The sequence below is a fragment of the Bos indicus x Bos taurus genome, chromosome 7 (assembly GCF_003369695.1).
Source record: "Bos indicus x Bos taurus breed Angus x Brahman F1 hybrid chromosome 7, Bos_hybrid_MaternalHap_v2.0, whole genome shotgun sequence".
Classification (NCBI taxonomy): Eukaryota; Metazoa; Chordata; class Mammalia; order Artiodactyla; family Bovidae; genus Bos; species Bos indicus x Bos taurus.
Genome location: NC_040082.1, coordinates 94043855 through 94111506, shown reverse-complemented (window position 1 = coordinate 94111506; position 67652 = coordinate 94043855). Strand labels below are relative to the sequence as shown.

Genomic DNA, 67652 nt, shown 5'->3' with positions numbered 1-67652 from the left:
TTGAGAAGCTGGGAGAGGGGCATAGAACAGATTTTCCCTTACTGCCCTCAGAAGAAATCAAGGCTGAAGCATCTTGATCTTGAACTTCTAGCCTCAAGAACAGAGATAATCCATTTCTGTTGTTTAAACTACCCAGTCTGTGGTCCCTGGCTGTGGCAACCCTATCAAATGAGTAGAGAGCCCTTGGTCGGACCCAGGTGCATGAGGTAGATGGGTTAGTGTATCAGTCAGGAAAATTTATGTTATACTAACCAGGGTGCATAAAATTTAGATTATGCAGATGACACCACCCTTATGGCTGAAAGTGAAGAAGAACTCTTGATGACAATGAAAGAAGAGAGTGAAAAAGCTGGCTTAAAACTCAACATTCAGAAAGTGAAGATCATGACATCCGGTCCCATCACTTCATGGCAAATAGATGGGGAAACAATGGAAACAGTGACAGACTTTATTTTCTTGGGCTCCAAAATCACTGCAGATGGGGACTGCAGCCATGAAATTAAAAGACAATTGCTCCTTGGAAGAAAAGTTATGACCAACCTAGACAGCATATTAAAAAGGAAAGACATTACTTTGCCAACAAAGGTCCATCTAGTCAAAGCTATGGTTTTTCCAGTGAACTGTGGTGTTGAAGACTATTGAGAGTCCCTTGGACTGCAAGGAGCTCAAACCAGTCATTTCTAAAGGAAATCAGTCCTGAATATGCACTGGAAGGACTGATGCTGAAGCTGAAGCTCCAATACTTTGGCCACCTGATGTGAAGAACTGACTCACTGGAGAAGACCCTGATGCTGGGAAAGATTGAAGGCAGGAGGAGAAGGGGTAACAGAGGATGAGATGGTTGGATAGCATCATTGACTCAATAGACATGAGTTTCAGCAAGCTCTGGGAGTTGGTGATGGACAGGGAAGCCTGGCATTCTGCAGTCTATGGTGTTGCAAAGAGTTGGACATGACTGAGCGACTGAACTGAACTGAACTGAACTGAACCAGGGTGCCTAAAGAATACAAAATTAATTTCTCACTCCCAGGATGTATCCATCACAGATCCACTGGGGATTCTTTCCCATGTACCTTCACTCCATGACCCAGGCGATGAAGCAGCCACTGCCTGGAATATGTCAGGACACCATAACAGAGGATAGGAACTCTCTGGAGGGTCTTGCGCCAGCCATTCAATACTCTGGCCCAGAAATGACACAGCATTTCTGTTCACTTCTCATTGGCCAGAATAAGTCATGTGGTCCCACCCAACTAAGAGAGAGCAGGAAAGAACAGCCCTACCCTGTGCTCAGAAGAGACAGCAATGGAAACATTTGATGAACATTCATCACTAATAGAGTTAGTCAGATTTCACTGGATCTTCTTGAGCTGTTTTGGCTACTTCTCTCTATTCCAGAGCTTGAGCCTCAGCTAACACTAAGAAATCTTGGGGTTCCAGAGGCCTGACCCGAACTCACAGAAGCTGGGAAAGAAGAGTGGAGCCAGAGGAGGCTGATGGAGCCAGGCTCACAAGAGGTGTGTGTGTGTGTGTGTGTTTCTAGCCAGGTCTCTGGAAATGCCCATATAGAGATTAGACAGCAAAGTGACAACTATGTTGGACCCCAGACATCTGGGAAGTTGAGTTTAAAAGACTTCTTATACATAGAGTTAGTTTATGGTCCAGAAATACCACTCCTAGGTTTCTACCCAAGAGATATGAAAGTATATGTCCACAGAAATGTTGTACATGAAAGTTCAGGACATCATTCTTCATAATAGCCAATCAGACGCCCAACCACTGATGACTGAATAAAAAAATTGTGGCATATCCATACAATGGGACATTTATTTGGACCTAAGTGGCACAGTGGTAAAGAATCCCCTTGCCAATGCAGGAGACACAAGAGATGCAGGTTCAGTCCCTGGGTTGGGAAGATCCCTGGAGTAGGAAATGGCAACCCACTCCAGTATTCTTGCCTGGGAAATGCCATGGACAAAGGAGCCCGGTGGGCTACAGTCCACGGGGTCACAAAAGAGTCAGACACAACTGAGCACAACAGAACAAAAAGGAATGAAGTACAGACACATGTTACAACATGGGTGAAACTTGAAAACACTGTGCCAAGTGCAAGAAGCTGGATACAAAAGGCCCCACGTTGTACTATTCCATTTGTAGGAGTGCTTCCATTAATATGAAATATCTAGAACAGGAAATCCCTGGAGACAGACAGATTAGCAGTTGTCAGGGTTTGGTGGGAGGGGAAATAAGGAATGACTGCTAATGAGCTTGGGGTTTCTTTCTGAGGTAACGGAAATGTTCTCTTTTTTTTCCACCCAGCTTTTTTTTTATCAAGGTATAATTGACAAAATTATAAGATATTGTAAGTGTGCCATATGATAATGTATACACTGAAAAATGATACCCTCCGTCTAGTTCATTAATACCTCCATCACCTCTCATATTTACTTTTTTTTTTTATTTTGGGGTGAGAACACTTCAATTCTACCCTCTTGGTCAGTTTCAGTCATACCATACAGTGTTGTTAACAGTAATTACCATGTTATACATTAAATCCTCAGAGCTATCTATTCATCTTCTAACTGAAAGCTTATACTCTTTACCAACATCTCCCTATTTATCTCACCCCCAGCGTCTGGAAACTTCTTTTCTCCTCTCCGTTTCTATGAGCTCTACTTTTTTCCTTTAGATTCCACATATAAGTGATTGCAGGACTCCCGCGGTGGGCCAATGATCGAGACTCTGTGCTTCCACTACAGGGGACATGGTTCCATCTCTGGTCAGGGAACTAAGACCCCACGTGCTGCGTTGAGCAGCCAAAAATTCTTAAAAAGTAAGTGACTGCAGTATTTTTCTTTCTCTGTTTAGTTTATTTCACATAGCACAATGCCCTCCACGTTTGTCCATGTTGTTGCAAATGACAGAATTTCATTCTTTTTAAAGGCTGAATCATATTCCATCCCCTATATAGTGGGGGAAAGACGTATCCCATTTTCCTTATCTCTTCATCCATCAAGGAACACTTCGGTTGTTTTCATACCTGGGCTATTGTGAATAATGCTGCTATGAAATAGGAGTGCAACTATTTCTTCTGGAAAAAGGTATCATTTCCTTTGGATGTAGATCCAGGAGTGGGATCGCTGGACCATATGATAGTTCTATTTTTAATTTCTCGTGGAAACCTTACTACTGTTTTCCACCGTGGGTGCACTGATTTACATTCCCACCGACAGTGCACGAGGGTTCCCTTTTCTCCACATCCTGTGATAGAAATGTTTTCAAATTGATAGTGATGATGGTTGCACAACTCGGAATAGACTAAAACTCACTGAACTGTACACTTTCAATGGGTGAATTGAATATTATATGAATTAGATCCACAGACAGGGCAGGGGACCTTTGGGAACAGAGGACTTCGTGATCAAAAACAGGGACCTGGGGGAATTCCCTGGTGGTCCAGTGATTAAGACCCCACACTTGCACTGAAGGAGGCATGGGTTCGGCCCCTGTTTGGGGAACTAAGATCCTGCACTCTCTATGGCACAGCCAAGAAACAAACAAAACAAAAACCAACCAAATAACAGCAAGAAAAAAATAGGCACTTGGACATTTCTCCAAGCAGGTGAGGAGCTGTACCTTGCCAGCAGGTTGATTCAAATTCCTCATCTGTGTCTTTTACATAATTTTTGTCCCCAACTCAAAGGGTTACTTTGTGATGTAAGTAAAATGGAACAGAACTTCTTAACAGGAGGGCAGGCAGGTGAGTGTGCGCGCGTGCACACACACACACACACACACACACACACACACACACCCTCCCTGGATCACCTCATCTCTCTACCACCTACCACCAGGGGGCGATCCTGCCATAATGTTTGAGTGTTCAGTCCCCACAGCTGGCTCCTTCCAGGGTGGAGCTTTCCTCTGCTGGCTCTGTTTGCATTAAGTGTGGAGTCCCAAGCTGACTCCCTTTTTGGTCTTTTAAGATAAACAACGCTTATTGGGAAGGGGTGCTTTTTCTCATTATAAAATGATTATCAGTGCGCTTAGCATAAAATTTATGACCACATAAAGCATAAAAATAAAGGTAATATGTGTTCACTTGGAAATACATATTCATGACACATGCTCCTTAGACCATTCTGAAAACATGAAACATAAAAAAAGAGAAGTCGTCTGAATTCTATCGCCCAGAGGTGAACATTGCTAATATTTTCTTCTTTCTCAGTTTCTTACTCTTGTTGTTCAGTCGCTCAGTCGTGTCCAGATCTTTGCAACCCCGTGGACTGCAGCATGCCAGGCCCCTCTGTCCTTCACTGCCTCCCAGAATTTGCTCAGACTCATGTCCTACTGAGTTTCCGATGCCATCCAACTATCTCATCCTCTGTTGCCCACCCTATGTTCTGGTTTAAATGTTCCGGTTTTGCTTTTTTTGAAACTGAGAGCCATGAAAGAAAAGACAGACAGATTTGATGACATGGAAACACGCTGAACAAAGACAAAAGGGCCAACAGAGCTGCATCCCTGAAGGAAATATTTGCAACATAAATGATAGCAAAAGGGCAATTATTGCTAATGTTTTATTAACTGCTCACTGAATACTGGATACTCTTCTTGGCCTTAGTATACATAAAGTAATTTAATCCTCAACCCTATGAGATGGATACTATCATTATCTCTATCTTACAGATGAGAAACAGGGACACAGAAAGGTTAAGTGACTTACCCAAGGTCACAGAGTCAGTAAACAACCGAGCTGGAAGCAAAGCAGCTTGGCCATGGAGTTCATATTCCTAACCCCTACGTCATCATGCCTCTTTATATAAATTAGGTTGACATCTGGACTGTGCAAGCGGGCTAGAAATATAAATAGAAAAAAAAAAAGACAGCAACATGCTCAGTCTCACTAGTAATCAGACAGATTTTAATCCTCATTCTTTAACTTGTGCTGTGCTCAGTTGTGTCTGATTCTTTGTGGCCCTGTGGACTGCAGCCCACCAGGTTCCTTTGTCCGTGGAACTTTCCAAGCAACAATACTGGAGTTGGTTGCCATTTCCTACTCCAGGGGATCTTCCTGACCCAGGGATCGACCCAGTCTCTTGAGTCTCCTGCACGGGCAGCAGGCTCTTTACCACTAGCGCCACAGGGGAAGCCCAACATTAAAACTATTGCAAGCATGAGATCTTATGGAGAATTGGATGAATAATAAGCATTGCCACATTGTTGAGTGGGGGAAGTGTAAATTACTGCAACTTTTTTGGAAGGGAATTTGACTGTGGGCGAACAAACCATTTAAAGCACGTCACCTTTCACCTGGGCACTCTACAGCCAACAATTGATCCCAGGAATATACGTGCCCAAAGATGTGTTCTCATCAAAGCCTTGCTTGCAATGATGCCATTGCTCGTAAAAGCAAAACATGGAAAACAGTCTTTATGACTGACAATAGGGGCATAGTTGGACAAATTAGGGCATGGCAGACTGTGGGAACGCAGCACAACCATTAAAAAAAAATGACTTGGAAAAATCCCTGTGTGTGTTGCTGGTATATTGCTCTGTGGGAAAAAAAAAAAAACAACCATAACATTGTATACAGTCTGATTGCACTTATTGTAAAGAATGTGAATGATACACAAGTATGTACACGTATAAGACGCCCTGGGAGTTTATTCCAAACAATTACCAGTGGTTTCCTCTTAGGAAGAAGTCGCAGGGTGACAGTTAAAAGTGGAACTTCTGTATCGTCACTTTCTGCATTCTTTGACCCTTTTGTACAATGAGATTGCACTGTTTCGATCATTTTTTAAGCCCCCCAGAAAAAAACTTGTTAAATATTCCTCTAAAACAAGATTCCTGGGACTTCCCTGGCAGCCTAGTGGTTATGATTCCATATTTCCTGCGGGGGAAGGAGAGGGTGGGACAAATCGAGAGAGTAGCACTGAATTATATACACTGGCAGGTGTGAAATAGATAGCTAGTGGGAAACTGCTATGTAACAGAGAGCTCAGCTCGGTGCTCCGTAATGACCTAAAGGAGTGGAATGGGGAAGGAGGTAAGAGAGAGGTTCAAGAGGGAGGGGATATTTGTGTACGTATGGCTGATTCATGCTGTCGTATGGCAGAAACCAACACAACTATGCAAAGCTACTGTCCTCCAATTAAAAATAAGTTTTTTAAAAAACTGCAGGGCTTCATGAAAGGAAAAGAAAAAAAAAAAGATTCTTTGCTTCTACTGCAGGGGACGTGGGTTCAATCCCTGGGCAGGGAACTAAGATCCCAAATGGCTTGTGGTGTGGCAAGAAACAAAAAACAACAAAGAAACAAAAGCACCGGACTCCTTCTCTCCCCTGCCAACATGGCTGCTGCGTAATTATTTAACCAGGTCTCTCCTGCTGGGCATCCAGGTTGGTTCTAACTTTCACTATTATGAATGAAATTGGGATGAATGTCCTTGAATGTTCACCTTTATTTGCCTCTGTGATTTCTTCACGCTAGTCCCAACTGATTAGTGAAGAAATAAATACACAAGCACATACTTATTATTTCTTTGCTTATGCTCTTAAGGAAAATAATCCCAGATGTGGAAATACTGGATTAAAAAATAAGTGATTTGGATGCAATTAACCTCCGTGGGAAAACCATCTGAAAAAGAATAGATACACGTATGTGTATAACGGAATCACTTTGCTGTACACCTGAAACTAACACAGTATTGTAGATCGACTATACTCCAACATAAAATTAAAAAACTTTAACTTAAAAATATAAATTAATAAATAAGTGATCTGGGGAATTCTCTGGTGGTCCAATGATTGGGACTCTGAGCTTTCAGTGCTGAGAGCACAGGGTCAAACCCTGGTCAAGGAAATAAGATCCCACAAGCCGAGCTGCGTGACCGAAAGAATAAATAAATAATTTAAAAATAATAAAAATACACGGTTTTGTTAAATTTCTTGATGCATTGTGCTGAGTGGTCCTGGAAAAAATGTCTGTCGTCCCCAGCACTGGATGTAAGTCTCAGTCCAGAGGACACCTGAAGACCTGGGACATGATCACAGTTGGAAGGCATCTACTGATGGAGTGACTGACACTTTGACTTTCTCTGATGCAATCGAAAATGGAATATCTCACATCCATGTAATGTTATGGGCTTCCCTGGTAATTCAGCTGATAAAGAATCTGCCTGTAAGGCAGGAGACTCGGGTTCAATTCCTGGGTCGGGAAGTTCCCCTGGAGAAGGGATAGGCTACCCACTTCAGATTCTTGGGTTTCCCTGGTGGCTCAGACAGTAAAGAATCCACCTGCGATTTGGAAGACCTGGGCTCTTCGATCTCTGGGCTGGGAAAATCCCCTGGAGGAGGAAATGGCAACCCACTCCAGTATTCTTGCCTGGAGAATCCCATGGGCAGAGGAGCCTGGAGGGTTTACAGTCCATGGGGTCGCAAAGAGTTGGACATAATTGAGTGACTGAGCAGACAAGCATGCCATTCTCCAAGACACTTCCTTTCCACCTTTTTTCATTCTACAGTTCTGCTGGCAGGATTAAGTTTTGGGGAATGATAGGAAGTGGAAAAGAAGCACAAAGCAGGAAGGATGGACTTGTGGGGGATAACAGCTTTGGAGAGAGCAAAGGAAAAGCGTGAACGGTGGCTTGAAAATTTCAGTGATGTTTCTACTCTCTCATCTCATTGCCTCATTTACTCCCTCCCTTGGGCCTCTTCACACACATTTCTTTGAGGCCAGTTTCCCCAAAATCACCATTGAACCGCTCTGTCCTTGCATCAGCTGTGACTGCCCATTCTTTCTCCTGCAGTCACTCCAAGCTAACCCTGACCCTGGGGATCCCTCTCACCGTCCAGAAGCCCCTGCCCACTCGGTCCTTCACCCGTGTCTCATTTTTCTCAAGCCTTCGATTTCTCGAACTCCCACACAGGCATCTCCAGCCCTGACCATTACTCTTGAGGAGCTCACACACCATGGGGTCTTAGCAGATGGGGCCATTGCAAGACCCCAAAGTTTGTGTGTGATTTGCTGAGTGTCTCTTACAGTTGAAAATGGTGGTTGAGCACAGCAATGAATTCAAAGGATGATACAGACCCTTCATTTGTGTTGCATCTCTACAGTCTTCATCAGAGTCTGAAGATCAGCCTCTCTTCATCCTTCTTTGCCTACAATCATCTTGTGTGTGTCCTTGCTAAGCTGTTTCAGTCGTGTCCGACTCTGTGCGACCCTATGGACTGTAGCCCACCAAGCTCCTCTGTCCATGGGAATCCTGGAGTGGGTTGCCATGCCCTCCTCCCGGGTATCTTCCCGACTCAGAGATGGAACCTGCGTTTTCTGCATGGGCAGGTGGGTTCTTTACCACTAGCACCACTTGGGAAGCCCACAGTCACCTCAGATTTTTGTTTTCTAGCCTGCTTTAGAAAGTCACTGGCTTCCCTGGTGGTTCACATGGTAAAGAATCTGCCTGTAATGCAGGAGACCTGGGTTCGATCCTTGGGTTGGGTAATGCCAACCCACTCTCCAGTATTTTGCCTGGAGGAGCCTGGCGGGATATGGTTCAAGGGGTCACAGTCAGACACGACTGACTTTCTAACACTTTCACTTTAGAAAGTCATCTAACACTTTCACTTTAGAAAGTCACTGCCTCCCTTCTGTCTGCCCACAGATCTTCTCCTCCCAGAGGGAGGAAAAGGGAGAAAGGAACAAAGTGGATAGAAAATTTCTTTCCATCGAGGACATGCAGAGGACAGAGGCACACTCGAGATAATCTTTTTTGCCTTGACCTACATCAATAATGAGTATGGCGTGAGCGTGTGTGTGTGAGGTGTTCATGCACAGATATTGGTGCTCATGAGGATGAGCATGTGGGTATTATTGTGTGGTTTTTAAAATTATATTGGGATGCAGTTGATTTACAATGTTGTGTTAGTTTCAGGTGTACAGCAGAGTGATTCAGTGATACACATGCATATATCCATTCCTTTTTAGATTCTTTTCCCAGGTAGGTTATCACAGAATATCGAGTAGATACCTGTTGATGATCTGTTGTAGATAGAGCAGGGTGCATAGGTTAATCCCCAGTTCCTAATTTATCTTCCCTCACATGTTTCCCATTGGGTATATTTTAAATGCCCCAGTATGTATTTATGAATATTTGCTCAGTGTTTATATGTGGGTCTCACTATATCTGTTTATTATAGACTAACTTTTAGAGCAGCTTTAGGTTCACAGCAAAATTGAGCAGAAAATACAGATTAGATTTCCCACATACCCCTCCCCCCATAGCCTCCCCTACTATTGCCATCCCCCACCACATGGTGCATTTGTTACAATGAACACACCTACAGCGAACACTAACAGTTCGTTATCACTCAAAGTCCATTGTCAACATTAGGGCTCACTCTTGGTGGTGTACATTCAGTGGGTTTTGGACAAAAGTATAATGGCAAGGGTCTGCCATTATAGCACCACAAAGGGTTTTTTCACTGCCCTGAAAATCCACAGGGCCCTGCCTGTTCATCCTTCCTGCCCGCTTCATCCCCAGGAGCCACTGATTCTTTTACTGTCTCCGTAGCTTTGCCTTTTCCAAAATATCCTCAAGTTGGAATCACCCACTCCATAGATTTTTCAGATCAGCTTCTTTCACTTAGTTGTATGCATTTTTTAAAGTTGCTCTGAGTCTTTTCACAGCCTGACTGCTCCTCTTTTTAGCACCGAACAGTATTCTATTGTCTGGATGTCTCACAGTTTGTTTATCCTGCTGAAGGACATCTTAGTGGTTTTCAAGTCTCCATTGTGTCTTCTTCTTCTTCTTTTTTAATTTGCCCATGCTGGGTCTTACTTGCAGCATGTGGGATCTAGTTTCTTGACCAGGGATCAAACCTGGGCCTCCTGCATTGGGAGCATGGGAGTGTTAGCCAGTGGGCCACTACACTATGGAAGCCCCCAAATTGTGTCTTTGTGCCACAGAAGCAAGGGGCCAAATTACCCCTTTGAGACTATTTTACATTCGTGGAAACACACAAGGCACCACTCATCGAGACAGGTATGGGCATCTTCCAAACTCCTCCCTTCTCCTTCTGTCCTCCTCCTCCCATCAATCAGCAAGTCTTGTCAATTCTGTTTGGTTTTTTTTTGGCCATGGCAGGAGGCTGGAGAGGTCTTAGTTCCCAACCAGGCATTGAACCCTCACCTTGGGCAGTGAAACCACTGAGTCCTAATCACTGGACTGCCAGGAAATCCCCCAATTCTCTCTCTCTTTCTCTCATTTTTTAATAATTTTATTTATTTATTCTTGGCTACGCTGGGTTTTTGTTGCTGCACGGGCTTTTCTCTAGCTGTGGAGTGTGGGCTTCTCCTTGTGGTGGCTTCTTTTGTTGCAGAGCACGGGCTCCAGGTGAGTCGGGCTTCAGAGGTTGTGGCACGTGGGCTCTAAAGCACAGGCCCAGTAGTTGTGTTCAGTAGTTGTATGGGGTTGGTTGCACTGCAGCCTGTGGGATCTTCCTGGACCAGGGATGGAATCAGTGTCTCCGGCATTGACAAGCGGATTCTTTGCAAGTAGATGGGCCACCAGGGAAACCCCTCAATTTTCTCTTTTCAACACAATTCTGAATCCTTGCTTTCTATCTAGTCCCAAAGCCAAGCCCTAGGATTGGCCTCCTAAGACATGTTTCTGTGGCCCACCGGGCTGGAGGAGGATTGTTTCAGAGATCCCAAGCCCCTCAATGCAGCCGTGAGGTCACAGACATGCCTAGGTCTTTCTGGACTGTTACCAGGTTTGACCTCATCACCTGCACACATGCATGGTTTTCAATGGGCGAGTGATTGATTCACATGGCCTGGGGGACGTTTGGTAATGTGTAGAGATAATTTTGGTTGTCACAATTGGAGAGGTGGCTGCTACTGGTGTCTAGAGGGCAGAGGTCAGGGAAGTTGCTAAACATCCACAATACAAAGGACTGATCCCCACAGCAAAGACTGATCTGTTCCCCAAATGTCAACAGAACCGAGGGTGAGAACCACTGATCTAGAACTGCTCAGATCAACCCACAGACCAGTGCTGGTCCCATCTGGCTGATTATCCATCCAGATAAGAGAGTATAGAAAACGATAAGGAGGCACTTCCCTGGTGATCCAGTGGCTAAGACTCTGCATTCCCAATATAGAGGGCCTGGGTTTGATCCCTGGTCTGGGAACTACACCCCACATGATGCAACTGAAGCTCCTGCTTGCAGCAACAAAGACTTATGCAGGCACAGACAAATAAATAGATATTTTTTTTTAAGGAAAGAATAAGTGTTTAGAAACTTTATAGCAACTTGCCATAGTCATTTCATGGACTACTGGGCTTGTGTTTTGCATGTTTTGTAAATTCTTTTTTGTAAACATTTTTTAAATTGACATATACTTTGGCCATGCAAAAAGCTGACTCATTGGAAAAGACCCTGATCCCGGGAAAGATTGAAAAACAAAAGGAGAAGGGGCGGGGGGCAGAGGATGAGATGGTTGGATAGCATCAAGGACTCAATGGACTGAATTTGAGAAACTCTGGGAGATAGTGAAGGACAGGGAAGCTTGGCGCATGCTGCAGTCCATGGGGTCACAGAGTCAGTCACAACTTAGCAACTGAACAACAACAATTAGTTTACAATGTTGTGTTAATTTCGTGTGCACAGCAAAATGACTCAGTTATACAATCATATATAAATATTCATTTTCAGATTCTTTTCCATACAAATTCTTTATTTTAATTAATAGACTTTTCTAGAACAAATTAAAATTTACAGAAACATTGGGCAGATAGTACTATTTCCATATATTTCCTGCCCCAACACACACACATACAGTTTCCCCAGTAACTAGTGGAAGTAATATCTTCCACTAGTCTGGGATTGGTGAACCAAGGCTTCCCTGGTAGCTCAGCTGGTAAAGAATCCACCTACAATGCAGGATACCCCAGTTTGATTCCTGGATCAGGAAGATCCCCTGGAGAAGGGATAGGCTACCCACTCCAGTATTCTTGCCTTCCCTTGTGGCTCAGCTGGTAAAGAATCTACTGCAATGTGGGAAACCTGGGTTCGATCCCTGGGTTGAGCAGGTCCCCTGGAGGAGGGCATGGCAACTCATTCCAGTATTCTTGCCTGGAGATTCCAATGGACAGAGGAGCCTGGCTGGCTACAGTCCATGGGGTCACAAAGGGTTGGACATGACTGAGCAACTAAGCACAGCACATCTATACATTATCATTAACTAACAGCATGAACTTTAGCATGAACTAAAGTTCATGACTGCAGCATGGCGGGCTACAGTCCATAGGGTCACAAAGAGTGGGACATGACATCATTAACTTTAGCATGAACTAAAGTTCATGCTTTATTCATATTTCTTCAGTTTTCCCAGAATATACTTTTTCTGGTCCAGGAGCCCACATGACAACTAATTGACATGTCTCCTTAGATTTCTCTTGGCTGGGGCAGTTTCTTGAGCTCCCCCTGTCTTTGATGACCTTGAGAGTTTTGAGGATCATGGTCAACTATACAGGAGGATGGGGCTTCCAAGGTGGCACTAGTGTTAAAGAACCCACCTGCCAATGCAGGAAATGTAAGAGACGTGGGTTCGGTCCCTGGGTTGGGAAGATGCCCTGGAGGAGGGCATGGCAACCCACTCCAGTATTCTTGCCTGGAGAATCCAATGGACAGAGGAGCATGGCGGGCTACAGTCCATAGGGTCACAAAGAGTGGGACATGACTAAAGCGACTTAGCATGCATGCACACAAACAAGTGGATGCCTCTCAAGTTTTTGGATTATTTCCCTCATATTTAGACTAGGGTTATGGGTTTGGGGGGAGAAAGATCACAGAGGTAAAGTGCCATTTTCATCACATCATCTCAAGAGTGCATATGATCAAGAGTACAATTATGACTGTTGACCTTGAACACCCAGCCAGGTGATGTAGCATGTATGACAGTTTTCTCCACTGAAAAGTTACTCTTTCTTTCCTTTCTTTACATACTGTTCCTTCTGGGAAGGAACCCACTGTGTGCAGTTCTAACCATCCCCTGGGGTGGAGTACTTACATAAATTATCTGAAAACCTTCCATACCTGTCCTTCATGTGTTAATGTATTCCATCATTTCTGTGTATCGCTTACAAACTCATGGACATTTATTTTCTTCCTGGGTTTTTTTTTTGGCTGTGCTGGGTCTTCTCTGCTCTGCTTTCTTGTGATGCGGCAAGCAGGGGCTACTCTTCATTGCGGTGCACGGGCTCTTCATTGCAGTGGCTTCTCTTGTTGCGGAACATGGGCTATAGGCTGGAGGGCTTCAGCAGTTGCAGCTTGCAGGCCCTAGAGCATAGGCTCAGTGGTTGTGGCATGCACAGGCTTAGTTGCCCTGCGGCACATGGGATCCATTGCACCACTAGGGAAATCGTCTTCCTTGGGTTATAATCCAATACTATGCTGCTGCTGCTGCTGCTAAGTCGCTTCAGTCGTGTCCGACTCTGTGCGACCCCATAGACGGCAGCCCACCAGGCTCCCCCGTCCCTGGGATTCTCCAGGCAAGAACACTGGAGTGGGTTGCCATTTCCTTCTCCAATGCAGGAAAGTGAAAAGTGAAAAAGTGAAAGTGAAGTCGCTCAGTCATGTCTGACTCTTAGCGACCCTATGGACTGCAGCCCACCAGGCTTCTCCGAATCCAATACTATATATATATATTTTAATATTTATTTTATTTGGCTGTGCTGGGTCTTAGTTGCGGTACATGGGATCTGGTTCTGTCACCAGGGATCAAACCCAGGCCTCCTGCATTGGGAGCTTGGAGTCTTAGCCACTGGACCACCACAGAAGTCCCCCAATACTTGATTAATTTTGTTGTTCAAATGGCTCTGGCTTTGTCCTCTGGAAACTCTTTTAGTTGACTCCTGTGGATATCCTCTTGTCCTTGATCCTTGTCAGCTGTTCCTTGCTTTCTGGCTCTAAGCACATCTTTTTCTTTCTTTCTGGCCATATGCCACATGGCTTGTGGAATCTTAGTTCCTGGATCAGGGATCAAACCCATGCCCCTTGCAATGAAAGCTTGCAAGTCCTAACTGCCAGGGGATTCCCATGCGTGTCTTTTTCAATCTCATTTTCAATCTTATTTTCCTAGAAATTAATTTCTATTGCATTTTGATTACAAAAAAAAAAAAAAAGATCTGCGTTTCAGAGAATTTAAGGAGCACTCCAAAACTTTCTAACATCTTCCTCTGCCTGTCTCATTCACACCAGCTCCAGGGACCTGTCCTGAGCACCAGGCTTTTACCTGCCTCCCGCCCCCCCCCCCCCCGCCCCCCCGCCCCCCTTGCCCTTTGCCCAGGCAACTCTCTCTGCCTGGAATGCTCTCCCTCCAACTGCTCTGGGTCATCAATCCTGTCTCAGCTCCATCTCCCCCTCCTCAAAAAAGTCTCCTGGTCTCAAACTGAAGAAGCCCCCACCCTGGCTATTTCCAGGTCCTCCCCCCCTGCCCCGCCCCCCACCACTTTGTTTCATTCCTGTCTCACTATTTCATCCCTTGCTGAAATGATCTCTTTAATGAATTTGTTTATCACCTCTGCATGGAAGTGTCATGAGGACGGGGACAACCCTGGGCAATGCACCATCGTGTTTTAGTTTTAAAAGACGTTATTTTGAAATATTTTAGAAATGTCTCCTGGAGGCCCCTGGAGGTCTGATAATAATCTCCCTCTACTCTGGCCAAACTTCAGAGGTACCACCATGGGAATACTGTGGGAATGTGGAGGACAGAAGCACTGACCATACCTGAATCCCATCACCACAGCTTGCTATGTAGGCTGCAGGTACATAAAAGGGACCTCAGACTTCTTCCTCCACTCTGAGATCCCCAAAACTAGAGGCCTCACCCAACTCTATTTGAAGGTTCATAGATATGTAGAGAATGTGGGCCAGCCTTGGAATGGAAGGGCAGCATATTTGTTAGGCAGATGCAACTTGAATCCTGGTGACTTGGGCTCAAAGCGTCCTTACATTCTCCTTGCCACCTGACTTGATGGTGCTCGGCTTCAGTTTTCCTGTCTGTGAAATGGGTATGATAATACGCTAGGGTGGTTGTGAGGATTAAATGAGACTGTGCTGGGCATATCGTACTCTCAGAAATTGTTATCTGTTAGCACAATCCCTGAAAGTGCACTGCACATACATAATTTTGCAGATGGCTTTTTCGGGGTTCATCAGTTCCCTAAACTTAGTTCTGAACCCTTGACCTACAAAGTCTCTAAGTCATCCCTACCCACCCCCGTTTAATAACCAGGGCCCATCGAATGAGTTAAGAGGCTTGAGAGCCAGGCCTGCAGGTGAGCAAGGAGGCTGGAAGCAAAGAAGCCGGCAGGGCGGGAGGGGGCTGCTAGGATGGGGCGCCTGGTGCACACTGGAGAGTCAGTTTGTCTGGAGCCGCCCAGGCCCCAGGAACAAGACCCCGGAGGGGAAGGTGGGACGTGGTTTCCAGCAGGCGTGGGTGGGGCGGTCCAGCCCAGCCAGGCATTCCAGTCCGCCCAGTGTGGGGGCTGGGCGCCAGGAGGCCACTGGCTCCTGCTCGCTACACCACCGGAAGCCCCCTGGCTCTCCCACCCCCGGGCAGTTGAGGGCTAGCGGAGGCGCCTCCCAAGGCGGGAAAGCCTTTGGCTGCGTGGTCATAATGCATCCCCCAGGAGAGTGCCCACAAGCGGGAGGCACTGCCTTCACCCATGTTTGCCCTTGGGGTCCACAAAGGTCGTGAGAACCTCCCCAGGGAAAGCACAGACACGTGGGTCCCGGCAGGACACACCACGCTCCCAGGAGGGGCAGGGCACGCAGGCACGCCCGTCCCCGCCAGGTCACCTCCCTAGCCCCGGAGCCCGGGATCCCCTGACAGTGTTGTAGATGGGGACACCGAAGCCCAGGGGAAAAAGGGACTGAAGCCCAAGGGAAAAAGGGACTCGTCCATGTCTTTCAGGGGGGAGGAGCGGGGGGTTGGGATAGGGGCCAGGGCACGTGCGCCACACACATCCCACACGTGTGTTCAGACACATCCACACTGGCCCCTTTGTGAGTGCGTCCACACCCACTCCTGCACGGGCACATCCAGACAGGAGGGCCCACGCCCCAGCTCCCTTCCCTTAGGCACACCCACCTCCTGCCCCTCAACATGCTCTGGACCAGGAGTCCCACTCCTCAAGCACCGCTGTACCTTGCATGTTAAGCGGATGGGCAATTTCTACAAAGGATGGGGCTCAGGGACCCCTGTGGGGGGCGGTTGTAAAGAGACTGACTTGCTGTAGTCAGTTTCATCTCATAGAATTTTACACAGTCAAGAAAACACTGTTCTGTGTGTGTGTTTATAGACTGAAACCCCTCTGTAGTTGTAAATGCACAGACTCAGTTTCCCTTACACGAAATTCACCCACCCAGTCTCACTTATATATGACACCAAAGTGCATCCAGATGCACAAATACTTACCCTTATTCACCCACAAAGCCATTCAAAGTATGACTTCTTACACACATACACCTACACACACACTACAGCCATATGTTCACAACCAGGCACCCACAAAAGCACTTATACACAAAGAGATATGTTCAGGCACTCAGTTTATATTCAGAAACCAGATACACACACTGTTACAGGTGCAATATCCACAAATCCACACAGAGGTAAACACCAGCTCCACACACACAAATATACACACAATACACTCAGTGATACAGGTCAATGCTCATATAAACAGATAACATATAAACCCAAACATATACGTACATTTACTATACACACAAAACTGCACTCTGATATACACATCTGCTGCTTCTAAGTCACTTCAGTCGTGTACGACTCTGTGAGACCCCAGAGACGGCAGCCCACGAGGCCCACCACCCCACCCCACCACCCCCTCTGGCCGGTCCCTGGGATTCTCCAGGCAAGAACACTGGAGTGGGTTGCCATTTCCTTTTCCAATGCATGAAAGTGAAAAGTGAAAGTGAAGTCGCTCAGTCGTGTCCGACTCTTCGAGACCCCATGGACTGCAGCCCACCAGGCTCCTCTGTCCATGGGATTTTCCAGGCAAGAGTACTGGAGTGGGGTGCCATTGCCTTCTCCGATATACGCATCTAGACCTACACAAATACCTAACATTCACAAACACTCCTGTGTTCACAATTACACACAGTTAAGAGGCCCACAGTTGACACACACACACACAAAAAAACACTATGGAACACACAAGCAAATATTAAACAAATATCCACCAATAGGCGCTCAGACATTTACAAGTATACCCAGTAACATCCACACAATTGCATTGTGTACACAAATATCTGAGCTCACACACATATATTCACACATACACACACACCTCCATGCCAACATACACAATCAGGCTCATACCACAAACAGATTTGCTCACACATATCTGCAGTTCCTACAGAAATAGGCACACACTCATAAAGGGCTTCCCAGGTGGCGCTAGCTAGTGGTAAAGAACCTGCCTGCCAATGCAGGAGACACAAGAGACATGGGTTCAATCCCTGGGTCCGGAAGATCTCCTGGAGGAGGGAATGGCAACCTACTCCAGTATTCTCGCCTGGAGAACTCCATGAACAGAGGAGCCTGGTGTGCTACAGTCCATGGAGTCTCAAAGCGTTAGACAGGACTGAAAGGACTTAACATGCACGCACACTCATAAATGCATCCAAGAAATGGACATTCTTACACAATTACATCCCCTTCCACGATTTACACACCCTGTCACACCACCCTGATTCACACCATATACCCAAACGCAGTCATCCACAAATACACTTACATGTAAATACACATATATGCACAGAACACATTCTGCCATGTCTCCCCCCATAGACATCCATTGCACACAATCACACTCATAGACTCATATACAAATGCACTTGGATACAAATACATAATCCCCATCTATACACAGTTGGAGCCCCACCCCCAACCAATTCTGTTGACATCACAAATCCACACATGAATGTAAATATATTTGCAGATATACCCAGTAACAGCCACTGAAACACACTCACAGCTACAAGCCGTCACACTCTATAAATACACATACTCAATTTTTCACTTATCCTCCTTCATTGACATTCATCACACTCTGATACATAATACAAGTGCATTTAAATGCTCACAAATAGGCACACTCACAAGCACAATGACAAAACACACTCCTGTTTTCTAAGGACACAGGCACCTACACAATATAGATCCTTGAAAACACAACACTCATGAAAATCAAGGACACACACAATCGCTGTCACACACTCACACAGATACGCACATGCAGACACCCTCAAAGACACTCGTGCACCACCCAAACACTTGCAGAGACCATACACTCGTGCGAACACAGACACCCGTTCTTGGACGCTCCCAAGACACAATGAGAAACAGGTGCACCCACGCGCGCGCTGCCTCCGGGGCCAGGAATGACAAGCTCACATTCTCATCTAAGGAAACAACACTTGTGCCTGCACCCACACCCGCAAGCCGAGGGTCCCTCATCCTCCCCAGTGCGCGCACACAGACAAGCGCGCGCGGGCGCGCACACACACACACACACTCCTCCGCAGCCTCCCCCGCCGCCACCGCAGTCTGGGCCCGCCCCACCCTGCGGCGGCGAGGGATCGGGCGAGGCGAGGGGACCGGGAGAGGCGAGGGGACCGGGTCAGGCGAGGGGACCGGGTCGGGGGCCAGGGCCGGGGGCGGGGCGCACCTGGGCTCCGCCCCGGGGCGGGGCCGACGCAGCGTCGTGAGCGCGAGCGGCCGCACCTGGCTCGCCTGCAGTGGTGGTGGTGGTGGTGGTGGCGGTGGCGGCTGTGGTGGCGGCAGCGGGCCCGGCCCGGGTGCGAGCGCGGCGAAGCCCAGCCCGAGCGAGCGCGGAGCCGGTGCCCGCAGCCCCCGCGCCGCCATGGTGGAGGCGGCGCCCCCGGGGCCCGGGCCGCTGCGGAGGACCTTCCTGGTGCCCGAGATAAAGTCGCTGGACCAGTACGATTTCTCGCGGGCCAAGGCGGCGGCGAGCCTGGCGTGGGTGCTGCGGGCCGCATTCGGGGGCGCAGGTACCGGGGCCAGGGGAAGAAGGGGGCGGCAGGTGCGGGGGGCGGGGCGCCGCGCTGGGGAGGCCGGGGCCGTGGGAACAATAGCGCCGGCCGCCGGGGGCGGGGGGGTCCCCGGGCCTGGGCCCCTCGGCGCCGGGCCTCTGGGCTTCCTGCTCGGCCCGGGCGGTGGACTTTGCCCGCGCGGCTGCGGGAGCGCGGTGGGGGTGGGGCCGGCTGCCCAGCTCCGCGCCACGAGCGGGGCGTCCGGGTCCCCAGGTGAGCCGGGCAGGGTCTGTGGGCCGAGTGGTGTCCCCCAGGCGAGCCTCGCCTCGCCTCTGGCACGTCCTCCCCCCACCCTTTACACCCTTATATCACGCGCCCGCGAGGACCCCCGCCCCAGTCCAGGCCGGACACACACACCCGGCGTCGGCCCTGCCTGCGCTGCGAGCGGCGAAGGGAGCTCCAGGAAGCCCCTCTCTCGCCTCCATGGCCCCGGCCGGCGGCTGGCAGCTGTGACTTATTGCCCCATTTTACTCAGGAGGCGGGCGAGCCCGGCAGAAGGGAAATGGCTTATCCATGATCGCCGGGAGTGGGGGCCAGGTGTGGGGCCTTGTCCCACTTCCTCCCCAAGACCCACATGTGTGGAGACTTCGGGCCACCCCACGGGGGAGGAGGATGCGGGTACATCCCTAGGATTTGAGGCCCAGGGCAGTTTCAGTCATGGCCTCATGCCAGAGCCAGGAGTCAGGGCCTGGCCATGGGGAAGAGGAGTTAATTAAGGTCTGGGCCTTCTGGGGGGACGCCCTGCCCGCCTACGGGTCCTGCCCACTGGTCTTGGCACCAGCTGAGCACAGCCCATCCCCCCTTCAGTGGCCTTCCCAGATCAACCTGTTCTGGGTGTGGGTCTTGGTGACAGCTGTCCATCTGTCTCCTGGTTCCGCCTGAGCCTGTCTTTTTCTCCCAATCTCTTTCCCTGCAGTCTCCCAGGCAGGGCCCACTCTAGGGCCCACCCACCCCCAAATACCTGCTTGAGGAAGAGAGGAAGGCTTGGCAGGGAGAGAGCCCAGCCTGCCCCAGTCCCCCCATCCCAAGTTATGAGGCCACAGAGGACTCAGCTTTGGGAATCAGCTGGGTTTGAGTGCCACATTCCCCCAGAATGTGGATGAATTAACCCAATTCTCTAAGCTTCTGTTGAGTCCTCTGTAAAAGAAGGCATGTATTCACTTTGTTTTCCATTTCACAATTGTCCACTAAGTCCCAGGGCAGTGCTGGGGTGAGTGGGGTCCCAGTTTCATCTTTCACAAGGTGAGACAGACAGACCATGGGATTCTTCTGTGTCTGGCCCACTATACACACTAAGTGGATGTTGCTATTTCTGCTGCCATGACCAGTGGTATTTTTATTAATAATATTATTTGTCCTCTGTCCAGGGGACAGAAGAGAAATTACTATTACATTTTGCAGAAAGAAAAGTCAGGTCTCTGGGAGGATGCCCTGACTCACCTGGTTCTGTTTTCACTGACTCAGCTCCCCTGAATTGTGTGATATGGTCCCGGAGGGTCAAGTTCAGTCTGTCCCCTCACCCATGTTCTCTGAACAGAGGGGGACTGAGGAAGGGGAGACCCCAGGCTCTAAGCAGAAAGTGGTGAGCAGACCCCTGCTTGATCCATGAACTCTGGAACTCTCTACTGATGCCTGTTGGGTGCCAGGCCAGTGCTGGGCTCTCAGGACAGAAAAGATGGGGATGAACTCTGGAGAGAGGACGATGGGACCTGAAACTAGACCGTTGCTTCTTCTAGTGATAAAGCTGGTGATGTCCAAGCAGTGTGGAAGAGGGCTGCCAGCCCTTACAGAGGGGCTAGGGGAGGAAATCCTAGAAGTCTTCCAGGGAAGGGAGGAGAAGGGACAGACAGCTCACTAGAGGAGAGAGCGTTTGGACCTTGAAGGGTGTGTAGGAGTTTTTTAGGGGGAGGAGACCCACAGGGAGTTCTCTGTGCTGTGCCCAGGAGTAGCTGGGGGCGATGAGGGAGTCTGGTGCCATTGGAGAGGTCCTCTCAGGCCACATGTGGGGATCTGAGGGCCCTGGGGAGCTGGGGAAGGTGTTTGGGGACTGACAAGATGAGATCAGCTATGCAGTTGCCCCTCTGGGGAAAAATGGCTAGGGGGATGGGGTCTTTCTGGTGGCCTGGGGCACAGGCCTGAGGAGGTTGGGCAAGAATGCAGGCTAGTAGGCTCCACAGTGAGCTCAGAGATAAGATAAGGAAGGGTGCCATCTTTACACAAGTTTGGGAAGTGCTACATGCAGTCCCTCAGGCCTCCAGAACCTCCCTGTGATGCTCTAGGGAGCTAGGGTCCTGTCGGCTCCACCCTTTACTATCTCTTTGGATCTTGGCCAAGTCATATTAGCTGTCTGGGTCTATGTTTTCCTATCTGTACAATGGATAAGTTTCATAAGAATTCCATGAGCAAGGGGGGTGGGAGGAGGCTCAAGAGGGAGGGGAATATATGGATACTTATGGCTGATTCCATATCAGCGGTGTGTGGCAGAAACCAATACAACATCGTAGAGCAGTTATCCTCCAATTAAAAAAAGAAAAGGAATGCCAGGAGCAGATGCACACAAGGCGGGTGGTCCAAAGACTAGCTGTGCTGTCCAGCGTGGTAGCCACGAGCAACATATTGTTGTTCAGTCACTTACTTGTGTCCATCTCTTTGCAACCCCATGGGCTGCAGCACACCAGGCTTCCCTATCCTTCACTATCTCCTGGAGCTTGCTCAAACTCATGTCCATTGAGTCGGTGATGCCATCCAACCATCTCATCCTCTGTCGCCCCCTTTTCCTCCTGCCCTCAATCTTTCCCAGCATCACGGTCTTTTCCAATGAGTCGGCTCTTCGCATCAGATGGCCAAAGTTTTGGAGCTTCAGCATCAGTCCTTCCATAAATATTCAGGGTTGACTTCCTTTAGGACTGACTGGTTTGATCTCCTTGCAATCCAAGGGACTCTCAAGAGCAACATGTGGCTGATCTGACTTGTGAAAGGCTGTCAATGTAAAATACACAGTGGCTTCTGGAGACCTGGTACCAAAAAAAAATGTGAACATCCCATTAATAATGTTTTTATGTTGACATGTTGAAATAATATTTTGGACATATATATATATATGATGAGATATATTACTAAGATATATATTACCAATATATATATATATTGGGTGAGATATATTATAAGGTCTTGTTACTCCTTGCTGCTTTTTAAACGGTGCAATAGAAAAATTTAAACTTCTTGTGTGGCTCGTATTCTATTCCTGTCGGACAGTATTAAGTGCTCCAATACACATAGCATAGAGCCGTAGTTCTCAACCGAGGATGAGTTTGTCACTTAGGGGCCATGTTTGGGAATATCTTTGGTGGCCACTATTAGAGAGGACAGTGCTCTTGTCAGCTCTCGAGGAGAGACCAGGAAGTCTGCTAAATATGTTACAATGCCCAGAACAGCACTCCCTGCCCCAATTCCCCACACCTACAGCCCCACTAAACACAAATCATCCAGCCCCAAATGCCAGTTGTGCCTCGGCAAAGACACACTAGTATAACCTAAGTACTTGATAAACATTGTGTGTGCTTGGGTTGTGTCTCACTCTTTGCAACCGTATGGACTGTTGCCCACCAGGCTCCTCTGTCCCTGGGATTTCCCAGACAAGAATACTGGAGTGGGTTGCCATGCCCTTCTCCAGGGGATTTTCCCCTCCCAGGGATCAAACCCACGTCTCTTGTGTCTCCTGCACTGGCACGTGAATTCTTTACCATTGCACCACCTGGTAAGCCCCTGACCCTGGAAGCCCCTTAATAAACAGTAGCCATCGGTAGCTCCAGCTCAAGTTGTCGTCTTCAAGGCCCTGACAAGTCCTGCAGGAAAGAAACTTGTTTCATTTTGCTGATGAGAGCAGGAAACAAACCTGGAGCTAGAGAGAGAGGGAGGAGGGTTTGGCTTCAGGGGATGCCAGGAGCTGAACCCCGGTGAGTTGAGGCTGGATGTTGGAGGTGGGGAGAGAGAAGGAGAGATGGTGTTCTCTTACTGTGATGGGAACAGAGAGAAGGAGAAGGATGCTAAGGATTAGGGGCAATGCCTGAGCTGCAGCAGGAGGCAGTGCTCAGATGACTATGGAAGCCATCATTGTGGTGGGAAGGAGGTGGGGAGAGCATGTCCATTGACAGGGCTGCTCAGACAGAGCTATCAGGAGCCCAGCAATGAAAAGGCATGGGGGCAGGCAGCCAGGCTTGAGTGGTGAGAGAAAGAGAAAGAGGATGTTGGGAGACACCAGAGGGAGGAAGACTTCCCAAAGAAGGAGATGCTCGGCAGAGAGCCCAGGCAAGATAGTGGGCTTTGGAACGCCACTGCTGGCCTTGGGAAGGCTGGGAGCTACAAGGGAAGGAACGGATGGGGAGGAGTCCGATCGGGAGTAGAGTGGAAGGAAAGAGAACCTGGAGAACTTTTTTCTTTTTTTTAATTGGAGTATAGTTACAATGTTGTGTTTAGTTTCACATAAACAGCAAACTGACTCAGTTATACATACATATATAGGCTTCCCAGGTGGCGAAGTGGTAAAGAACCCACCTGTCAATGAGGGATATGCAAGAGACATGGGTTCGATCCCTGGGTTGGAAAGATCCCCTGGAGTATGAAATGGCAACCTGCTCCAGGATTCTTGCCTTGAAAATTCCATGGACAAAGGAGCTGATGAGCTAGTCCATGGGGTTGCAAAAAGCTGGACATGACTGAACGACTGAACACACACACACACACACACATTCATTTTCAGATTCTTTTTCAGTGTAGGTTATTACAAGATATTGAGTATAGTTTTCTGTGCTCTGCAGTAGGTCCTATTTGGTTATCTAGTTCATAGTACTATATATACGTTAATCCTAAATTCCTAATTAATTGCTCCCCGCTTCCCCTTTAGTAACCCTAAGTTTGTTTTCTGTCTTGTTTCTGTTTTGTAAATAAGCCCCTTTGTATCATTTTTTTAGATTCCACATATGGAATATTCCACATATTCCAAGCGATGGGGTTTGATATATGTGTTTCTCTGTCTGACTTCACATAATATAATCTCTTGCTCTGGAGAGCTTTTCCTTCAAGGGTCAGGGAGATGGCCCAACTCTTCACAAGGTTTGGGTATTAAGTGGGAAGGTCAAGTGTGAGTTTAAGGTGTGGGGAAAGATCAGGGAGGGGCAGGGAGGGGTTGAAGGCAAGGGTGCCTGGGTCCTTGTAGCTGAGGGCCGGGACCCCGGGGGAGCACTGCTGTGAACTCAGGCACCTGAGGAAGGCCTGGTATGTCACGTTCAAATGTTTCTGAACGGTACAATCCTGCCTTCTTGCATTCTTCCAACACAGGCATAACCCACGTGTACAGAGCAGCGGCTCTGACTGGGATAAGACTTGGGGCCTCCCTGGAAGGCCCAGGAGGGCAGATCTAACTGAGTTGGATCCTCCTCCTCTACCTCCCGAATCTTCCTAGTGGCTCTGATTTTTCTCCTCCTCACCCTTGGGTTTTACTTGGTTGGGGTTCTGCTACTGCCCCCCTCCCCCTGGGGCTTCCTCAAGCCTCCTCGTCTTACCTTGCCCCTCTCTTTCAGAGTTTCCATGGCTGCCTCTAAGTCCCCGGCCCTCCTGTACCCCCATCTCAGCCAACACCCTCTTTCTCCTGCCTGTCTTCCCCCTCCAGATAGGGCTCTGGGTGCCTCTCTTCCCCCCACCCCCACCCCCCCTTCAGTCACCAAGTTCAGGCCATTCACCCCTCTCAACGTGTTTGCAGTCTGTCCCCTCCTCCATTCTATGCCCTTCCAGCCAGCCCCCTGCTCCACAGCTCATCCCACCTCCAGCCTCCACTCTAAGGGTGTAGTCTCCTTGAGACCTGGGTTTGAATCCCAGTCCCAACCTTTTTTTTTTTTTATTTTTAATATTTATTTGTTTGGATATTTAGTTGTGCCATGCGAACTCTTAGTTGCGGCATGTGGGATCTAGTTCCCTGACCAAGAGAGTGCAGAGTCTTAGCTACTGGCCCACCAGGGAAGTCCCCCAGTCCCAGCCTTGATCAGCTGTGTGGCCTTGGTGCCTAGGTCTCCTCATCTATAAAGCGGAGTTACCACGTGTGCCCAGGCTGCCTCTTCCTAGGGTTGCTGTAAGGGGAAGCACCGGGGAGGTCCATTAACCCTTCGAGTCACTGTTGTCCTTAGGTGAAGGCGAGAGGCGTGGCTTCAAGACCCCGCCTATCTGACCTCCATTTCCACTCTGGGTCCAAGAGCCCGCCACCTCCTCTAGGCTTGGTGCTCCGTCCCACCCACCGTCTCTCCTTTGTATGCAGAGCCCCCTGCCAGAAACTCCGTCATCCCTTCCTCTGGGAAACTCCTCTGCATTTGCGCCTCTCATCTTAGCCCAGCTCCCCTATTCTCTCATCTTGGTGCCATCCTTCTTGGTACAGACCTGCCCCAACCCACACCCCATCCACCCCTGCTTTAATTGGGGCCATGTAATTGTATGTAAGGGCTTCCCTGGTGGCTCAGACGGGAAAGAATCTGCCTGCAATGCTGGAGTTCCGGGTTCGATTCCTGGGTTGATCCCTGGGTCCTGGAGAAGGGAATGGCTACCCACTTCAGTATTCTTGCCTGGAGAATTCCATGGACAGAGGCGCCTGGTAGGCTACCTAGTCTGTGGGGTTGCAAGTATGGGGGTTTGTGCCCCGTGCCCTGACTCTGCCATTACCTCCACTCCGCCCCCGCAGAGCATGTGCCCTCGGAGCTGTGGGAGCCCTTCTACACGGATCAGTACGCCCAGGAGCATGTGAAGCCCCCGGTGACACGGCTGCTGCTCTCGGCCGAGCTGTACTGCCGGGCCTGGCGCCAGGCGCTGCCGCAGCTCGAAGCACCCCCTAGCCCCTCTGCGCTTCTGGCACTGCTGGCACGGAGGGGCACAGTGCCTGCGCTGCCCGAGCGCCCGGTGCAGGAGGCCGACCTGAGGCACCAGCCTATCCTCATGGTAGGCCCCGCCCCTGCCCAGCCAGGCCCCGCCCCACCAAACAAGGTCCCTCCCCCACCAAGGCTCCGCCCATCAGCCCTGGCTCCTCCTACCAAGTCAGGCACCTCCCCAAAAGGCGCTACTCTGGACGCCAGATCGCTAAGGCCTAGTTTGTGACCTCCAAGTATTCTGGCCTGGAGAATTCCATGGGCTGTATAGTCCATGAGGTCTCAAAGAGTTAGACACTGAGCGACTTTAACTTTCCCTTTCAAGCTTGGCCTGCTTCCCAAGCCCGTCCCACTGTAAGCCCCTCCCACCTCCAGGTTTTTCCTGTTTCTTTTCCCTTGGAGGCCTCCAACCTGTGCTCTGGGCTCACCCTTCAGCCCTTGCCCCTACAGGGAGCCCATCTAGCTGTCATTGATGCCCTCATGGTTGCCTTCGCCTTCGAGTGGACAAAGACACTGCCTGGTCCCTTGGCCCTAGCCAGCTTGGAGCACAAGCTCCTTTTCTGGGTAGACACGGTAGGTGGGGGTTGGGCCAAGATGGGGGGGCGGGGGGCGGGGGGGTGCAGCCGGAGGCGGCCAGGACCGGTCCAGTGACTAGAGTGCTAACGTCTCCCTGCTCCGCAGACCATCCGGCGGCTGCAGGAGAAGACGGAGCAGGAAGCTGCCCAGAGAGCTACTCCAGCGGCCCCTGCAGATGGGGTGGCCCCAGCGCAGCCTTCGGTGAGGCTGGGGTGATGGATGGAAGGAAGGAGGGAGGGGCGGATCTTTGAGGGCTGGATGGGTAGGTCGGGGCTGTGCCTCGAGGCCATTCCTGCTCTTGGCGGGGCGGAAGTGACTCTCTCTCTCTCTCTCTCTCTCTCTGCCGCCTTGCCTCTGCCCACTCCTGCCACACTCTCCTCTCTGCCTCTCTGGCATCAGTGCCCCACACGCTGGTACTGGAAGCTGGTTCCTGTAAGTGGGGCTGTCTTTCTGCCCTGTCTGCCTGCCCCGCTTGTCGCTGTCTGTGTGTCTCTTTCTGCCTGCCTGTCCCGCTCCCTCTCCTATTCTCCCCTGCTCCCAGTTATGAGCAAAGGAAGTGGGACCCAGCCCTGGGGGACAGAGGGAAGCCCTTTGGGGAACCAAGGCAAGAGGGTCATCTCTGCTCTTACTTCTCCCCTGGTATATGACTCCCCTCCCAGTAATCCAGAGGCTTGTCCACCTGAGCCGAGGTGGGGAGACCTCTGGGGCTTCTGAGGGGAGGACCCCAGCCCATCAGACACATGGATCCTGACCCCAGCAGGCAGGGCACAGGGAGAAGACCCTTCTGGCCAAGAGGAAGATCCTCAAACCCAAAAGAGGGGAGAGGAACCTTCCTAACTGAGCCTCCAGCTTCCCTAAGGACAGCTCCCTGCTCCCAGCTCTGGAGGCAGTGGGGTGTCCATCCCTGAAGTGCAATAAGGGGAAAGTGACCACTGCAAGTGGGGTGAGGGTGGGGGCGCTTTGGGCTGAAGCCCCTGCCTTTGCTCACTTCAGGGCCTCCTCCTTCCCCCCACCCTAGGGCCTGGGTCAGGGGCTCCTCTCCTGCCTACCTGCTTCCTCTGCTTGCCCTCCCCCAGCCAGGGCCTGGGTCTCTTGAGTGGGTGGGGGAGGACTTGCTGCATGAGAGGCTGCTCTGTTGGGTCCCTCCGTGCTGGGAGGTGCTGGGGTCCCCAGAGCCGGCCAGAGCACAGCCAGGGAGCTGGACGGCCAGGGCTCAGGACAGGGGTCAGGGCCGTCCCCCATCCCGGAGGTGTGCTTGGGGGCCCAGCAAGTCAGCACCCCTCCCGCCCCGCTGACGGCTGCTCCTCTCCCCCCCAGCACGCAATTGCCTTCTGTTTGAAGGAGTCGGGGAGCAAACCCCCCATGGTAATGTATCCCCCACCCCAGGGTCTCAGGAGTCCCTGCCCCCAGCCCCCGCTGCTGGCCTGGCTGCTCGCGGACACCTCCTCTGCCTCTTGCTGCTGCCCTTCCCCACCCTGCTCCAGGCTGGCCCCCCTCCCACACTGGCTCTGGGACCCCCCTGGCTTCACGCCCCTTCGTGGTGGAAACCCCAGGCCTCCCCACACAGCTTGCATGACCACGGACTTGGAGGCCAGCCTGACCTCTGACCTGACACGACTCCCACCCGCAGATTCGATATCGCAAGGACCGTGCGGTGGCCCGACGTGCCCCCTGCTTTCCGACGGTGACCAGCCTCCAGGACCTGGCAAGTGGGGCTGCGCTGGCCGCCACAATCCACTGCTACTGTCCCCAGCTCTTGCGACTTGAGGGTGAGTGAATGGGTCTGAGCCAGATCCTGTCCCGACGAGCCTGGCACCCAGGCCTTGGCTCCTGTCCCCAGAGTATCGCAGAGACTGTTAAGTGTAGCTCCCAGGATTGGCAGACCTGAGTTTGAACATCTCTCTCCTATTAATGAGCTGTGTGACCTTGCCCAAGTGTCTAAACGTCTCTGTGCTGCCTATAATTCAGTGTGTGTTAGTTGCTCAATCGTGTCTGACACTTTGTGACCCCACTGTAGACTGCCAGGCTCCTCTGCCCATGGGATTCTCCAGGCAAGAATACTGGAGTGGGTTGTCATGTCTTCCTCCTGGGGATCTTGCCAACCCAGGGATCGAACCCAGGTCTCCTGCATTGCAGGAAGATTCTTTACCATCTGAGCCATACTGTGTGATTCCATAATTCAGTCCTGCAGCAAATGTGAGTAGAGTAGAAACTGTGTGCCAGATCCTATTGTAGGCACCAAGAGATCCAACCAAAACAATATGGACCTGCCCCTGGCCTCAGGCGGCTCACATCCTAGTTGAGAGAGAATGAACCATAAGTTCATCTAGAGGAATATTCTGGATGTTAAGTACTTTGTCAGGTGCTGGGTAGTCAGAAGCCATTTGAGTTGAGTTCTCGGGGGACTAGCATTCCAGGCGGTGGGGACAGTAGATGCAAAGACCTGAGGGACAGCCAGCCTGTCATGACACCCACCTTATGAAGGGGGCCCGGCTCAGCTCATCAGTCGAAGGTGTCCGTGTATATTGTGTGCTGGGACCCCGTCCTCCTTCCTGGAGAGCCAGGGACCCAGGCATCCTGTCCCGACAGAGGTATGCCTCAAGGACCCCATGTCTGTGGCGGACAGCCTGTACAACCTCCAGCTGGTGCAGGATTTCTGTGCCTCCCGCCTCCCTCGGGGCTGCCCGCTGTCCTTGGAGGACCTTCTCTATGTCCCACCGCCCCTCAAGGTAAGGCTACCTCGTGGGCCTCATGGGCATCCGGGGCTGTGGGTCCGGGCGGCTGACCCTGCCTCTCGCCTCCAGGTCAACCTGATGGTGCTGCTGGCTGAGTTGTTCATGTGCTTCGAGGTGCTGAAACCCGACTTTGTGCAGGTCAAGGATCTGCCTGATGGTCACGGTAAGGCCTGGCCCCGGGCCTGGGGTGGGGTGAGGTTGAGGGGGATAGTGGGAAGACCAAGCCCTGCCTGACCCTCTGCTCTGTGTACAGCCGCCTCCCCCCAGGCCACAGAGGCCTCTACTCCCCAGAACAGCGGCAGCAGGTACATCCCCTGGTGGGTGGAGACTTCCCAGCCACGACGGGTTCCTCCTCCTGCTGGGTCCCTCCTCCTGCTGGGTTGGCTAGAGGGAAGGTGTCGGGGGGATACTCTGGTCTCCACTCCCAAGGGGGGAGGGGAGGGGGATGGGGGGACCCTTGGCTGACACACCTCTCTTGGCAGCTCTCCTGTCTTCAATTTCCGCCATCCACTCCTGTCACCTGGTGGCCCCCAGTCCCCACTCCGAGGATCCACAGGTGAGGGCAGGGGGATGGCTCGTCACTGGAGATCCGCCCCCCCCCCCCACACCCAAAGACTGCCCCTGCTGACCTCATGTGGGCACCTTGTGACCCCTCCATTGGGTCTGTCTGGTACCTGAATGACTTCCTTGGTGACATTCACTGGCCCCCACAGTGACCTCCTCACAAGGACCCCCTAGTGACACCACGTGGCCCCCAGCTCTCCATCCACATAATGCCCCATCAGTGACTCACCCACTGACACCCCATAGCTTACCCCACCCAGGGTCCCCAGTGACCCCAGAATGACCACTCATCACCCCTCCCCAGGCTCGCTGAAGTCCTCCCCGTCCATGTCCCACATGGAGGCCCTCGGCAAAGCCTGGAACCGTCAGCTCAGGTGAGCACATCGAAAGGGCCCAGGCAGTGGAGTCAGAGGGGCCAGGTGGGGCCTGGACCTGTCCCAGGGGCTGACCCTTCCCTCCGGCCGCCCAGCCGTCCCCTTTCCCAGGCCGTGTCGTTCAGCACCCCCTTTGGCCTGGACAGCGACGTGGATGTTGTCATGGGAGACCCCGTCCTACTGCGCTCCGTCAGCTCAGACAGCCTGGGTCCCCAGCGCCCTGTGCCAGCCCGGACCCCCGCGCAGCCACCCCCGGAGACTGGCGACCTGCCTACCATCGAGGAGGCCCTGCAGATCATCCACAGTGCCGAGCCTCGGCTGCTCCCAGATGGGGCTGCCGATGGCAGCTTCTACCTCCACTCCCCTGAGGGGTCCTCCAAACTGCCGCTGGCTTCCCCCTACCCACTGGAGGGGTCCTCGAAACCACTGCCTGACGGGCCCACCAAAGTACCTGCCTACTTGCCCCACCCCGAGGGCCCCTCAAAACCAGCTCCCTGCCCAGCTGGGGAGGTATCAAAACCACCAGCCCTGCCTGAGGGCTCCCCAAAGGTGGCAGCTTCATCCCCAGCAGCCAGCAACTCTGAAGTGAAGATGACCAGCTTTGCTGAACGCAAGAAGCAGCTGGTGAAGGCCGAGGTCGAGGCCGGGTCCCCGGTGGCCACCCCGGGGGCACCGGAGGCCCTGAGCTCGGAGATGAGTGAGCTTGGAGCCCGGCTAGAGGAGAAACGCCGGGCCATCGAGGCCCAGAAGCGACGGATCGAGGCCATCTTTGCCAAGCACCGCCAACGACTGGGCAAGAATGCTTTCCTGCAGGTGCAGCCCCGGGAGGCCGGTGGGGAAGCAGAGGCAGAGCTGGGCCCGGCCCCTGGCGGGGAGCGGCCAGCAGGTGAGGGCCAGGGTGAGCCATCCCCACGGCCAAAGGCGGTGACCTTCTCACCAGAACTGGGCCCGGTGCCCCCCGAAGGACTGGGGGACTATAACCGGGCAGTGAGCAAGCTGAGCGCGGCGCTGAACTCTCTGCAACGGGACATGCAGAGGCTCACAGACCAGCAGCAGCGGCTCCTGGCCCCACCCGAGTCCTCCACAGTCGCCCCTACTCCCGCTGCCGCCGCGTGGGTCATCCCCGGTCCCACAGCAGGCCCCAAAGCTGCATCCCCCAGCCCCGCCCGGCGCGCCCCAGCTGCCCGGCGCAGCCACGGGCCGGGCCCCAGCCCCGGCCCCAGCCCCACACCCCGCAGCCCCAAACACGCGCGGCCAGCAGAGCTGCGGCTGGCGCCCCTGACCAGGGTGCTCACGCCCCCACACGACGTGGACAGCCTCCCCCATCTGCGCAAGTTCTCGCCGAGCCAGGTGCCGGTGCAGACGCGCTCCTCCATCCTCCTGGCCGAGGGGCCGCCCCCCGAGGAGCCCGCAGCACGGCCCGGCCTCATCGAGATCCCACTGAGCAGCCTGGAGGAGCCAGCAGCTGAGGACGAGGGAGATGGGAGCCCCCCTGGGGCTGAGGACTCCTTAGAGGAGGAAGTGTCTTCAGAGGGAGAGCCCCGCACCGGACTGGGCTTCTTCTATAAGGTGAGCACCTGAGCAGGTGGGGGCGGGGCCAGGTGGGCGGATGGATGAACGGACGGATGGGCAGACAGGCAGGTGGACAGGTGGTCGCATGGATGGGGCTTTCTCAGTGTATGACCAAACAGATAGAGCTGGTAGGGGAACAGAATGGATAGATGGTTAGCCAGGTGGGAGAGGCAGACCTACAAGGTGTGTGTGGTCAGATGGACATGTAGATGCGGTGGGTAGTGGGGGAATACAAAGTAAGTGGTAGACAGATGTACAGGGGTGGCCCAGTAGACGGATGGGTAGGTGGGTTACGGACAGGTGAACAGGAATAGGCAGATCAACAGATGCGGCTGGCATCTTCCACAGCATCCCCTCCCTCCTGTCCTCTCCTCCCCACTGCCCCCAGCATGGCCCTACCAGTTCCTCTTTTGAACTTTCCCATATCCAATCACTCTTCTTTCTGTCGGCATCCCCAGCCTGGGCCAGCACCTTTTACTTGGACACCAGCAGTCTCGTCCTGATTGGTCTCCACTGCCCACCCCTCACCACACCAATCCCTGACCACTGTGAACTGAGCAGTTAGCATTTATTTAAAATGTAAATTAGACTTTGTCACTCCCATCTGTGGGCTTACCCGGTGGCTCAGACAGTGAAGATTCTGCCTGCAATGCAGGAGACTGGAGTTCAATCCCTGGGTTGGGAAGATCCCCTGGAGAAGGGAATGGCAACCCGCTAACAATATTCTTGTCTGGAGAATCCCACGGACAGAGGAGCCTGGCGGGCTACAGTCCATGGGGCCACAGTCGGGCACAACTGAGCGACTAACACACATTCCCCTATTTAAAACCCTCCTGTGGCTCCCCTTTGGTCCTAGAATAAACTGGCCTCCCTGCTCCACACCTGCTCAACCTGCTCTGATCTCAGGGCCTTTGCACTTCCTGTTCCCGCCCCAGATTGCACTCCTCACCACTCAACCCCACCCAGTTCAGTCCACCTCATTCTCCTAGGCTGCTTCCTCCAGGAAACCTCTCCTGGTATCTCCAGACTAGGATAAATCCTGCCCCACCAGTGTGCTCACCAGTGTTGCGTCCTAGCTGGGTTGAGGCCTTTGTGTGCCCAGAACCCAGCATGGGGTCACACACACAGCAGGCACCCACCAAACGCCTTCAGACCAATGACAAAAACTCAAGGACATGTGAGTGACTGGCAGGCTGGGTCGAAACAGACTCCAGCCGAACCAGGGGAGGGACAGCCAGCTACACTTGGTGCCTGCCCCCAGGATGAAGACAAGCCCGAGGACGAGATGGCCCAGAAGCGGGCCAGCCTGCTGGAACGGCAGCAGCGGCGGGCAGAGGAGGCACGGCGGAGGAAGCAGTGGCAGGAGGCTGAGAAGGAGCAGCGGAGGGAGGAGGCCTCGAGGTGAGGCTGAGCTCAGCCCAGGACCTCTGCCCCCGGCAACCCTGCCACCTGTCTGACTGTGTCCATCTCCTCTGTGCATAGGCTGGTCCAGGAGGAGGTGACCCCCAGCCCCCCTGCACCCACAGCTCCTACGGCCTCTGCTGCAATCCCAGCCCCAGCTGCCCGGGCCCCTGCTGAGGAGGAGGTGGGCCCCCGGCGGGGGGAGTTCACACGGCTGGAGTATGAACGCCGGGCCCAGCTGAAGCTGATGGACGATCTTGATAAGGTGCTGCGGCCCCGGGCAGCAGGGAGTGGGGGGCCGGGCCGCGGCGGTCGGAGGGCCCCTCGGCCACGCTCTGGTTGCTGTGATGACTCGGCCCTGGCTCGGAGCCCAGCCCGTGGACTGCTGGGTGAGGCCCCCAGGGGGCAAGTGGGGCGGCTTGGGGTATATACACAGGGCTGCGGTGTGGGGATTCAAGGCTTCCAGAAGGATGTGGGGGCCACAGCAGGGTAAAGGGTACTGGCTCAGAGTTCTCTCCGCAGCTTAATAGGTCAGGCACTGCTTCCCTACAGCCTGGCTTAGGGGGGACGGGGGATAGTCAGTGTGGGGTGAGGGTCTTAGGCAGGGTTGACCCCCATGTTCCTTCTCCAACTGGCCAGGTCAGGCCCCCTAGGCATACGTGGAGCTAAGGGGGTTTGGTGGGGGGTGCTTGACCTGACACCCTCTGCTCCCAGGCTCTCGGCTCAGCAAAATCTACTCCCAGTCCACCCTGTCTCTGTCCACGGTGGCCAACGAGGGCCCCAGTAACCTTGGTGTGAAGAGGCCCACGTCTCGGTGAGTTTGGCCTGGACGTGCATGTGCCACATGCCTCTCAGAGTGTGCGTGTGTGTGTGTGTGTGAGTGTGTGTGTGAATGCATGCCTAGGAGTGTGGTATGGCACAAGGAGCCATATGGTGATATGGTGCCAGAGATGAAAGGTCACACACCTGAGACAGAACCTAAGGATGCGTCTCTCTGCTCCCGTATTCAGCGTGCCCAGGGCTGGGACCTGGCCCTGCAGGGACTTAGGAGCACAGATGGTATCTGTGGATACATCCTGCTTTGCCATTGTCCTGGGCGCACCCTTCCTGGGTCTCACTGCATACTGACTTCGTCCACCACTGACCGCACCCCCACCCCATCCCACCTTCCCCCGCAGGGCTCCATCTCCATCTGGCCTCATGTCCCCAAGCCGCCTGCCCGGCAGCCGCGAACGTGAGTGGGACAATGGCAGCAACGCATCTTCCCCGGCCTCAGTGCCTGAGTATACGGGTAGGTGGTAGGACTTTCGGGGGTGGGGGGGTGGTGAGCACCGGCCCCCACCAGTCCCTGCTCACTGCCCTGCCCCCTAGGTCCGCGGCTGTACAAGGAGCCGAGTGCCAAGTCCAACAAGTTCATCATCCACAATGCCCTGTCACACTGCTGCCTGGCAGGCAAGGTGAATGAGCCACAGAAGAACCGCATTCTTGAGGTAGGCCCTTGCCGGGGCTTTATAGGGGGTCAGGGGCAGGTGGGGGGTCTCTGGTGGCCTGGCTAACTGTGTCTGCCGCCCACCAGGAGATCGAGAAGAGCAAGGCCAACCACTTCCTGATCCTCTTCCGCGACTCAAGCTGCCAGTTCCGGGCCCTGTACACATTGTCCGCAGAAACAGAGGAGCTATCACGGCTGGCGGGCTATGGCCCCCGCACGGTCACGCCAGCCATGGTCGAGGGCATCTACAAGTACAACTCAGACCGCAAGCGCTTCACGCAGATCCCCGCCAAGACCATGTCCATGAGCGTGGATGCCTTCACCATCCAGGGACACCTCTGGCAGAGCAAGAAGCCCACCACTCCCAAGAAGGGCAGCAGCACCCCCAAATAGCCCCATCCTGGGTGGTCCGCAGGCCGGGCCCTGTGTACTCCGACTGCCGCCCCCTCCGGGGACCAGCCCGGAGGACAGTCAGTCGGTGTTCCTGGGTCCTGTCTGTCCCCGACCTTGTCTGGGTGGGGCTGGAGTCCCCACCCCCTAATTTTTGTCCCGTCCTGCTGTGGGGGCTGAGCTGGGAGGTTCAAGGACTCAGGGCTCAGCTCAGTCCCCCCCAACCGTCTGTCCTCCCCACCTTCTTGAATAAAGTAATTTAAAGAGAGCGAGACTACTGGAGACTACTGGCCATCTCCTCGAGGCTGGCTGGGGGGCTGGGGACATCTCTGCAGGAGAGGTTTCCCACACTCGCCATTTCCTGTCTCCCAATTCCCTCTTGATCCTGCTCCAGCCTCTTGTCTGCCCCCTTCGATGGCTCTGGTGCAGCTTCTGCCAAGGTCTGGCATGACTCCCCTGCCCGGGCCCCATGGCCGATTCCCAGCTGCCTCTTAGCTGAACTCCTGGGCACCTGGGGCTTCCAGCCAGCCCTCCCCACCCCCACTGGCTTCATTTTCCTCCTCAGCCTGGCTGTTATTATCAGCCCCTCCTGTCATTTGGTCCTTGGCCAACTGCTAAACTTGATCTTCTCTCCCTCACCCCACTGCCTACGTTTCTAGACTCGGTGACTGCCTCTGGGCCAGGGGGTCCTGTTTCTCTCAGCCAAGCTCCAGGTCTGAGGTTGCTGCCTTGGCGTGGCCCCCGGATGTCTCCGGTGGAGGAGCTAAGTCATAAGCTCAAGTGGGGAACCTCAGCCTCCCCAGGGTCACCTGATCCTGCACATTCGCCTCCTGAAGGCCTACCTGCTCACTCACTTCTCTGTCCCCATGACTGCATCCCCAGTCACCTCCTGCTACCAGCCGGTCCCACAGCAGTCTGCCTGGCCTGTTAAGGGCACAAATCTGATTAAGTCCCTGAATGCTTCAAATCCTTTAATAGCTTAGAGCCCGATAATGGCTTCCCAGAGCTTAGGACTAAGGACCACGCCCTGGCCGTGGCCCAGGGCCGAGGTCTGGCTCCTGGCTGCTGTCCAGGTAGAGAATAGCCTTGCTAAGATCGCAGAGGTGGTCAGGGCCTGCCTGCCTCCAAAGCTGTCAGACTAGTAACCTCCCAAGGGTGGAGGGTGCCGCCCTCGCCCAGGGAGGAAGGGTTCGAGGTGGCGTGCTGTCTACCTGCTAATGGGAAGCGGGACAGGGCCCCTCTAGGATCAGGCCCTCAGGCCGCGGAGAGACTGGCCTCTCAGAGTCCAGAACTCGCTCGGTGGGGTGAGGGTGGGGCGGGTGCCTGCCCTGGCCTAGAGCCCAGCCTGCCCCACCTCCCACATGAGCCAATCCAGGGGTGGAGGGGGGCGGGGCGCTGAGTTGGCAAACCCCTCAGGCACCTGGGCAGCAGGAGAGAGGGGGCAGGAAGGAGGCTCAGACCAGGACGTACAAACACAAGCTTCATTGAGGGGAGAGGCAGAGTGGGCAGGGGCGGGAGTCAGTCTTCCTTCAGGCTCCCGAACACAGCGGCTGGCACGCTCTGCTGTTCCAGGCGCACCTCTGGATGGGGGTGGGATGTGAGGAGGACTCGGTCACTCTCTGGGAGGGGGTCCCACCCCTACCCTCCACCCCTCCGGCCCACTGGCCCCTCACCGTTGGGCTCCAGGTCCATTTCATCCTCATCCTCGTCCTCGCCCAGCTCAATCTCCTCTGGGTTGGCCTGCTGGGCCAGCTCAGCCAGCTCCTCCCGGGAGGCGTCACTCCTGGGGCAGAGGGGGCCACACTGCTCAGCCAGGCCCGGCGGCCCCCCACCTCCTGGTGTCTCCCCTCCTGAGAGCTGGCTGGCTCTGAGCCCCAGCCTCAGGGCGCCCTCCCTCACCTCACAAACAGGATCTTGCTCTGGGCCCTTGAGGGCTGGTCCCGCTCCGCCTCGGCCGCCAACTGCTCGGCACGCTGCTCCAGCAGCTTCATGTCATCCATACCGCTCTGCCCGGGGGCCAGGTCGGACACTGGGGGTGGAGGCAGGGAACGTGGGGGTCAGATGCCGTGGGGACTGTGCCTGCTTTGCTCTGGGTGCTGCTGGGTGCCCCCCACGTAAGCCTGAGGCCCCAATCCCCCAGGGGGTTCCCAGCCTGAGGCATGGGGGACGGGGTGAAGCTTGATGCTCTCAGACCTGGGAGGCCAGCACCCATGGCAAGGGCCTGCTCACCGGTGCCCGTGGCGCTGCCCGACACCTTGAGCATCTGCGAGGCCATGAAGTTGACCTGTGTGTTGTATGTGGCCTGCACGCTGCGGCGGATCCGCAGCATCTCCCGGATGGTGTCCTCGTTGCCATGCCGGACCTCAAAGTCCTTCCACGTTTGCCAGAAGGCCCCGGTCGTCTGCAGAGGGGGTAGCAGGAACATGAGCTGGTCAGCTTGGCCACAACCTCCCACCCCTCAATCCCTCCCCAGGTCCAGGACCGTCCCTACCCGGGGGTCGCAGATCTGCGAGCAGAAGCTGTATATGGCCCGGGCGCGGTCGATCTCCCCGAGCTTGCACTCCATGTCAGCGAACCGCAGGCACATCTCCCGGGCGTGCTCGTCAGACAGCACCTGGTGGGGTTGGGAGGGGTCAGGGAGGCTGGGATGGGGGCGGGGGTGCACACACCCCTCTGGGCACACCAGGCTGGCCCCTGGGCAGTAAGCCTACCCTCTGCCACACACACACAGGCTCACTCAGATTCCCTGCCTGCAAGACCCTCTTCTTCCCCCTCACCCCCCACCCCCAACGCGGGCACCTCAATGGCCTTCTGATAGATGCTGCGGGTGTGGGTGACCCCGTAGATCTCAGCCGCCCGCTTGATGTAGATGTTGAACATGTCGTACTGCTGCGCGGGCTCCACAGCCCTGGTGGCACGCTCATACACTGCCATGGCGTGCCGCGCCAGGCCCCACTCTTCTTCCAGCTGCGCGTACAGCAGGTACAGCGCTGCGGCAGGACAAAGCAGGGGGTTGGATTAGAGATCAGCAGTTGGGCCTGGGATGCACCCCTACCCCCCAAGACCATTTGGCCCCCCTCACTCTTGGCATATTTGGGAGGGCAGCCATCCAGCGCCTGCTCAAAGAGGTCACGTGCTCGCTCCAGCTTGCGGCCCCCGTAGCGGGCAATGAACTTCGTCAGGTAGGTACTCCAGATGTCCGACACGTTGGGCCACTTGAACAACGAGATGCCGCGCTCGTATGCCTGCCCGAGGGGGTGCTGTGTGTGAGCCCTCAGCAGGAGGACCCCTCACGCCCATGTCCCCTTCTGGCTCATTCAGCGGGCCCCTGGCCTGCCTGCCTGCCTCTCCCTCCTGCTCCTCCCCGTGATCACGCAATCAAAACCCAGCTTGGCGGCCAACGCATGGCCTGTCTTCCTCTATAGGCTGCCAGGACCCTAAACAGAGCTGGACTAGGACTCACTAAGCTAACTCAGCAACTTTATGGCTGAAGATGGGAGTAGATCCTCAGCTCCACAGACACTGAAGCCTGGGGAGAAAGGTCACCACCCAGGCAGGGGGGCAGGCCTGACACTCAAGAGGCGGCACTCATGTGTGTACGACACCGTCCCCCCCACCGTGTCCCCATTCCTGTGTCCCTGTGTCCCCCCAAATTCAAGTCAAAACCCTAGCTCCCAGTACCTCAGAACAAGATTATTTGGAAAAAAATTTTACAAGATGTAACTTGAGTTAAAATGAGATGATTAAGGTGACCTCGCTCCAATACAACTCACATCCTCATGACAGCAGAGGCAGCCACGTCAGAACACCACGAAGAGGCGACCTCTACAAGCCAGAGGGAGGGGCTCTCGGAGGAAAACCACCCTGCCCACACCTTGATCTCAGACTTTGGGCCTCCACGATGAAGAAAACGCACCTCCGTGGGTTAAGCCGCCCAGTGGGTGGTACCTTGTGGGGGCGGCCTGAGCACAGAACAGTGTCCCTGACACCTGGGTGGGACCCCCGTACCTTGAAGCTCTCCTCAAAGTACTTGTGCTCCTCCAGGAACATGGCGTAGTTAATGACGATCTGCGGCGTGGCGATGCGCAGGTCCAGGATGCGGTCGTACACTGCCTTGGTGGACTGCGGGGCGGGGACAGGGCGGTGTGCCCCGGGTGGGGGGAGTCAGCCCCCCTCCCCTCCGTAGGGAGCGCGTCGCATTCCCCCACCCCATCCCAGGGGCTCCACTGGAAGGTGCAATCCCACCCCCATCCTGTTCCAGGGGCTCACCTGGAAGGTGCCGAGGCTCTCCTCCAGGTCGGCCAGCATGGACCACACCTTCAGAGACTTGTACACACGGTTCTGCACAGGCTCTGAGCCATCAAAGTACTCGGCGCGCCGGGCAGGCAGCGCTGTCGCCTTCTGCAGGGGCAAGGACGGCAGGGGGAGGCGCTCAGGGGGCGTCCTGAACCCTGACGGCACACCCTGCAGCGCCCAAGCGCGCCCATCCCACCCCTCGCCGGCCCATCCCACCCCTCGCCAGCCTATGCTCACCCGCAGAAGTCGCAAGGCCTGGTCGTAGTTCTCATGCCGGAGCTCCAGCTCTCCACACTCGCACCACACACTGGCCAGGTCGTCCACCTGCTTGAAACTCACCTTGGTGGCTTTCTCCAAGATGACGCGGGCCTGCGGGGCGGGCAGAGGCCAGGCTGAGACCCCGCCCACGAAGGGGGCGGGGCAGAGGACCCATAAGACGTCCATCCGCAACACCCACACTCACATCGTCCAGCTGCCCGTTGTCCTCGTAAAACTTGGCAAACGCGACCCACAGCGTGTGGGGCTTGCCGGTGGCTTTGAAGGGGTCCACCGTCTGCACAGCCTCCGTGTACGTATTGATGATCTGGGAGGGAAGGGCTGGGTCAGGCTGGGCGGGGACCTGGTGGGGAGGGGGCGGGCCTCGGAGGAGAGGGGGCCAAGACAGGCTCTGGAGGCGGGGCCGTCACACACCTCCCGAGGGCGGCCCTGGTGCAGGGCCACACGCTTGTGCCACTCGTGCACGTGGTGCGGGTTCTGGCGCAGCAGGACGCTGTTGAGGAGCAGAGGCCGCCGGCTGATGAGCTGCTCGAAGCGGGCCAGGCGTAGCTCCAGGTCTACGTCATCTGCGAAGTCAGGGCAGGGCGGAGGGCGTCAGTTCACAGTACCCAGGGCACCTCCTGCTCACTGCCGGTCCCTACCCTACGCCCCCACTGTCCATCTGGGCACTCCCTCTCCGAGCTGCCCCAGGGCCACCGTGAACCCACACGTGGGCAGGGTCCAGGCTACCCTGGAAACCCCTCAATTCCACCGCCCCCCCCCAAGCCCTCCTTCCCTGCCAAGCTCTGGCCCAGGCCCCCTCTCCACCTCACTGTGTACCCTGCTTTCCCTTCCCACCAGCGTTCAACCCAAGCCCCACTGAAAAGTGTCCCCAGTCCTGGCAACCCACCCACTCACACTCCCCTGCTGCTGGCCTCTGACCCCAAGACCCACTCACCCCCAACAAGTCACTAGGGACCCCTCTCCCCCAGCTCACCCTCCTCCTCCCGCCCCAGCTCCGAGGCGGTCTCCATCTTCGCCGCGATCATACTCTCCTCGAATTGGGCATAGCTGTCAAACACCTGGGTGAAGTCCCGCACGGTCATCACAGTCCGGATGGCCTCCTCATACACGTCCCGAGCCTGCAGGGAAGGGAAGTGGGGGAGGAGGTTGTAAGCAAAGTGCAGGGGAGAGGCGTGTGTGCCCACCACAGGGACCCTAGGCATCTGACAGAACCGGCCTCTGAGCACCCATCCCAGATCAGAATCCCCGTAGGGTACTCCCTGGGGCCTGCCCAGCACTGCCAGCATCCAACAATGGTTGGAGCTCTCCCTTCCCCTCTTCTACCAGATGATCTGGGGACCTCGGCTCCTCATCAGTAAACAGAGTCCTGGGGCCTGCCCAGCACTGCCAGCATCCAACAATGGTTGGAGCTCTCCCTTCCCCTCTTCTACCAGATGACCTGGGGACCTCGGCTCCTCATCAGTAAACAGAGTGGCAGCTCCTCGTGCAGTAACCATGGGGCTCAAGTGAGATACATGATGGCCCAGCCCCCGCTGGACCAAAAGGGGGACCAACCACCCTGCCAGGGCCTGAGCCTCAGCAGGTCATGGACGGCTCAGCTGTTGCTACAAAGTACCCCTCACACCAGTCTGACCCCTCTTTCCAGCACACATTCTCCTGGTCATTCCCCAAACCCCGAGGGGACAGGCAGTATGAAAGGAAAGTGGTGGGAGGCCCCCTCACTCTGCCCCTGCCTGGCCAGTCTCCTGCTGCCAGCCCCGGCCTATGTGGTCCACTCAAAGTGTCAGCCCGAAGGGTCTTTGTATTTTTGTAGAAGGCACAGCTGGTCAGGCCTGCGTCCTGCTCATGGCTGGCTAACTCGCAGCTCCCTGTAGCGGGACACAGTTGGCCCCTTGTTGGCCTGCAGGGCTCCCCCTTCCCCCAGGCCTGCACAGCCCACTCTGGGCCCCGACTCCAGCTCCACCCTCTTGCTCTGATCACCCCTGGCCCACCCAGCCCCTCCAGGGACCTCTCCGAGCCCCCCCACACGGCCCCCATCCCCAAGCTTGCCACTCCACTGTCACAAGGAGAACAGCCAACATGAACAGATGGTAACACCAACACCTCAGGAGGGACCCTCACACCAAACCCCAACTCCAGCCTGAGTCCCAATAGGTGGGAATGCAACTGTCACTCTCAAAAGTTCATTCTCAGGAAACTTCAGCAAATGAGGACACCCAAGCTAAAACAGGTCCAAGGCTACCACCATGGAAAACTAGGTTTCGCTGGTTCAAGGTGGGTGCGCTCGCTGGCAGTCTGCCTCGCCCCACCTTCAGGAAGGCACGTGCAGAAGTGTGCACTAGCAATACACTGGCACATGTTTCTGCTCATATGCACGTCCACAGGTGTCCCCAAAGGCTGAGTGCTGGAGGGAGGCCCCGCCCCGCTCCCAGACCCCTGCCTGCCCAGGCACCTTCTCGAAGTGACCGCTACGGATGTAGTAGTCAGCCAGCGAGCACCAGAGCTTGCCCAGCTGGTCGGTGAAGCGGGTGAGGCCCCCACGGATGATGGCGTCCACATTGAGAGACTGCACCTTGTCAGGGTTCTGGGAGATGAGGTCACAGAGCTCGTGCCACAGCTGCGGGGTGAGGGAAGGTCAGCCTTGGCCCCAAGGGGCCAGCCCTCCCGCCTGGCCAGCACCCAGGGCCCACCTGGTAGTTAGACTTGCCGGCCTTCGACACGAAGCGTTCGTCGTTCACCACGGTGGCCAGGCGCTGCGCTGCCTCATCCAGCCGGTCGCTTGACTTGAGGTACTCAATATACTCCTCAGCGCTTTCGGGGCTCAGCTGGGCACCCACACACCACCGGCTGTCAGTGGGGCCACAGGGCCACACCACCATGCCCCCTCCCACCCCACCTCCGGTCAGCCACCCACCACTGTTCTGGGCAGGAGCTAGCGCTGCACTTCCAGTCTCAGCCCCAGCCCTCACCAGTCCAGGTCCAGCCCTCACTGTCTGGGTCAGACACGAGCGGTCCAGCCTGCACAGACCAGGCCTTGCTTTCATCCCAAGCCCCCTACCTAAAACAGCACTGCACTAAGGACTTCACGATGCATAAGAGACTATACATGTGGGGAAACCGCATGAGGCCTCCATACTGTTTGCCCCTCGACTCTCAGCCCTGCCTGTTATGTGTTTATCTCCTGTTCCCTGCCCTCTCGTGGTTGCAGATTTACTCTGGTTTATGCAGTCAGGCCGCAAGCATTTGTCTGCCAGGTGAGACTGAAAGCTCCGTGCAAACGGACGGTCTTAGCCACGCTATCCCCAGCACCTGTATCCCAGTGCCTGACGTGGAGCAGATGCTCGCAAACTCTCTGGAGATTGAACACAGAACTCATAAACAAAACCCTGTCTGTCTCAATGAGCCACGTTCCCATTTCCTGTCTGTCAGGGCACACAGTGCCCCCAACGAGCCCGTTTTTGGAAAGTCCTGACCTGGGGAACTGGCCCACCTGCCTGAACCTGGCCCCGTCTTGCCCTTTTAGGAGCCTCACCTTGAGGAAGCGCCGGTAGCCCCGCACAGCAGTCTCAGGCAGGGGGTGTGAGCGCAGGAAGCGCAGGTACAGGGGCCAAATACGAGAGTGCTGGGTGATGGGCAATGCCCGGAGGGCCCGGTCGAAAGTTCGGCGCGTGTGCGTGACACGTCCCTGGTCCATTAGGAACTGGCAGTAATCCAGCCACAGCCGGGGCATCTGGAGGGGTGGGGAGAGGAGGGGCTGAGCTGCCAGCCTCAGCACTGGGCCCCAGGATGCTGGATGTCCCCTGCAGCAGGACCCAGAACCCCAGTGTCCCTGGAACTAAGTCTTGCTCAGGCCGGCATGCACAGAGGTCACAGAATTCCCACCCCTGCTCTGTCCACCTCCGTGGACTCTGAGCCCCACCTCCCTACTCATTCCCTGGCCCAGCCATGCCCCTCCCCACCTTGTGCATGAACACAAAGGCCCTCTCATGGCAGTTGTTGACATCTTCATAGGCGGGGTCAGTCACGCAGCGATGCTTCACCTGTGCCCGGCGGGCCTTCAGGTAGCGGTACCAGAGTTTGTAGCTGGGAGTTGGAGGGAGGGGCAGTGACTGGTCAGCTTTTATGGACTCCCGGGACCCTTCCCTCTGCCCTATGAGACGAGGGCTAGGAGCAGGGGCCTGGGGAGGATGGCCAGGACATCAGGGAAGGTGTGCTCAGCGATTCCTGGGATGTCTACTCGCTGACACAACACCTAGGAGGGACCTGGGACCTACTAGCCAGTTCTGGTGTGATGGGATAAGAAAAGGTGGGGCAGGGGGCGGAGGCAGGCAGGGCAGCTGCTGCCAATCTCACCTGCAGGGCAGCAGCTTGAGCGCCCGCTCATACAGTTGATTGAGCCTGGGCTTGGGGGCCCCCTGCTTGAACTCGATGTAGCGGAGCCAGCACTTGACGGAGAACTGGTTCCGCATGATTTCCTCCTCATAGGGGAGGTCCTCTTCCTCCTGCCAGGGCATGGGGAGAAGACAGACCTGCTCTCAGAGCCTGCGCACAGCACCACTCCTACTGGGACCCCTACCCAGGTCCCAGATGCCACTGCTCACCACTGGAGCCCAGTCACCCAGATACCAGGACCAGACTTTTACCTCTCAGAATCTGATGACTTACAACGTGACCCAGACTATCAGACTCCTCGGTCACCGGGTTCCAGGCCAGGCATGAAACTATCACCCAGATATCACTCTCTTGGCCTTCCGAATCAAGCTATCCACTTTCTGGCCCAGGTCACCAGACTCTACAGACACCAAGGTTCTGGTCCAACGCTAGGCCTCTGCCCTAGTCACCAAGTCTTACCTCCTTAGAGCATGACTCCCCAGACACCAGACCTTTGGCATCTCAGGCTCCCACCAGCCAGTTTAGTTCAACTCTGCCCCAGAAGTTGGAAGCTAGATCCTTTATCTCAGGAAGAAAGGTATGGACAAGTTCCCTAGCCTTTAACTCGAGACACCAAGAAGCAATCTAGTGAAAATGCCACGCCTCTACTCCAAACACCAAGACTTTGACTCTCCAGGATTCTACTGGCCGTCGCCCACTCAGCTCCACATCACCAGGTCTTTACTTCTTTCCCAAGATTCTCCCGGTCCAGACACCATGCCTTTATCCCAGAAACTATAACGCTCAGGACCAGACCTGGACCGTTACCCGGAACACTTAGATTTTACCAATGAAACCAGCCCTGGACTACTCACCATGCTTTTACTTCAAACACCAGGCCTCTCAAGGCTTAGCTACATGAGTTTCCCTTCCCGCCCACACCCTGCGCGCTCCCATTTCCGCCCCAGGTCTGGGATGCTAGGCCCTTAACTTCGACCATTTGCTCTTTACTAAGGTCACCTGAGCTCCGGCACCAGATCTTTGCTCCTGACCAGCCTGGTCCAGACATCACGAGTCGGCCCGTAAGGGTCCTCCTGCTCTCAGACCGGCACAGTTTTAGCCTAAATATCCCGAGTGGCCAAGCCCCAATCCCCTGAGGTATCTAAGCCCCGGCGCCCCTATGAATGCCATCCCCGGCCCGCCGCGGACTCACGAACACAAGGTCCGGTCGCTCGGGCCTCGAAAGCCGCGCCATCACCACCATTTTCCAGGCTCCCCAGACACGGACAGGAGTCGCGGTATGATGACGTCTACGCCTAAAGGCCTCCTATCTCGAACCAGACTAATTTCCCATTGGCTGAACTCCTCCCGATCATGCGCCAGGTGTTGTTGACTTTCCTTTCGACCACCCCAGCTACCGGAAGCATTGGCGAGCGCCCTAAGATGACGTCATCATGAAGCTACTTGGACCAATCAGCTTTAGCAGTGGAGCCCGCGGACTCCCAATGACCTACTGTCTTGTTGGACGGTTGGCTTTGGGCGGAAGCGGCTGTGAAGCCTAAGAGCAGAAACATGGGGGTGAAGCTTGAGGTGTTTCGGGTCAGTGAGCAACGGAGCGGTCGGAAAGCTGGGCGCGGGGTTCTTCCTGGATGAGAAGGCTCTGAAAAGGGAGGCCTCCGAGAGAGGGGCTCTGGGGCGAAAGCTCCATTGATTTGAAAGGGACCTTTACTGTTGGAGACGCAGAGAAGGGGGCGCTGGGTTGGGGGCTCTGGGAGGGCAGGTGTGAGGAAAACCCTCTGAGAGATGTGACCTGGGGAGGAGACTCTAAGAAGGAAGACTTCAGGCTCTGGCGGAGCTCTCGGGTTTAAAGTGGGTGTGCGTCTTTCTCCTAGACCGACTCCTAGACTCTGAAGAATGAGTTCTGGATCTGAGGGTGCTCTGGAATCTAGCTGGGGGTGGTTTGAGGTCTCAGAGAGATGCCTTTATTGTAGTACAAGCTCTTCTGCTCCTGGGGCCAATATATCTGTGTTTCTTTGAGAAAGAGTCTTTCAGACTTGGAGGGGGCTTTCGGGGTGGGGGTGGGGGGTTACTCTTGGATTCTTGGGACTAGACTTCAAGGTGTGTGACTTCTGTACCCTTGCTGGGAGTTTTGGGGTTCTGGAGGGTCCTGAAGAAACACCTCTGGTCTCGGCCAGAGGATCGTTTTCCCGACTCTGACCAGCCTCTGTACAGTAGGGGTTGAGGCGGGGATGGTAATTCCTGACTACTCATCCCTCCCCTTCCCTTCCAGATGACCATCTACCTCACCTTCCCTGTGGCTATGTTCTGGATTGCCAATCAGGCCGAGTGGTTTGAGGACTACGTCATACAGCGCAAGGTGGGCACTGGTTCATTCCAGGGAATGGGGAAGGGTATGAGGGAACAGGGTCAGCCTTCCCTGAGCCGACCCTGCCCTGGATGCGGGGCTCTGGAGGCTTCTGGCTTGTGACTCCATCTGTGACTTTGTCCCTACAGAGGGAGCTGTGGCCCCCTGAGAAGGAGGACCAGGTAAGCCATGTACTTTTCCTCCCACCGGAGTGGGGAGGGGCCTGGATTCCTGTGGGCAGGGAACCTAGGGTGGAGGGACACATGATTTCCTTAACTGCCCTCTCCCTGAAAGTGAAAGTTGCTCAGTCGTGTCTGACTCTTTGCGGACCCCATGGACTATACAGTCCATGGAATTCTCTGGGCCGTAATACTGGAGTGGGTAGCCTTTCCTTTCTCCAGGGGATCTTCCCAACCCAGGGATCAAACCCAGGTCTCCTGCATTAGAGACGGATTCTTTACCAGCTGAGCTACAAGGGAACCCCAAGAAGACTGGAGTGGGTAGCCTATCCTTTCTCTAGCAGATCTTCCCAACCCAGGAATTGAACTGGGGTATCCTGCATTGCAGGTGGATTCTTTACCAATTGAGCTATCAGGGAACTCCCTGAAGGTTGAAGCTAATCTGGGGTTGTAATTGGCACAGGCTTCATTGTAGATAGGAACTCTGAAGCCACGGTCTGGGGGGTTAAGGGGAGGTGGGCTGGGAACAAGATCCAGGCCCTGAGGTGCATTTGCCTCTCCTTCCTTCCCATTTCACCTCCCCAGCGCCGGGAGCTAGAAGAATTCAAAGAGAGGATACGGAAGCAGCGGGAGGAGAAACTCCTTCGTGCTGCCCAGCAGGGCCCCTGAGGTCTCTCCGTGCCGGAATTCCAGCCTGCCCCGAAGAATAACACACACACGGTTCTTTGTTGCTCATGGAAGTGCTTTATTGTCGGCTCTCAGGGGCCAAGTGGGGCCCAGGACACCTCAGGTCCTCAGGGGGCTTGTGTCTGGGGCTGGGGGCTGCTGTTCCGACGGAAGCTGAGAGCAGCTGGGTCCTGGGGGGTGAGGAGGGGTTGGGGACTGAGGGTCCCAGCTCGTTTCTGCACTCCGTCCTGTTGATACAAAGGGGTCAACCAGAGAGAGGGGCCGAGGGTAGTGCCAACCAGAGGGGGACACAGACGCTGGAGGGAGGCGGCAGATGGCAGCTGAGTCACACCTCCCCTCCCTCCCCTTACCTGCTCCCACCATCCCTGAGCCTCTGTGCTCCTTGGTTACTCAACATTAAGGGTGGTATTTTGGGGCTGGTGGGTCTTGGGGGCCTCACTGGGGTCCTGATCAGAACCCAAGCTGTGGGCAAGTATGTGTGATGTGGACATGTGGGGGTCTGGATGCATCCTGTGCACAAGCTCACCTGTCCTCCACCCTCGGGGTGCCTTCCCAGGAAGGGGTCTATTCTCTGTCACCTCCTCATAGCTCTCAGACACTCGGGCTCAGGAGCTGTGAGTTCTCGCCATGTCTCTGACTTGAACATGCCCCAGACATGACCTCGATCCCTTTTCAGCCCTGTCTGGGCCTCTGCCCTCCCTCTGAACCGGGGTATTGGATCCACCGGGGTCTTGTGACTGGCAGGGACTCAGGATGAGTGCTCCTACCAGATGATGGATGGACAGAGGTGGGGGTGGGGCCCCTTGCACTCCTGGCTGGGGGTAGAAGGCAGGGTTAAAGGCCTCAGCCTGGTTGGTCTCTCCTCAGCCCAGGCAGAACATCACCTACCTTGGGGCCCAAAGGCTGGAAGCCAGGCAGAGCGCTGACCGTCACTCGCTGGTCATCCATGCGGCGGCCCTGGGTATTGGCCAGCATGTCCATGAGGCTGTCCATCTCGGGTGCAGGGCTGCTCTCTGCGTGGAGCCAAGGCCATGGGGAGCTCAGCCCAGCTGGAGCCCCCCAGCCCACATCCTCCAAGAAGCATGCTGGTATCTGCCCCCAACCCATGGCCATCTCTGTCCCCAGTCACCAGCTCACTTTCTCAGACTCTTTCCCACAGGCCCCCCAGGTGGCCACTTGCCCCATTCATGCCCGGCCACCCACATCACAGCCACTTCTGCACACCCTGCTGCCCACTCTCACGGTTGTCAGAGGCTGGGCCCGGCCCCGCCTGCAGCGAGCAGCGCTGCTCCTCCATCCGGCCGCCCTGCACGTGGCTCAGCAGGTTGAAGAAGCCCTCCTGGTCTGGGGAGCCAGCCTGGGGAACAGATATGCTCAGTCCAGCCCACCCTCAGCCAGGAGACCCATCAACCCAGTCAGCCAGCTTCCACCTGGCTCCTGGGCCCGCTCTGAGCTTCTCTGTGGCTCTCACCATGGTCCCCGCCGATGTGCTGCTTTGCAGAGCTGCTCCAAATGAGACATGAGTCTCCTCCTCAATCTCGCCCTGGCCCCTGCCCCAGGGGGCCCCACCAGCAGTGCCACGTGACTGCAGCGCTGCCCCAAGAGAGAGGGCTGACGTCCTACATAGGGGCCTGACTGCGGGGTGGCCTGGGACTGGGACACTAGCCAGGGGACCATCCCGGGGGCCGCTCCCTTATCCCAACCCCCTCCCTTCATGGGGTCATCACTGAGAGCCCTGACCTCGCTGGGGGGTGGATTAGGCACTCAGAACCTCAAGTGCCCTCCTGCACCTTCTTAGGTGGCAACTGGGTCAGGGGTCCCAGAAGACTCCTTGCTAATTAGGTGCCCTACAAATGAATTAGTCTTGTCATTCACAGGCCCTTGGGGGGGTGGGGGTGGGGCCTGCTCACCTTGTCGCAGGCTGAGCCCACATCCTCCTGTTCCTGGTCCATCGTTGTCCCTGCTGCCCTCCCCTGGATCCCGTCCACCTCTCCGCTGGCCTCTGCCCCAGCCCCAGGCCAGAGAAGGCTTTTTAAGAGACTGGGATATGGAGGGGGGCGGGGTGTGTGTAGTGGATACCCAGCCCCAAATCCCCAGCTCATGCCCCATCTGCTCCCACCCAAGCTTAAGCCCCATAAAGATGATCCAGATAATTGTTTTTGCAGCGTGAGGCCGGGGCTGCTGTGGGGGCAGGAGGCAGGGTGACCTGGGTTTAGGACCCGCTGGGCCTCAAGGACTCTGAGGTGGAGTGCAGGGTCCCCACAGTGGAGAGCTTGAGTTGACTGGACCCCCTTGGGAGAGGACTGGACCATGGGACAGCTCAGGTGACATCTGCATCCACCTTGCCCACCCGTATTGGCTGGAAAGGCAGTTGCCATCCACAGGTGGTGGGAGGAGAGGAAGCTCAAGGACACCTGAGCCACCACCAGCTAGCCTGGCTCCACCTCTGTCTCCTGGCCATCCTTTCTACTACTGTCCCCAGGTCTGGTTGTCCACACCTCATCCCCCCAAAAAACTGGAAGTTGTGGGACCACCTGTCTCCCCATCACCAATGCCAAGTTGGCCTGTCTCCTCCCATTTGACCCCCCCTCCCCCAGTCCCAGTTAGGGATGAGAGGCTACAGTCCTGCCGAGGGAGGCAAGAAGGAAACCCCACCCCGTCCCCTGAGCAGCTGTGGCTCCCCATCAGTGCCCTGGGAGAGGGTGCTGTTGGGAGGACCCCAAGTGCACCCCACCCCCTCTCCCGCATGCCTTTCTGGAAACCAGTTCAAGTTTCTTCACAGGATAAAGGGGCCGCGCCATGACCACCTCTGCACGATTGTAAAGCTTGGTCCTCCTCCCCAGACAGACCACTGCCCTCTGGAGCCCCTGTCCACATCTTCTCCGTGGCCCCATGACCCCAAATGCCAACGTGCTGTCCTGCTCCTCCCCAGACATATTAGTTCCCAGACTTCTTAATGAAGTGTGCCGAACGAGGTAGCTTAGAGCAGCAGACATTTATTGTCATACAGTTCTGGAGGCCAGAAGTCCAAAATCCAGGTGTTGGCAGGGCCATGCGGAGGAGAGACTCTTTCCTTGCCTCTCCCTGGGTTCAAGTGGCTGCTGGCAGTCCTTAATGTCCTGTGGCTTGTCGCTGCAGGACTTGTCTCTGCCTTTGTCATCACAGGCATCCCCATCATGTACTGTTTTAACACAGCTGTCCTAAGACATAGACACTAGTCACACTGCTTTGGGGACTCACCCTACCACAGCACAACCTCATCTTTTACTAACTGCACCTGCAAAAACCATATATCCAAAACAGGGCACATTCTAAGGTACTGGGAGTAAGGGCTGTAACATACTTTTTTTTTTTTTTCCTTCAAGGGGGTGGTTAGCACACCCTTGAGCCCATAGCAGCAGAAGACCTGATTATCCTCACCTGATAGAGTGAGGCCAGACCCTACAGAGTCTCACCACCAGAGGACAGACCAAGAGAGACGCTAGAGGTGGTCCCAGCTCCCTCCCCCCTCCCCATTGCCCCTACAATCCATCCTTCCTCCCAGGAACCACAGGGGTCTCCTCCCTCCCTCACTCAGAACTCTCCCTTGGCCCCCACTGTCCTCAGGAGAAAACCCGAATACCATGAGACCATGGAGATGTTCTAAACTTGACTGGTGATGTCAGTCAGAATGGCCATCATTTAAAAATCTTATAAATGCTGGAGAGGATGTGGAGGAAAGGGAACCATCCTACACTGTGGGTGGGTATGTAAGATAGGGCAGTCACTATGGAGAACAGTATTGGAGGTTCCTCAAAAAACTAAGAATGGAGCTACCATATGATCCAGCAATCCCACTTTTAGGCATACATCCAGACAAAACTAACTTGTAAAGATACACGCACCCCAGTGTTCATTGCAGCACTATTCACAATAGCTAAGGCACAGAAACAACAGATGAATGGATAACAAATGGAGAATCAACAGATGGATGGATAAAAAAGATGCGGTGCATATACACAATGGAATATTACTCAACCATTAAAAAGAATGAAATAATGCCATTTGCAGCAACATGGACCTAGAAGTTATTATACTAGGTGAAGTAAGTTAGAGAAACAGCATCTGATTTCACTCAGGTATGGAATCTAAAATACGACACAAATTATTTACATAACAGAAACAGATTAACAGACACAAAAAAGAGACTTGTGGTTGTCAAATGCAAGGAGGTGTGGAGGAGGGATGGACTAAGAGTTTGGGGTTAGCAAATGAAAACTTCTATATAGAGTATAGCACAAAACTATTTAATATCCTGTGATAAACCATAATGGAAAAGAATATGAAAAACAACGTGCATGTATATCTGAATCATTTGCTGTAAAGTAGAAATTGACATGGTAAATCAACAATACTTCAGTAAATAAATTGACAGGTAAAGGATACACAACCGTGAATATGGCAAAAGCCATTGATTGTCCCCTCTGTGGTTAAATTGTATGTGAATTATATTGTAATAAAGCTAAGAAGCAAAAAGGGGAAAAAAAGGATGGTAGAGAGGGGGAGAGAGAGAAGATGAGGGAGAGAAAGAAAAGAAGAAAGAAAAACCCAAGCTCCTTTGTAGAGAGGCCAGCCCTCCTGGTTTGGCCAGGACTGTCCCAGTTTTATCACTGAAAGCCCTGGGTCCTGAAAACCTCTCAATCCCATGCAAATTGGGCTAGGTTAGTCCTGCCATGTCCCACTGGGGTCTGGTCTCTGTGGCCCCTCCAACCTCAGCTTCTGTTGGGGAGGGGGGCATCCCCCCCTCATCTCACTCCAGCCACTCCTCCAATCTCACCTCCTGCTTCTCTATGCACGGCTGCTCCCTAATACCGCTCAGGGTTAAAAGATCATCCCCTCAGGATACCCCTCTGGCACCACCCCCAATAGAGTGCCCCCACCCCACCCCCAAATTTGCTATCATGTCACTTTCTTTCCTTAAGGCATAATTGATCATTTTCTCTCCCCTCCTCCTCCATTCAACTTTAAGTGTGCCTGGCAGGCTTTTTGGTCTTACTCATTATGGTCAGTCCCATGCCCATCCCGTGAAAGTGGCACAGGGCTTGGCACTTGGCTAAACTCTCAAAAAACCACAGCCAAATAAAACCACGCGTTCAGGACTGAGCCAGCTCAGGATTCTGTACCCACACACGAGTGTCACACCTTAAATCCTCATCAAAAGGAGAAGGTGATGCTGGACTGTGCCTGCTGTGTGATAAGGTGTCAGCCCTTTGCTGGCACACAGCCAGGGCAGGCCCTAATATTTCAAGTCGAGTGTAAATTGAGATGTGTGTGTATGTATGTGTGCAAGCGGTTGAACATGCCACTGAGTTCACGTGTGCATCAGCAAGGCTGTGACTAGCATACCTCCTGGGACCAACTCGTGCTTCAGACTGCAATAGGCCTATTCATCACCCGGCCTTGGACAAGGGTCAGTCCGAGTTGCGGTTTCATTGTCCAACCTGCGCTGCCCATCAGGGCCTCTGCAGGGTCGACTGAGAATCTGTATGTGTGTGTTACCTGCTCAGTCGTGTCAGACTCTTTGTGATCCCATGGACTGTTGCCTTCCAGGCTCCTCTGTCCGTGGAATTCTCCAGGCAAGAATGCTGGAGTGGATTTGCTATTTCCTTCTTCACGAGATCTTACCGACCCAGGAATCGAACCCCTGTGTTGCAGGCAGATTCTTTATCATCTGAGCCACCAGAGAAGCCCCGACTAAGAACCTGATAAGTCACTTAAGTCGTGTCCGACTCTGTGTAACCCCATAGACGGCAGCCCACAAGGCTCCCCTGTCCCTGGGATTCTCCAGGCAAGAACACTGGAGTGGGTTGCCATTTCCTTCTCCAATGCAGTAAAGTGAAAAATGAAAGTGAAGTCGCTGAGTCTTGTCCGACTCTTAGCGACCCCATGGACTGCGGCCCACCAGGCTCCTCCGTCCATGGGATTTTCCAGGCAAGAGTCCTGGAGTGGGGTGCCATTGCCTTCTCCGGACTGAGAACCTAGCACCCAATAATTGCTAGCTTAGCTCCAACCTTCCCCCAGGCCTCCTTATCAAGTGTTGCCCAAGCCCACTGCTGCTACTAAACTCGGGAACAGAAGGTAAGTGGATCACGGGTTTGTGGTCCCGTAGCTCCAAGTAGGCATACACAGTATCGTTTAGACCCAGGGGAGAAATTTCTGCCGGGGTGGAACTATGCCTGGGGAAGATAAAGGGGTTATTATTGCCTTGCGATCCCACTTTCTCGTTGCACACAAGCTAGGGAAGTGTGTCTGAGCTCACGTCTATGAACGTGTCGTCGGGCCGTGCTCCTCCGGCGACTTTGAAGATGTCTGCAGGGACGCTTTCCCCTGTCGTTTCAGCAAGGAACGCAACTTCTCCGAGAACCGGTGGAGGGGCGGGGCCAGGTGGGCAGGGGGCGTGCCCTGGACCCGCAGGGCGGGGGCCACGTGGATGACGCGCGGGGCCACGCCCCCACCTTGGGACAGACCCGGAAGCGGCGGCGCCCCTAGGGAAAGATGGCGCCCTCGGGGCTGAAGGCGGTGGTAGGAGAAAGTGAGTGCCGCCCCCTGGGGGCGGGGGGCCGGGGGCGCACGGACTCTGGGAGTCTAGCGGCGGGGAGTTGGGGACCTGGCAGGACGTCGAGCACCTGACCCTCGAGGGGGTGCGCGGGGACTTGGCTCTCCCTTGAGGGAGCGGAACAAAGTTGGGAGACTAAACTCCGGGGACCGAAAGAAATCAGACTAAGGGTGGAGTAGACAGGCGTTGGGCATGGACTCCTGGACCCCCTAAAGAATGGGCGTGGGGAGGGCACCGCTGGACAGCCAGGCTCCGGCGTCTCTAAGCCGGGCAAAGTCCGGCGGGCTGGACTCTTGGGGCCCCATGTTGCGGACCGCGGCCGGGCCTGGGTGCGCTGGTCAGCGACCCCAGCTGGTGAGAGTGCTCAGGATGCGCGTCCAGGCTCCAATGCAGATCCAAGGGCGGGGGACGCCTTGCTCTTTGCCCGGCCCCCAGGAGTCCCTTGCAGCCTGGGGACCGTGGCATCCAGGCCTCGCGGGCCTGGTTCTTTCGTGGGGGGTGGGTGGAGGTCGTCCCCTCCCCCACCCCCGGTAGTTCCGGCCTCAGAGTCTTCTTCCGCCCTGGCAGTGCTGATAACAGTGGACAAGACACTTGCTGGGCGGGGCCGCCCTGGCCCTTTTGCCCACTCCCTCCACTAGGCAGAGCCGAGTGTGGCTCAAACTCCCCAAACCCCAACTGAAAAAGGAGCCTCCTCCTATGAAGGGATTGATGGAGAGACAGGAGAGCCATTGATTCCATTTTACAAATGAGGAAACTGAGGCTGGATATTGGGTAATGGGATGACCACAGCCAGGCATGTTTCAGACAGGGATCCAGGGGTCCTGCATTCTGGTTCAGGGTAAACGATGGAGGTGAAATGAGGGTGTGGCTGAAATCTACATGCCAGGAGTACTCCAGTATATAGGGGGATGGAGAGCCCAGTTCTGGAGGCAGGTAGACCTGTTATGTGAGTCGTGGCTTTCCAGTTATTCGTTTATCTAAAGCATATTTATCTACTACTTATGCTCCAGGCACTTGCCACTTAGGTGCTGAGGGTCCTTAGGCAATTTCCTTCTCCTCTCTGAACCTCAGTGGCCCTGACTATAATTTGGGGGTGACCTCAGGAGCTACCTCAAAGGACTGAGGGGAGGAGTAAATGGGAGTTCCGATGGAAGTCCAGCCCAGGACCCAGAAAACTGGGGGGCACTGTGGGGCCAGAGGACCCCACATACTGAACCCACCCCTCATTTCCCTGCAGAAATTTTGAGCGGAGTCATTCGGAGCGTCAAGAAAGATGGAGAGTGGAAGGTAGGGGCGAGATAGAATGCCTTGTCCAAACCCATGTCAGGGGGCCCTGAATGTGGGACACCCCCCACCACTCCAGCTCCCCGAGGAGGCTGCTGGTCCACAGAGGTCACGTGGGTGGGTCTGGGTTGGGCTTGGGTAGGGTCCTGGGTCCTCTTGTTCAATCAGCTCATGAAGCTGAGAGACTTGCCCGTGGCTCCAGCCCCTTCTTGGGGACAGCTTCAACCTCTCCCACCCTCTTTTCTGTCCATTCCATCCGTCTGGACAGGTGCTCATCATGGACCACCCGAGCATGCGCATCTTGTCGTCCTGCTGCAAGATGTCAGACATCTTGGCTGAGGGCATCACCAGTGAGTGGCTACCTCAACCCCAGGCTTCCCAGCTGGGACCAGAGTGTGGGATCCCCTGAAATTGTCCAGGACTTCCAAGGATGCGGTTTCCTTTACAGACAGCCCTGATATGGCAACCCCTAGATAGTCAGACTTCCCACGCAAGGGGCTCCCTAGCTGCAACCCCTAAGGGGTCAGCCTCCCCAGCTGTGCAACCCCTTTGTGTGGAACCCCATGTGGGGCTTTCAGCGTGTGACCCCGAGAATGTGTAACTCTCAAAGGTCGATCCCCAGGAGGCGATGACTGTGTGATCCCGAATGTGCAGAGCCCTGCCCACATAGCTCTTAGTCCTGTGATCCATGGATGTGTCCCCTGAAGCTCAGGACCCTCAGGGAGTGTGCATATCCCCTCCTGCCTCTGCACCCCAAGTGTCCAGCTCCCTGAGTGTGCGACTCTGCATGTGCCCTGGCCCCAGTGCCATCCACACATGTCCCCTTTCTCTGTTCCTACTAGTTGTGGAGGACATCAACAAAAGACGAGAACCCATCCCCAGCCTGGAGGCTATTTATCTGCTGAGCCCCACGGAGAAGGTGCCTATGATAGTGTGTGTGTGTGTGTGGATGCGTGTGTGCGGGCATACATGTCTGTGTGTGTATGAGGGGCAGGCAGTGGCTGGGAGGTTGGGTCAGGGGTGGTCTGTCTAAGGGTACTTGGCCAGGCCTGGAGAGTGATCCACCTTCCCCAGTCGGTACAGGCCCTGATCGCAGATTTCCGGGGGACCCCGACCTTCACCTACAAAGCCGCACACGTCTTCTTCACCGACAGTGAGTGAGGAGAGCCGGGTAGGGGTGCGGTGTGGGGGTCAGGGTAAGGGGGTGTGAGGGCTGCCCTGGCCTGATGCCCCGTCTTGCCCATTCCCAGCCTGCCCTGAGCCCCTGTTCAGTGAGCTGGGTCGCTCCCGTCTGGCAAAGGTGGTGAAGACGCTGAAAGAGATCCACCTTGCCTTCCTCCCATACGAAGCTCAGGTATAGCCCAGCCCACTTCTGGGTAGGAAGTGGGGCTTCGTCACCAAGTATCCCAGGTTCCCTCAGAAATAGGCAAGGTGATAAGCAGAGAGGGTGCTGAATCAGAAAGGAAAGCAGCTAACAACCGGTGGAATGAGCTCTTAGCGGGAGTCACCTGGAGTTCCGTCTTCCTGGGCAATAGCAGGGGGGCAGCATGCAGCTCACTGCTTGTCTTCCCCCACAAGGCAGAGGGGGCTGGGGTATTCCACAAAACAGCAGTCAGGGGGCTGCCCCAGGCCTGCAAAGCAGGCTCCAGAGACCGGAGGAAGCCCCGGGGAGTGGCACATGGCCGCGGCTGGAGTTGGGCAGGGGCGCACCTCCAGCAGTGGCGGCTCTGTGTCCTCGCAGGTGTTCTCCCTGGATGCCCCCCACAGCACCTACAACCTCTACTGCCCCTTCCGGGCGGGCGAGAGAGCACGGCAGCTGGAGGCACTGGCCCAGCAGATCGCCACCCTGTGCGCCACTCTGCAAGAGTACCCGGCCATCCGCTACCGCAAGTGGGTCCCCAGCCAGATGCCGCCCTGACCTTGACCCCATCCTGCTTCCAACCTTGCACCTCTCTTCCAACCCCAGCTCCAGTCCTCACCCTGACCCCTGACTCCCATCCCTAACCCCATCCCTGACTCCCAGTCTGTGCCGACTGGCCCTCCCAAACCCCACACCCTGAGGCACCCACCCCGTGTCTGCCCACCCCATCCCCAGGGGCCCAGAGGACACAGCACAGCTGGCCCATGCCGTCCTAGCCAAGCTGAACGCCTTTAAGGCAGACACTCCCAACCTGGGCGAGGTGAGGGGGCTTTCTGGGGAGGTGGAGGGAGGCCCCAGCCAGGGTCAGGGTCAATGGCTTCATCCCCCTGCCCACCCCTTGCACCCCAGGGCCCTGAGAAGACTCGCTCACAGCTGCTCATCATGGACCGGGCGGCTGACCCCGTGTCCCCCTTGCTGCATGAGCTCACCTTCCAGGCCATGGCCTACGACCTGCTGGACATCGACCAGGACACCTACAGGTGGGCAGACCCTGGAACTTATCCTCTGCTGTCACTGCAGACCCAGGTCCCTGGGCTTCAGCGAGCGCTCACAACCTTCATGTCTCTGGCTTTCCCAGGTACGAGACCACCGGGCTCAGTGAGGCCCGGGAGAAGGCGGTGCTGCTGGACGAGGATGATGACCTGTGGGTGGAGCTTCGACACATGCACATTGCGGACGTGTCCAAGTATGTGCATGCGCGTGCGTGTGCTCGCGGGGGGCACCGGGGTTGGGGGCCCTCTGGCACGAGGTCCCCACCCCTCCCTCCCATTATGGACCCATTCTGCATGAATGCCTGTCAACGAGCCACACCCCTTTGCTGGCCTCCCCATGCCTTTCCAGTGTGGGCTCATACACGGCCTGTGTCCCCTGGCTGGCATCCCCGGGCCATGTGACTCCCCCACCCCCCAACTCTGCCCCCATATGACCGTCTCGGCACCAGTCCCCAACCTACCCTCTGCCCACTCTCACTGCCAGGAAGGTCACGGAGCTCCTAAAGAATTTCTGTGAGAGCAAGAGGCTGACCACAGACAAGGTAGGCTGTAGTGTGTAGGGTGCAGGCCCGGGGCAGGGTGGGCCACTTGGGAGGGGCGGGGCCTCAGTCTGGAGCCCCAGCCTAGACTGGGGGCCTCGGGTAGGCAGGGCCTGGCCTCATGCTCAGCCTTGTTCCCAGGCCAACATCAAAGACCTGTCTCATATCCTGAAAAAGATGCCACAGTACCAGAAGGAGCTGAACAAGGTGAGCAATAAGCGGGGACCAGGAACCTGCGTGCCTCCAACTGTCACCCTGTCTCCATCCTGACTCAGTCTCTGTTACCCCTGACTCCCACACCTACCCTGCAGTACTCTACACACCTGCATTTAGCTGATGACTGCATGAAGCATTTCAAGGGCTGCGTGGAGAAGCTGTGCAGCGTGGAGCAGGTGTGTGGGCCCTGGGCAGGGGTGGGGTCTGTATGGGCTGGGCTGGGAGTGGAGAGGCATTTCTGGGGCAGTCTGTGACTTGTGGGGGGTGGCCCGGCCTGGAAAAAAGTAGGACCTGGGTATGGGCTGGGGCCTCTGGAGAGGTGTGGCCTGTGTGAGGAGTGGGATCTGTCTCCTCTTGAGACTTGGAGTGTGGGCGTGGGGCCTGTGGGGCCAGCCCCTTGAAGAGGCAGTTTCTTGTGGGGAGGGCAGGCCCAAGGAGCTCAGACGGTAATCTGCCTGCAATGAGGGAGACCCAGGTTCGATCCCTGGGTCAGGAAGATCCCCTGGAGAAGGAAATGGCAACCCACTCCAGTATTCTTGCCTGGAGAATTCTATGGACAAAGGAGCCTGGTGGTCTACAGACCATGGGGTTATGAAGAGTCCAACACCACTGAGCAATTAACACACTGCTGCTGCTGCTGCTAAGTCACATCAGTCGTGTCCGATTCTGTGCGACCCCATAGACGGCAGCCCACCAGGCTCCCCCATCCCTGGGATTCTCCAGGAAAGAACACTGGAGTGGGTTGCCATTTCCATCTCCAATGCATAAAAGTGAAAAGTCAAAGTGAAGTCGCTCAGTCGTGTCCAACTCTTGGTGACCCCATGGACTGTAGCCTACCAGGCTCCTCCGTCCATGGGATTTTCCAGGCAAGAGTACTGGAGTGGGTTGCCATTGCCTTCTCCGAATTAACACACACACCCTTGGAAATGCGGGGCCTGTGGAGAGTTGTGGCCTGTGTGAGGGGTGTGGCCTGTGTGAGAGGTATGGCCTGTAGGGGAGGAGGCTAAACCTCCTAGAGGGTGAAGCCTATGGGGAGGAGGGGCCTGTGTGAGGGGTGGGACCTCACAGCGAACAGTGTGTAGAACCTTCAGAGACTGGTAGAGCAAAATGAAGCCCAGAGGTCTTGCCGAGGCCCATGGGGATGTCCCTGCCCTGCCCCGTCCCTCCACATGGTGTCTGACCCCTATGGCCCCCAGGACTTAGCCATGGGCTCAGACGCAGAGGGTGAGAAGATCAAGGACCCCATGAAGCTGATTGTACCGGTGCTACTGGACGCTGCAGTGCCAGCCTACGACAAGATCCGGGTTCTGTTGCTCTACATCCTGCTACGGAATGGTAGGTAGGGGGCCTGGAGTTGAAGAGGCGGGGGAGGTTGGTATACCATCATTCACCACGGTTTCTGGTGACTGTGGGAGGCTCTCACTCCTGCAGATGCCCCCACACACCAGGTACGCCAAACCCCGCAGATACCACTCTGGACCTTGGGCCACCCTCCATTGGCCTCCGTTGGCCTGGAGACCCTCTGAATCTATTTTTAGGGCTCCTCCAAATTTAGCCCCCTCAACTGATTCCAGAGGCTCCTCCAATCTACCACCTCCTCTAGGATTCCCATCCAGAGTTCTAACATGAGGAATCCGCCCCCTCTGTGAGCGTAGGTGGCTCCCCCGGTCCCCAGGGTGTCCCGACTGCTGGATGCCCCCACCCCAAGCCCCTCAAGCCAGAAGCCTGTGTGGCCACCTCTCCACCCTCCCCCTTGCCCACCACCACCCTGTGAGCCTCCACATAAGCCCCGCCCTCCGGCCGCCTCCAGGTGTGAGCGAGGAGAACCTGGCCAAGCTGATTCAGCACGCCAATGTGCAGGCACACAGCAACCTCATCAGGAACCTGGAGCAGCTGGGGGGCACTGTCACCAACCCTGGGGTATGCTGGGCAGGGAGAGGGCACTGAGTCAGAGGGGGGTGACTGGGGTCAGAGGGCACATCACCAGGGCGGGGACACACCAGGCGTGATGTGGTTCTGGGAGCACGGGGAGCCCTGAGTAGGGTCTGGGGATTGGGGGGCAGCAGGGCTGTTCCGAGTCTCAGAGTCACAGGAGAAGTGGGGGCCATGAGGCATAGAGCCCGAGTCCTAGTGGTGCTGCCGTGTGGGGCGTGTGGTCCACGTCCCACAGGTCGATAGCTGGGTCCCCAGCAGGGGACCCTGGGCTCCCGGAGGTCTCAGGGCCTCCAGTCCACCCGGAACACACTCAGCAGCTTCCTGGGCTCGGCTCTCAACACGTCCCTCCTCCCTCGACCTTGCCTCCGCTGCCGCTCGACTGCAGGCACCTCTCGTGTTCTCCCCCTGCCTGCCCTCTGCCTCTCTCCCAGGCGCCCCCGTCTGTCACCCTGTCCACCTCCTCTCAGTCCCCCTGTTTCTGTGTCCTCCGTCGTCAGTCCCCATCTCTCTCAGTCCTGATTTCTTCTTTGTCTCGTCTTGGTTTCATCACCTGTGTATTTCTTCCTCCCTCCCTCTTGTTTTCCTTCCTCGCTCTGTCTGCAACCTCCCCCAGCCCGACAAGCCCCATCCGTGACCTGCCTCCTTCTCCCTAATTCCCCCACCAACCCCACCCGCCCCACCTGTAGAGCTCTGGGACCACCAGCCGACTGGAGCGGAGGGAGCGCTCAGAGCCCACCTATCAGCTGTCTCGCTGGACCCCGGTCATCAAGGATGTGATGGAGGTACCGCTGGTAGGGGTGGGACCTGAGTTCCCCGATCCAGGCCATGCTCAGCCCCCTCCCTGCTCACTGTCCTAAGCCCCAGGGCTTAAGAGAAAATCCCTCATTACGGGCATCCCCGTGGCTCTGCCTGGGGTCTGGGGGCAACCCCATCCCACACTGGAGGAACAGGGGCGCATACAGAGAGAAGAGCTTCATCTTCTCTCCACTTGCTGGCCCCCTCTTCTGTCCCCCTCTATTCACTCCTGCCCCCCAGGACGCCACCTGGGTCCCGCTTTGCCCTGCCCATACCAACCCCAGCCCCACTGTGGGAGCCAAAAGCAGCAGCAGCCTAAAAGACCTGGCCAGGGACCTGGCTTCCTGCTTCCTGCCGTCTGTATGGAGTCCTGGCATCTCTGCCTGCTTGGAGACCCCCTTATCCTTATGGATCCTGGATGCCTAGACCTCTGGGTTCCTGAGGGGTTAGGGGCTCAGAATCTTGGCTTCTCCAGGGGCTGGAGGTCCACACTCCTGGGTCCCTGAGGAGCTGAGCAGGAGCAGGGTCCTTAAGAAGCTAAGAGGCCGGGTCCTGGGTCATTAAGGGGCTGGAGGTACAGGTGGCAGCCCCTGTCTGCCAGGATCTTGGCCCGGGAACATACCCGATGGAGGAGGCTCCAGACCTTGGGCCTCATTGCCCGGGCCCCTCTCCTCAGCCTCCCTCTCCGGCCCTAGGATGCTGTGGAAGACCGGCTGGACCGGAAGCTGTGGCCCTTTGTGTCTGACCCTGCCCCCACATCCAGCTCCCAGGCTGCCGTCAGGTGAGGCCAGGGACACGCCCAGACCCACAGGAAGTAAGGCTTGGGGAAGGGGTGATCTGCTACCCAGTCTGACCTCCGCCTGCCTTCCTCGCACAGTGCCCGCTTCGGCCACTGGCACAAGAACAAGGCAGGCGTGGAGGCCCGGGCAGGGCCCCGGCTTATTGTCTACATCGTGGGTGGTGTGGCCATGTCAGAGATGCGGGCCGCCTACGAAGTTACCAGGGCCACTGATGGCAAGTGGGAGGTGCTCATCGGTGAGTGGCCAAGACTGGGGTCTCCTGGGGTGGGCAGGGGCTGGGAGCCCGACTCTCCCGCCTGTGGGTTCCTGGGGAACTGATAGCTGTGCACCTTCTGGGTCCCCAAACCCTGGAGCCTCTGCAGGGCTGGCATCTGGGAGCCCTAGGTGAGAAGGGTTAGGGCTTGGCTTCCCAGGAATGGGGTCCCCTGGGAGTGGACCCTTCCCTTTCCAGGAGGTGAGACTCCTGAGTCCTGAGAGCCAGGGTGTTCCTGAACGACCCTCTGGGTGGAAGGGTCAGGGGCCAAGGCCACTCTCGCAGCCCCTCCCTCCCGTCCAGGCTCCTCGCACATCCTCACCCCGACCCGCTTCCTGGATGATCTGAAGACTCTGGACCAGAAGCTAGAGGGTGTCTCCCTGCCCTGACCCCCGCCTGACCTGCTGCATCCCTTTCCAGAGAAATAAACTCCCATCTGCCAGCTGGCACCCACCTTGCTTTCTTTCCAAGGGAGCCATATGGGGCCCACCTCCCTTGGGTCCCGTCCCCTGACCTTGTGCCTCAGGCCCCACCCAACCCTGTTCTTCTAGAGGGCATTCCACACTCTTAAGGTGAACATGGACTCCAAGATCTACTAGCTTCCAGGTTCCAGCCAACATCTTGGGTTGGCCTTTCCAGACCCTGGGAACCAGTGATGGTTCTCTTGGCCACTCTGATGGGACCGTCAGTAGCAGAGTGTCAACAGACCAGACAGACTCCCCAGCCCTCTGGCACTGTCTCCTTGGGACTTGCAGCCACACAGATCAGGAGTCTTTTTCCGCTTGCTAAGATCAGAACTGGCACTTGTGTGAGGACAGGAGCACGGCAAACGATGCCTGCCCAGCTCCCATCCCAGAGAGTTGGAGCTCCTCCTGCTTCTTCCTCTCCATTTCCGGCAGGGTATTCACAGGGCTTCCTAACTGCAGGACTTATCAGGGACTTTACTGGGTGGATTAGTAATGCCGGGGCTGCCACAACCCAGTCCCACGTACCAGGTGACCTACACAACAGAAATTACTCTCTCCCATTTGTGGAGAGCAGGAGTCCAAGGTGAAGGTGTTGGCAGGGTTGATTTCTTCAAAGGCCCCTCTCCTTGGCGCATAGATGGCTTTCTTCTCCTTGTGTCCTCACATGCTCTTGCCTCTGTGCATATCTGTGTCCTAATCTCCTCTTAAGGACACCAGTCGTATTGGCTTAGAGTCTACACTAGTGACCTCATTTGGATTTAATTATCTTTTTTTTTTTTAATCACTTCTCTCCATTCTGGATCATCCCTTTGATTTATTCTCCCTGACTGACACTGTCAAAGAAAAACTTTTTTGGACTGCACCGACTCTTAATTCGGAGAAGGCACTGGCACCCCACTCCAGTACTCTTGCCTGGAAAATCCCATGGACAGAGGAGCCTGGTAGGCTGCAGTCCATGGGGTCGCTGAGGGTCGGACACAACTGAGCGACTTCACTTTCACTTTTCACTTTCATGCATTGGAGAAGGAAATGGCCACCCACTCCAGTGTTATTGCCTGGAGAATCCCAGGGACAGGGGAGCCTGGTGGGCTGCTGTCTATGGGGTCACACAGAGTCGGATGGACATGACTGAAGTGACTTAGCAGCAGCGACTCTTAATTGCAGCACACAGAATCTTTTGTTGCAGTATGTGGGATCTAGTTCCCCAGCCAGGGACGGAACCTGTGCCCCCTGAATTGAGAGCATGGAGTCTTAGCCACTGAACCACCAGGGAACTCCCAACTTAATGATCTTTCTGAAAGTCTTATCTCCAAATAGAGTCACGTTCTGAGGCATAGGGCTTAGGACTCCAGCATACGAATTTTCTGGGGGCACAGTTCAGTCCATAACCCTTAGCTAAAATCAGATGTGAATTTTACAGCCTGAATAAGAGCTATGAGGCCCCTTTCCTCTGAGGGCACAGACACATAGCCTGGTCAGAAGTCTGTATCACATGGGGCTAAGAGATCCCTGAGGACACCATAATCCACTCAGCCTGGGGCAGTCAGGGAAGGCTTCCTGGAGGAGGGGGCACTTAAGAGAATGTGAAGAGAAAGTGAAGAGGTGTTACCTGGGAAGGGAGGGGGTGTGTGGAGGCAAAAGCAAGACAGCAGAATGGAGCCAGTGGGAAAGGGTCTTGAGGGGTCAAGGTCTAATAGCCACCTGGGGCCTGAGTAAGAATATGACCCCTGAATATGACCGCTGCTGGAGTGATGGGAAACTGCAGAAGGGATCTCAGCAGGGTCAGGTGGGGTCCAAGTGTAATGTGGGTGATGGGACTCAGCTGGGATGGGTGCCTGGGGAGGGGACCCTGATGGGAGGATAAGCTGAATATCGTGACCACCCCCCTCCAGGTAGAGCACTACCCCACCTGTAATCGGAGTTGTGGCCCATCTGAGGTTGTGACCAAGAGAGTGTGGGCAGAAATGGGACACCTAGGCCCCTCCTTTCCCACCCACCGAAGACTTGGCCCTGATTTTGAGGTCACCTATCCTTTTTGTTTTTTTGGTGGGGGCAGGCTGTGCAACATGCGGGATCCCAGTTCCCCAACCGGGAATTGAAGTCTTGCCCCCTGCATAGGGAGTGTGGAATCCTAACCACTGGACTACTAGGGAAGTCCAGAGGTCACCTCTCCTTTTGAGAATTCGGAGAAATCTAAAGACACCCTAACTAGAAAAATCACACACACACAGTTTTGCAGGTGGGGCCTTGGAGAAGCAAAAACCCCCTCCAATTCAGCATTTCTTCTGAGATTTACAGGGCTTCTCTGGTGGCTAAGTGGGAAAGAATCTGCCTGCCAATGCAGGAGATGCAGGAGGGCATGGCAACCCACTCCAGTATTCTTGTCTGGAGAATCCCATGGACAGAGAAGCCTGGCAGCCTTATAGTCCATGGGGTCGCAAAAGAGTCGGACACGACTGAGCGACTAAACAACACCAATAGCAACAACTAAAACTTACGTGAAACTCCTAACAGGGCAGAAAGATGGACGTGCAAGGCCCTTGAGTAGATAGGATACAGGGAAGAAAGTGGGTCATCTCGGACCCCTGAGATATCCCGCCCTGGATGCGAGGCTCCCTTCACAGACTTGGCAGGGAAGCCTTTCAACTGGTGGGAGACACAATGGGAGGGAGATGGTTTTAAGAGTTTAACTTAAAAAAAAATTGTTTAGTTTTGTCCGCGGAGCACCTTAGTTCCCTGACCAGTGATGGAACCCGCATCTCCCCACAATGGAAGGGTGGGTTATAACTACTGGACCACCAGGGAAGTCCCCAAAATTTAACATTTAAACCTTGCTCTGGGAAGCCAGAGAAATATCAATAACCTCAGATATGCAGATGACACCACCTTTATGGAAGAAAGTGAAGAACTAAAGAGCCTCTTGATGAAAGTGAAGGAGGAGAGTGAAAAAGTTGGCTTAAAACTCAACATTCAGAAAACTAAGATCAGGGCATCCGTTCCAATCACTTCATGGAAAATAGATGGGGAAATAATGGAAACAGTGAGAGGCTTTATTTTGAGGGGCTCCAAAATCACTGCAGATGGTGACTGCAGTCATGAAATTTAAAAGATGCTTGCTCCTTGGAAAAAGGCTATGATCAACCTAGACAGCATATTAAACAAAGGTCCATCTAGTCAAAGCTATGGTTTTTCCAGTAGTCATGTATGGATGTGAGAGTTGGACTATAAAGAAAGCTGAGCTCAAGAAGAACTGATCCTGTTGAACTGTGGTGTTGGAGAAGACTTGAGAGTCCCTTGGACAGCAAGGAGATCCAACCAGTCCATCCTAAAGGAAATCAGTCCTGAATATTCACTGGAAGGACCGATGCTGAAGCTGAAACTCCAATACTTTGGCCACCTGATGCAAAGAACTGACTCATTGAAGAGACCCTGATGCTGGGAAAGTTTGAAGGGGGGAGAAGGGGACGACAGAGGATGAGATGTTTGGATGGCATCACTGACTCGATGGACATGAGTTTGAGTAAACTCTGGGAGTTGGTGATGGACAGGGAAGCCTGACATGCTGCAGTTCATGGGGTCTCAAAGAGTTGGACACAACTGAGTGAACTGAACTGAACTGGCCAAGCCAGGCTTCAGCAATACTCGAACCTTGAACTTCCAGATGTTCAAGCTGGTTTTAGAAAAGGCAAAGGAACCAGAGATCAAATTGCCAGCATCCTCTGGATCATTGAAAAAGCAAGAGAGTTCCAGAAAAACATCTATTTCTGCTTTATTGACTATACCAAAGCCTTTGACTGTGTGGATCACAATAAACTGTGGAAAATTTTGAAAGAGAAGAGAATACCAGACCATCTGACCTGTCTCTTGAGAAACCTGTATTCAGGTCAGGAAGCAACAGTTAGAACTGGACATGGAACAACAGACTGGTTCCAAATAGGAAAAGGAGTACGTCAAGGCTGTATATTGTCACCCTGCTTATATAACTTCTATGCAGAGAACATCATGAGAAACGCTGGGCTGGAAGAAGCACAAGCTGGAATCAAGGTTGCCGGGAGAAATATCAATAACCTCAGATATGCAGGTGACACCACCCTTATGGCAGAAAGTGAAGAGGAACTAAAAAGCCTCTTGAAGAAAGTGAAAGAGGAGAGTGAAAAAGTTGGCTTAAAGCTCAACATTCCGAAAACAAAGATCATGGCATCTGGTCCCATCACTTCATGGGAAATAGATGGGGAAACAGTGGAAACAGTGTCAGACTTTATTTTGGGGGGCTCCAAAATCACGGTAGATGGTGATTGCAGCCATGAAATTAAAAGACACTTACTCCTTGGAAGGAAAGTTATGACCAACCTAGACAGCGTGTTAAAAAGCAGAGACATTACTTTGCCAACAAAGTTCTGTCTAGTCAAGGCTATGGTTTTTCCAGTGGTCATGTATGGATGTGAGAGTTGGACTATAAAGAAGGCTGAGTGCCGAAGAATTGATGCTTTTCAACTATGGTGTTGGAGAAGACTCTTGAGAGTCCCTTGGACAGCAAGGAGATCCAACCAGTCCATCCTAAAGGAGACCAGTCCTGGGTGTTCATTGGAAGGACTGATGTTGAAGCTGAAACTCCAATACTTTGGCCACCTCATGCGAAGAGTTGACTCATTGGAAAAGACCCTAATGCTGAAAGGGATTGGGGGCAGGAGGAGGGGACGACAGAGGATGAGATGGCTGGAAGGCATCACCGACTCGAGGGACATGGGTTTGGGTAGACTCCGGGAGTTGGGGGTGGACATGGAGGCCTGGCGTGCTGCGATTCATGGGGTCGCAAAGAGTCGGACACGACTGAGCGACTGAACTGAACTGAACTGAATTGGGAAGTCACGGTATTCCCTCCGGGGCCCGCTTAGGCAGGTAAACTCTCTGAGCGCAAGGGGGCGCTGTGGCTCAACTTGCCGGTTGCTTTGATCGAAAGATCAAAAAGCGTCTGTAACCGGGAATTTGGGTGACCCTAATTAGAGACCTCGCCGGTGGC

At 54.8% G+C, this 67652-nt stretch overlaps 5 protein-coding genes across 16 annotated transcripts; 3 read left to right on the top strand and 2 right to left on the bottom strand.

The window, feature by feature from the left end:
* Positions 1 to 18891: 18891 nt before the first annotated feature.
* On the top strand, positions 18892 to 35433 carry CAMSAP3 (calmodulin regulated spectrin associated protein family member 3). Of its 10 annotated transcripts, none has more exons than XM_027547582.1 (19): positions 18892 to 19111; positions 25878 to 26131; positions 26509 to 26631; positions 26740 to 26835; positions 27034 to 27066; positions 27952 to 27999; positions 28265 to 28403; positions 29224 to 29363; positions 29439 to 29532; positions 29623 to 29686; positions 29852 to 29925; positions 30238 to 30307; positions 30454 to 31876; positions 33141 to 33280; positions 33362 to 33669; positions 33995 to 34094; positions 34459 to 34571; positions 34652 to 34770; positions 34857 to 35433. In XM_027547582.1, exons 1-19 carry the CDS (start codon positions 18964 to 18966, stop codon positions 35160 to 35162), a joined length of 3792 nt encoding a protein of 1263 aa, XP_027403383.1. In that variant the 5' UTR covers positions 18892 to 18963; the 3' UTR covers positions 35163 to 35433. The 10 variants fall into 10 exon arrangements, with proteins under 10 accessions (XP_027403383.1, XP_027403378.1, XP_027403380.1 ...); XM_027547577.1 differs by having other exon boundaries at positions 18893 to 19111; positions 30403 to 31876; XM_027547578.1 differs by having other exon boundaries at positions 18964 to 19111; positions 29623 to 29674; positions 30403 to 31876; positions 34857 to 35425.
* Positions 35434 to 36622: 1189 nt separating this feature from the next.
* Positions 36623 to 45511, bottom strand: XAB2 (XPA binding protein 2). 2 transcript variants are annotated; one of them, XM_027547587.1, is made up of 19 exons: positions 45319 to 45511; positions 44088 to 44236; positions 43694 to 43817; positions 43267 to 43464; positions 42425 to 42559; positions 42187 to 42351; positions 40708 to 40852; positions 40146 to 40297; positions 39919 to 40038; positions 39693 to 39824; positions 39429 to 39560; positions 39168 to 39281; positions 38242 to 38404; positions 37959 to 38149; positions 37651 to 37773; positions 37389 to 37560; positions 37059 to 37188; positions 36833 to 36942; positions 36623 to 36739 (listed from the first exon to the last, which is right to left on the bottom strand). In XM_027547587.1, the coding sequence occupies exons 1-19, from the start codon at positions 45367 to 45369 to the stop codon at positions 36678 to 36680; spliced, it is 2568 nt and encodes an 855-aa protein (XP_027403388.1). In that variant the 5' UTR covers positions 45370 to 45511; the 3' UTR covers positions 36623 to 36677. The 2 variants fall into 2 exon arrangements, with proteins under 2 accessions (XP_027403388.1, XP_027403389.1); XM_027547588.1 differs by having other exon boundaries at positions 42187 to 42318; positions 45319 to 45509.
* Positions 45512 to 45564: 53 nt separating this feature from the next.
* Positions 45565 to 47384, top strand: PET100 (PET100 homolog). Its single transcript, XM_027547594.1, has 4 exons — positions 45565 to 45704; positions 46396 to 46482; positions 46620 to 46652; positions 47235 to 47384. The coding sequence occupies exons 1-4, from the start codon at positions 45678 to 45680 to the stop codon at positions 47316 to 47318; spliced, it is 231 nt and encodes a 76-aa protein (XP_027403395.1). The 5' UTR covers positions 45565 to 45677; the 3' UTR covers positions 47319 to 47384.
* PCP2 (Purkinje cell protein 2) lies at positions 47374 to 53805 on the bottom strand. 2 transcript variants are annotated; one of them, XM_027547593.1, is made up of 4 exons: positions 53635 to 53805; positions 48579 to 48693; positions 48225 to 48349; positions 47374 to 47563 (listed from the first exon to the last, which is right to left on the bottom strand). In XM_027547593.1, the coding sequence occupies exons 2-4, from the start codon at positions 48631 to 48633 to the stop codon at positions 47444 to 47446; spliced, it is 300 nt and encodes a 99-aa protein (XP_027403394.1). In that variant the 5' UTR covers positions 48634 to 48693; positions 53635 to 53805; the 3' UTR covers positions 47374 to 47443. The 2 variants fall into 2 exon arrangements, with proteins under 2 accessions (XP_027403394.1, XP_027403391.1); XM_027547590.1 differs by lacking the exon at positions 53635 to 53805 and having other exon boundaries at positions 48561 to 51170.
* A 2-nt stretch (positions 53806 to 53807) lies between these two features.
* On the top strand, positions 53808 to 62614 carry STXBP2 (syntaxin binding protein 2). Its single transcript, XM_027547589.1, has 19 exons — positions 53808 to 53907; positions 55169 to 55218; positions 55484 to 55565; positions 56058 to 56134; positions 56290 to 56368; positions 56466 to 56569; positions 56957 to 57105; positions 57311 to 57395; positions 57485 to 57615; positions 57714 to 57821; positions 58112 to 58169; positions 58308 to 58373; positions 58478 to 58558; positions 59579 to 59717; positions 60193 to 60302; positions 61004 to 61099; positions 61808 to 61893; positions 61990 to 62147; positions 62469 to 62614. The coding sequence occupies exons 1-19, from the start codon at positions 53871 to 53873 to the stop codon at positions 62552 to 62554; spliced, it is 1782 nt and encodes a 593-aa protein (XP_027403390.1). The 5' UTR covers positions 53808 to 53870; the 3' UTR covers positions 62555 to 62614.
* Positions 62615 to 67652: the final 5038 nt, after the last annotated feature.

Bases quoted from the DNA above. Each gene is read 5' to 3' on its own strand.
- PET100 (XM_027547594.1), top strand. From the start codon at position 45,678: ATGGGGGTGAAGCTTGAGGTGTTTCGG. The intron at 45,705-46,395 runs GTCAGTGAGCAA...CTTCCCTTCCAG, and splicing joins TGAAGCTTGAGGTGTTTCGG to ATGACCATCTACCTCACCTT. The intron at 46,483-46,619 runs GTGGGCACTGGT...TTGTCCCTACAG, and splicing joins ACTACGTCATACAGCGCAAG to AGGGAGCTGTGGCCCCCTGA.
- CAMSAP3 (XM_027547577.1), top strand. From the start codon at position 18,964: ATGGTGGAGGCGGCGCCCCCGGGGCCCGGGCCGCTGCGGAGGACCTTC. The intron at 26,132-26,508 runs GTAGGCCCCGCC...TTGCCCCTACAG, and splicing joins GGCACCAGCCTATCCTCATG to GGAGCCCATCTAGCTGTCAT. The intron at 29,364-29,438 runs GTAAGGCTACCT...TCTCGCCTCCAG, and splicing joins ATGTCCCACCGCCCCTCAAG to GTCAACCTGATGGTGCTGCT.
- PCP2 (XM_027547590.1), bottom strand. From the start codon at position 48,633: ATGGAGGAGCAGCGCTGCTCGCTGCAGGCGGGGCCGGGCCCAGCCTCT. The intron at 48,350-48,560 runs GTGTGCAGAAGT...GGCTCCACGCAG, and splicing joins CCGTGAGAGTGGGCAGCAGG to AGAGCAGCCCTGCACCCGAG. The intron at 47,564-48,224 runs GTAGGTGATGTT...TTGTATCAACAG, and splicing joins TCCAGCCTTTGGGCCCCAAG to GACGGAGTGCAGAAACGAGC.
- STXBP2 (XM_027547589.1), top strand. From the start codon at position 53,871: ATGGCGCCCTCGGGGCTGAAGGCGGTGGTAGGAGAAA. The intron at 56,570-56,956 runs GTATAGCCCAGC...GTGTCCTCGCAG, and splicing joins TCCTCCCATACGAAGCTCAG to GTGTTCTCCCTGGATGCCCC. The intron at 58,559-59,578 runs GTGTGTGGGCCC...TATGGCCCCCAG, and splicing joins AGCTGTGCAGCGTGGAGCAG to GACTTAGCCATGGGCTCAGA.
- XAB2 (XM_027547587.1), bottom strand. From the start codon at position 45,369: ATGGTGGTGATGGCGCGGCTTTCGAGGCCCGAGCGACCGGACCTTGTG. The intron at 39,561-39,692 runs GTGAGCATAGGC...TTGCCCCTGCAG, and splicing joins AGGCCTTGCGACTTCTGCGG to AAGGCGACAGCGCTGCCTGC. The intron at 36,740-36,832 runs GTGAGGGGCCAG...ACCCCCATCCAG, and splicing joins AATGGACCTGGAGCCCAACG to AGGTGCGCCTGGAACAGCAG.